The 72,089-nt window shown below is 36.6% G+C and overlaps 3 protein-coding genes across 5 annotated transcripts in view; 2 read left to right on the forward strand and 1 right to left on the reverse strand.

The window, feature by feature from the left end:
* LOC127432769 (proline-serine-threonine phosphatase-interacting protein 2-like) overlaps positions 1 to 11,617 on the forward strand; it is a 23,964-nt gene extending 12,347 nt beyond the window's left edge. Inside the window, exons 7-14 of the mRNA XM_051684183.1 lie at positions 776 to 874; positions 3,740 to 3,785; positions 4,664 to 4,743; positions 6,770 to 6,868; positions 6,956 to 7,052; positions 9,461 to 9,533; positions 9,949 to 9,983; positions 10,104 to 11,617. Of these exons, the coding sequence (XP_051540143.1) occupies positions 776 to 874; positions 3,740 to 3,785; positions 4,664 to 4,743; positions 6,770 to 6,868; positions 6,956 to 7,052; positions 9,461 to 9,533; positions 9,949 to 9,983; positions 10,104 to 10,159 (585 nt within the window). The 3' untranslated portion in view covers positions 10,160 to 11,617. The remainder of the gene's footprint in view (positions 1 to 775; positions 875 to 3,739; positions 3,786 to 4,663; positions 4,744 to 6,769; positions 6,869 to 6,955; positions 7,053 to 9,460; positions 9,534 to 9,948; positions 9,984 to 10,103) is intronic.
* A 14,780-nt stretch (positions 11,618 to 26,397) lies between these two features.
* dhx29 (DEAH (Asp-Glu-Ala-His) box polypeptide 29) lies at positions 26,398 to 53,004 on the reverse strand. Of its 3 annotated transcripts, XM_051684110.1 has the most exons (27): positions 52,740 to 53,004; positions 51,840 to 51,907; positions 51,650 to 51,763; positions 51,438 to 51,567; positions 51,187 to 51,329; positions 50,911 to 51,051; positions 50,673 to 50,799; positions 50,403 to 50,558; positions 49,380 to 49,551; positions 49,172 to 49,292; positions 48,407 to 49,015; positions 46,955 to 47,098; positions 45,621 to 45,797; positions 45,352 to 45,492; positions 42,988 to 43,132; positions 42,759 to 42,879; positions 42,045 to 42,129; positions 41,673 to 41,761; positions 41,389 to 41,517; positions 41,047 to 41,122; positions 39,924 to 40,148; positions 39,384 to 39,520; positions 37,847 to 37,937; positions 34,426 to 34,743; positions 29,402 to 29,533; positions 28,807 to 28,903; positions 26,398 to 26,798 (listed from the first exon to the last, which is right to left on the reverse strand). In XM_051684110.1, exons 1-27 carry the CDS (start codon positions 52,885 to 52,887, stop codon positions 26,743 to 26,745), a joined length of 4,092 nt encoding a protein of 1,363 aa, XP_051540070.1. In that variant the 5' UTR covers positions 52,888 to 53,004; the 3' UTR covers positions 26,398 to 26,742. The 3 variants fall into 3 exon arrangements, with proteins under 3 accessions (XP_051540070.1, XP_051540072.1, XP_051540073.1); XM_051684112.1 differs by lacking the exon at positions 51,438 to 51,567 and having other exon boundaries at positions 51,643 to 51,763; XM_051684113.1 differs by lacking the exons at positions 49,172 to 49,292; positions 49,380 to 49,551; positions 50,403 to 50,558; ... (5 more) ...; positions 51,840 to 51,907; positions 52,740 to 53,004 and having other exon boundaries at positions 48,412 to 48,559.
* Positions 53,005 to 54,676: 1,672 nt separating this feature from the next.
* mtrex (Mtr4 exosome RNA helicase) overlaps positions 54,677 to 72,089 on the forward strand; it is a 51,134-nt gene continuing 33,721 nt past the window's right edge. The window contains exons 1-12 of the mRNA XM_051684118.1: positions 54,677 to 54,789; positions 55,215 to 55,358; positions 56,853 to 56,919; positions 60,320 to 60,382; positions 60,468 to 60,580; positions 60,815 to 60,989; positions 61,087 to 61,177; positions 65,139 to 65,263; positions 65,568 to 65,666; positions 66,000 to 66,117; positions 66,427 to 66,558; positions 71,637 to 71,716. Coding sequence (XP_051540078.1) covers positions 54,692 to 54,789; positions 55,215 to 55,358; positions 56,853 to 56,919; positions 60,320 to 60,382; positions 60,468 to 60,580; positions 60,815 to 60,989; positions 61,087 to 61,177; positions 65,139 to 65,263; positions 65,568 to 65,666; positions 66,000 to 66,117; positions 66,427 to 66,558; positions 71,637 to 71,716 — 1,305 coding nt within the window. The 5' untranslated portion in view covers positions 54,677 to 54,691. The remainder of the gene's footprint in view (positions 54,790 to 55,214; positions 55,359 to 56,852; positions 56,920 to 60,319; positions 60,383 to 60,467; positions 60,581 to 60,814; positions 60,990 to 61,086; positions 61,178 to 65,138; positions 65,264 to 65,567; positions 65,667 to 65,999; positions 66,118 to 66,426; positions 66,559 to 71,636; positions 71,717 to 72,089) is intronic.

Consider the following 72,089-nt stretch of genomic DNA (forward strand, 5'->3'; position numbering starts at 1 on the left):
GCCCACTTTTGCATGGTGCATTATTTCCTAAGTGGGAAGTAATGCTCATGCAGTGCTATGAGGGAAGTGAATTAGAGCACCTGATTTTAGCTTTACAAAATTATTTGTGCTAAATGGCTTTGTTAATTTAAATGGTGTCAGGTATTTTATGTATGGCATGCAACATTGTTTGATATTGCCTTTTGCAGAGACAAACAAGTTCTGTTTATCTGATTTAAGATATGTTTTTCATGCTTGTAATGTGTCCTTGAGTATCTTGAAAGGCGCCTATAAATAAAATGCATTATAATAATAATAATTATAATTATGGAAGCAAATTTGTGGCACTGACCATGTTATCTCCTTTGTACAAAATGTCAGATTTCCTTGCTTTTTGAAGCACACAGGATTCTCTGTGGAACATTGTCAAATCATGCTGGATAACTTGTTCATCAAGTTTTGTAGTCCATACCAACTCAAGTGCATACTTTCATTAAAGCAAAAGGGAGAAATTCTGGAATTTAGTTTTTTACTCAAATTGTTTTGCTGATAATATAATTTGAATTGAATAAAAAAAATATATATATATATATATATATATATATATATATATATATATTAAATGCAAAATATAAGCATTGTCACTAATTGTCTCAGACTTGTGGACTTCACTACACAATTCTGTTTGATTCTAGTAACATGTACAGCGATGGTAGAGAATATTATGGCTTAGTTTGAGTCTCAAGATGATGCGTTGGCTACTCCATTTTCAAATGTCAACTGATGTTTTGTTAAGGTGAAGAAGAGCTATGAGCAAAAGTGTCGTGATAAAGAGGAAGCAGAGCAGAACATGAACAGAAATGCCACTACCAGCAGTTCCAAGCAGCAAGAAAAGGTACACACAATACATTTTTTACAGTGTATCTCACTTTTTTGGTCTTATATGTTATCTTTGGAACAATCTTGCTTTCATTTGCATTTTCTCTGACATATATTATATTTAGAAGCTCTTTTTCTATCCTAGCTTCATGCATCCTTTTTACAGTATTTGCAAGGCAGCACTTATTCTGGTTAGGGTTGCAATAACTCTCTAACCCCAAATATTCTGCAATTAATTTAGCTCGAACCGCTTACTGTACAGACTTTATATTTGATTTGTAGATAATTTCAGCCTTAGGTGTGCTGATTTTTATTTACTTTTTTCATAAAGTTCATATTTTAAGGAATATTCCAGGTTCAACACAAGTTAAGCTCAATCAACAGCTTTTGTCGCATAAAGATGATTACTCGTCCCTCGTTTACCTCGTCTTACAATGAAAGTGAATGTGGCCAATTTTTGGAGGGTTTAAACACAGAAATGTGAAACGTATAATTTTATAAAAGCGCTTGCATTAATTCTTCTGTTCAAACTTGTGTATTATTTGAGCTGTAAAGTTGTTTAAATTGTCATTTTTACAGTGTTTTAGGGTTTGTTGACATTACATCGTCATGGTAACGAAGTTGTAAAATTGGCGTAAATAACTTTACACAGGAAAGGTTAGTTGTGATTTTAAACGCATATTGTTTATGTCTTGTGGCTGTACTTTTGAAACAGTGAGTATTTTAATGTAAAAAAATTGGGCCCATTCACTTCCATTGTAAGTGCCACACTGTAACCCAGATTTTTGCTTAATTTTAAAGAATAGGAGAGACTAAATTTTGTGGTAATCAACATTATGCCACAAATGCTGTCAGTTGAGCTCAACTTGTATTGAACCAGGAATATTCCTTTAAATGTTTAAAATAAGCATGATTCCAAAAGTAAAGCCACATTATGTAAACATTATATGTGTTAACATGATTTTAGTGTGATAAAGTCAGCGATTTACCAGTGTTATGGCATTTACCAGATTACAGAGTTAACCAGCATTATGCCACTATGACAACAAAATTGTAATTTTGGCTATAACTTTATACAGATAAGATTAGTAAGCGATTTTATCACATTAAAATCATGTTAACACATATAATGTTTGTCTTGTGGCTATGCTTTTTTGTTTGTTTGTTCTGATTCTTTTCTTTACATAAACGTCTAAATAATTTTTGTGGTAATAATCAACAGCCACAAATGCTGTCGATTGAGATTAACTTTTATTGAACCCTCAACATTCCTTTAATAAGAAATTTCAGATTGACTTACATTGATAGAATGTTCAATTTAGCATTCAAAATGCCTGTCAATGATGGCATCATTTTAATATCTATATGAATTCTGATTGATCTTCTCTCTTACATCTGTTTGCATACTTAATTGTGATTTGTCTCCTAAAGGCTTATTTCACCCAAAAATGTAAATTCTCTCATTTACTCACCCTCATGCCATCCCAGATGTGTATGACTTTCTTTCTTCTGGAGAAAACAAATGAAGATTTTTAGAAGAATATTTCAGCTCGGTAGGTCCATTAAATGCAAGTGAATGGTGACCAGAACTTTGAAGCTGAAAAACCACATAAAGGCACCATAAAAGTAATCCATAAGACTCCAGTGGAGAAATCCATGTCTTCTGAAGTGATCCAATCGGTTTTGGGTGAGAACCAAAATTTCATATCTTTTTCACTATAAACCTTGACATCAGCAGTCTCCTTGGCAATCATGATTTCAAACTTGATTACACTTACTATAGCGCCATCTAGCGCTCTGCGCATGCATCAAGCATTAGGAAGTAATCGAGCTTGAAATCATGATTGTGCCTAGAGACTGCAATTGCAAGGTGTAACATGAAAAAGGCATTTTGGTCTGTTCTCACCCATAACTGATTTGATCGCTTCTGAAGACATGGATTAAACCACTGGAATCTTATGGATTACTTTTATGCTGCCTTTGTGATTTTTGGAGCTTCAGAGTTCTAGCCACCATTCACATGCATTGTATGGACCATTGTATCAGTCTTTGTGTTCTGCAGAGAAAGAAAGTCATACACATCTGTGATGGCACGAGGGTGAGAAAATGAGAATTATAATTGTTAGGTGAAATTTCCTTTAGCCATTTATAGCCACCTTTCCACTTCAAAGGCGGTATGTGTTATGTGTTCGGTTTATTCTTGTGCACAATTGACAAAAAAACAAGCTGTGTGTTGAGTGTCATAAAGGGAAAGCACCTCTGATGCTCCATTTAATTTATGCAGAACCAAAACTTAAACTTACCTAAAGCTTTAACACTACTGTTTTGCTGTTTGGGAAGCACTGGTGTTTCCTTATAGAAATGGAAATCGAGTTCTTTTTACGTGTGCAAAGTAGAGCACATTGCCCTCTAAATTTAGACATTTACCTGGAACACTTGCTTTTATTAATAAAGAGAAAAGAAATGGTGGATTTGGGCCTAAATTCCAAAGAGTAATATCTCTCCAGAGGAAGGCTTTCAAGGCAAATGAGTTCAATACAGCAAAGCACCATGTAAAACGAGCAAGGCCACGCATGGGTACGGATGACTGCCAGAGCATGTACAGCACTGTGAATCATTGTAAACGATGCTGGCAAAGTTGGAAGTATTTGTAACACCCTGAGGACAAGACTCTTGAGCTGTTGAAAGTCTATAAAACTTTTGTAGTTTGTCAATATTCAGTCTGTATTTGTTCAAAGCGCAAAATTAGACAAGTGCTAGGAAACACTACTGTTTTTAGAACACAGCTAACAGTTAAGATGGTATATTATGTGGTGGTAAGATGTGAATGACTGTACAAAGATTTCCTGCAGTATAAATTGTCACTGTCTCATACTTCCAGCTGTACGCCAAAACACAGCAAGCCAAGCAGTGTGCAGATGAAGCTGGTAAGAACATAAACAAATGGCCTAATAATATTCACACACTAGGGCTGGCTGATGTATTGAATATTGATACATTCGCAAAGATTTTGCTGGCGAAATAACATTAAGAAACTTTGTGTGTATTGCAATGATTTAATGCACTTGCTATTACATTTCCTAAAGATGTGTCATTAGACTATTTCTGTGATCCCTCCTTTTTTCTGTAATAGCATACTCTTACTAGTTCTGCAGTATATAGTATGTATACTGTGTGCAGTATGCAAATGTTGCATTCCTTAAAGGTCGAAAGGCTGCTTCCTCTAACCAAAAAAAAATTATATATATATATATATATATATATATATATATATATATATATATATATATATATATACACACACACACACACACACACATATATATATATATATATATATATATATATATATATATATACATAAATATCAATATATATTTAGAACAGGGGTCTTCAGTCTGTTTTAGACCAAGGAGCCCTTGGTGAGTAGAGAGACATATATTGTATAAAATATAAAATAAATGTAGCATTTTAAATCTGGCCTATAATATAGTACCATTAGTAAAATGTATATATTTGCTAAAATGCTTACATTGCAATGCAATTAAAACAATATTTATTACATAGTCGTATACTTGTACATTATATTTAAACATTTTATTGTGGGAGGGTCAGTGAAAACATTAGATGAGCTTTAGCTTTCAAGTTAAATTTACACTGTACTTTTGTTTAAAATGTTTTAATTTGTATTATATATAATTGTATTATAATGGTATAAATGAGATATCAGCCCACCCTACACACAACACATGTGATTTTTCATTTCATGTCACAATCTAAAATTCTTTGTTTGATTCAACAACAGACAGAATATACAGTCAGAATGTGTCCATACTGGGGAAGATCAGAGCGGAGTGGCTGAACGAGCATGTTAAAGCATGTGAGGTGAGCACTATATTAGCCCCAGCCTGCATCACACACACACACCCCTACACTAATGAGCAAATTTAAAAACTGATGACAAGTGAAACAAGATCATGTCAGATCATGTAAAGCCAACACTTCCTCTGAGCTCTTTTGAAACTGCAAAGCCCATTAGAGGTCAAACAATTTCAAAACTGTTGAAGCATTCAGTACATTAAATGTCTGACTTCGAAACTGTGGTCAAGTGGTGAAAATCCTGCTTTAACAAATTTTGGTGAGTATCAGACCCAGACAGAATCTGCCCTGATTTTAGGTGAAAACCTGTGGAATTCTTTAAATGTGTGTTAAAATGGAACTAAGCCGTTTTTGTTTGAAAACTCAAATTTCTAACATCATTGTTTTCTAAAGTATGCAGTAATGGAGAGCATTTTCGAAACACTCCTTATAGTAAGAATACTATACTCATACTTACTGGTAGTTACTTATAATTTTGTGAGGAATGAGGTTCTACATGCTTTTAATGGAAATCAAAGATAAACAAAGTACACAAAATAAAACACAACACAGGAAACCGGCCACAGAACGTGACAACACATGTGAAGACTGACAAAGAAACCAGGGGAAACAAGGGCTTAATACAAATGGGCAAACAAGGAAACGTGGAACACCTGGGGAAAACAATCGGGGAAAACCAATCATGAAAAGAATGGACTACAGAATTAACAGGAAACAGGAACGGGAAACTAAACAAGAATTTCAAAATAAAAGTCTAAGCAAAAACACAGGGAATATGTGACAAATTTATTCAGTAAATGTGTTTCCATCATATAGTTTATGTGTATTTCTTATTACTGAAAATGTATATATACATATATATAAAAAATTTCAAAATATAAGATTGTTATGAGCATTTTGGAAATTAAGCTGGGATTCATTCCATCCTGCATTTTTTGTGATATGCCAAAATTAAAAAAACTAAACAAAACAAAACATGTAGATGGAAACCCTGCTAATGTTGAAAACCACATGCCACTGTATCTACATCTGTAATGTTTTGTCCTGCAGATGCTTTTTCAATAACCAGACTTATTATTTAAGGAATATTCCGGGTTCAATACAAGTTAAGCTCAGTCGACTGCATTTGTGGCATAATGTTGATTACCACAAAAATTAATTTCGACTCATTCCTCCTTTTCTATAAAAAAAGACAAACTCGAGGTTACAGTGAGGCACTTACAATGGAAGTGAATAGGGGCCAATCTTTTGAAGGGTTTAGAAGCAGAAATGTGCTTATAATTTTATAAAAGCAGTTACATTAATTCTACTGTTTAAGCTAATGTATTATTTGAGCTGTAAAGTTTTTTAAATCATAATTTTTACTGTCGTTTTAGGGTTTGTTGACATTACATCGTCATGGCAACAAAGTTGTTAAATTGGCAATAACTTTACACAGAAGAGACTAGTTAGTGATTTTATCACACTAAAATCCATGTTTACATGCATATTGTTTACATCTTGTGTTTGAAACAGTGAGTAATTTAACGTTTACGGATTGGCCCCCATTTACTACCATTGTAAGTGCCTCACTGTAACCCAGATTTTTGCTTTTTTTTTTTTTTTTAAGAAAAGTGACGAATCTAAATATTTTTTTGTGGTAATCAACATTATGCCACAAATGCTGTCGATTGAGCTTAACTTGTACTGAACCCAGAATATTCCTTTAATTCATTTAGATTCATAATATGAAATGTTGTGGATCGACCTAGAAACATTTGAGAAAGAATAACGATGAATCAGTGAATAGATTTTCCACCAACCCTACTTATTGGTAGCTGGAGGCATAATCAATTAGCCAAAGAAATTAAAAAAAGGAACATGTAAGGGATGTAATGAACATTATGAATAACGGTCATTCAAATTCTACTGAAGTGCACAGATTTCGTGTGGGCCTTTAAGTGCTGCTTCACAGTGCCTGGTGTATTGACAAGAACAGGGAGATTTGTATTAGTTTTATGAAATGGCATCTAGTGTTGTGCTGTTGCCCCAGTTTTTTGAGAAACAGGAAGTGGAGAGGATCAACACCCTGAGGAACATAGTGTGGACCCATCTAAACCAACTCTCCCAGCAGTGTGTCACCAGCGACGAGGTAACATGAGTTTTACAGCAAATATCAGGAACCACATATCAGACTCTAGAATGCTCCGTTTTACAGTGTGTGTATTTGTTAACGCAGCTTTATGAGGAAGTGAGGAAGTCTTTGGAGCAATGTAACATTCAAGAAGACCTTGAGCATTTTATCAACCTCAGACGGACTGGAGACAAACCACCAGGTACTATTAGCAACAACTATTCACAACGACTCATTACAATGTATATGCTTTGCTATTTTAACTTTTACCTAAATTTTTAAAGAAAAAGTTCACCCAAAAATTATAATTCTGTCATTTTCTCACCCTTGAGAAGCTGTTAGACTTTTCTCTTTTCAGGAAAACAAAAGGATAAATTTTGAAAAATGTTCACATTGCTCTTTTCACATCATGGCAACTAGTCCAAACTAGAGCCCGACCGATATGGAATTTTTGAGACCGATACCGATTTTAGAAAGGGAAAATTCACCGATTACCAATATGGTAGCCGATATAGTCAATTTTTGAGCTGGAATGAAAACAGACCTTTTCTATGTGGATTTCTCACCGATTTTGCACCAATATGAGTATGCAAAGGTACTCAGAAGGCTGCTTTCTTAAACAAATATTTTTATCAAAGAATATTTGACATTATTATTATACATTGTCAACAAATTCTAGAAATAAACACTGAGAAAATAAAAAATAAATAAAAATACTATAAATAGCTTAATAAACATCAGTACTGTATGTTTAGTATAAGTCAATTGTTGACCATTTAAATAAAGAATAAATAAAAATACAATAAATAGCTAAATAAACATCAGTACTGTTTAGTGTCAGTCAAATGCTGACCATTAAAATAAAGAATAAATAAAAATAAAATAAATAGCTAAATAAACATCAGTATTACTGTTTAGTATCAGTCAAATGCTGACCATTAAAATAAAGAATAAATAAAAATAAAATAAATAGCTAAATAAACATCAGTATTACTGTTCAGTATCAGTCAGTTGCTGACCATTTAAATAAAGAATAAATAAAAATAAAATAAATAGCTAAATAAACATCAGTATTACTGTTTAGTATCAGTCAAATGCTGACTATATTAATACTGCCGAGTCAAGAGATAAACAGCGGCAGTGGTGTTAAACCATATTCTGCTATATAAGTTCAGGGGAAACTTTCAACGGTGGAAAACCAGACTTTTAAATATTACATTTTGTAAATGCAATGACTGGAATTGTTCGATTGAAGGGGGTACCAAACTGGAATCCTGAACAAAACAGTTTGGTGAATACATGTTTACACATTAGCTTCCACTCAGCTGACAACAATGAAAGTAGCTACGTGATTAGTTAGTTAGCTATAAGCTTGTTTTCACGGAGAGTAAAAGACGGACGTTGTTTATTTTAATTTCCAGCATTGTGTCTCACCAACTAGGTAATAACATAGTGTGAAATCAACACTCAACAGACACAATCTACCACTGCACCGTTGTATGCCTAGCAGCAAAAAGATGCTCTGATGTTTACCTTTCAATCTGCTACATTACTTACTGCACTGACAAACTATAGCTGGCTAACACAACAAACAATAGCAAAGATAAACATGAGTGACATGGTTGTCAGGGACAGGGTTAACGTTATATTAGTTATACTGAAAAGGGAAACTGATGGGGTCATTGTTTATTAACTTTCCAGTATGTATTTCACAAACTAGTTAGCAGCTTACTGTGAGGACACACAGCTTAATTCCGCCCTGTATGCAGAGCCACCAGTTCAGAGTCAGCTCTGTAAACAATGGAGTCGGAGTGTGCTCTGCTGGACAAACTACGCTATGACACCAATTTTAAAGCATTGTTTTCTGCATTATATTTTCTGAAAAATAGTTTTCATATTGGCGCATATCGGTAAACATATACGCCGATACCGATATATCGGTTAAAGGCTAATATAGGACTGGTATATCGGTTAAAGGCTAATATAGGACTGGTATATCGGTTAAAGGCTAATATAGGACTGGTATATCGGTTAAAGGCTAATATAGGACTGGTATATCGGTCGGGCACTAGTCCAAACACTATCCTTTTGAAGCCATACAATAGCTTTGTGTGAGTACCAGATCGAAATTGAAGTCATTATTCACTGATAATTTTCCCCTCCACAACTTTCAAATATTATTCACAATTCCAAATATTTAAACTTCACACGTCATATGCGTTTATGAAGACATTCACGAACCAATGGCATTTGATGTCATTGACGTCAAATCTGGTGCTGTTTGAATATGTGTAAACGTAAACAGGATTTGAAAGCTATTTTTTAGTATATAGTGATTAACCTTCAGTCTATTTCTAACACAAAGCTATTGTACGCTTTAGAAGACCTGGAACATAGTGTTTAATTTATATGGACTACTTCTCTTCGTTATATATTTGGAGTGTAGCTGTCCCCGGTCACTAAATGATTTTGCTGTATACGAAAGATCAGCGTGAACATCCTTTAAAATATATTCTTTTGTGTTTCATGGAAGTCAACATAAGAGTGAGTAAATGATGACAAAATATTTCATTTTGTTCTGTAATGTTTATTACACTGATCTTTCATCAGCACCTGTTCCATATGAGAACTTCTACAACAATCAGAGATTGGCCCCTGCTCACCCACCTGCAACAGCTGTCAGGTGACCACTTAGTCCTTAGACTCAAATGAAGCTCACAAATCTGCTTTGAGTATTGTGGTGTAAATGATCTGTTCACTATATCATACTTAGACATACTTAAACATCACCATATATCTTCAATTCTTGCTAAAGCAAGCCTCGCCAACAATCCCATAGACTTTCATTGAAGGAGGAACCCAAACTAAATTTAGATGCCAGAATTTCACTTGCCTGTAAACAACCACCCAGAACACCCTTGCAACCACATAGCAACATGCTATAAAACACTCCGAACACCTTAGCAACTGCATAGTGACACCCTCGCAACTGCTCACATTACCCTAAAATAGTGGCAGAGAGTTTTGCACAAGCAAGCACCACTCAAATTGTCTTCAGGAAATGTACAAATCTTATATCATGCTTTGTTTTATTTCAGGAGAGCGGCAGTACCTCCACCAGCAGTTGCAGAAAGTATGACATTTTTTTTAGCATCTCACTGTTTCTATGCTGTGCATATTGTAATAGATTTAATTATACATTCTCTTCAATATTTAGTAAATTCCCAAAACTGTCATATCATTCGTTCTCTAGATGATCCTTTATATTCAACTGTAGCAGAGCCGGGATACAGCCTTATACGATATTAATAAGAATGTGAACTGGTAAGAATGCTTGCAAGAATGTAACCTTGACAGATAATTTACAAATAGTAGTATTAATGTTGGACCTAGTGTTATACAAGTACTAATGTTGTTTAAGAATACTTTACAAATGTTTCCTTTAGGAAATATTCTTATCCTGTGTTTAAGTTGTTTTCATTTTACAGTTTCATGGGTCCTTCTTCAGCTCAATATAGATACAGTTAAGGCAACTGGCATATCTCTTTTTTATATATATACTGTATATTAAGAACCGAGAGAGCTGAATTCTTAAAGGAAAAGATGAGCCAAAAATGAAAATTCCGTCATAATTTACTCACCCTTATATTGTTCCAAACCTGAATAACTTTGTTTTTACAGAATAAATTAAGTCAAATCAGAATCAGCTTTATTGCCAAGTATGCTTACACATACAAGGAATTTGTCTTGGTGACAGGAGCTTCCAGTGCACAACAATACAACAAGAAAATAAAAAATAGAATAAAAATAAAAACTGAATAGAAAATATAAGTATATATAGAAATACACAATAGGACTATATATATATATATATATATATATATATATATATATATATATATATATATATATATATATATATATACACACACTGTATATATGTACAATATACAAATACAATCTGTTATATACAGAAGCAATAGAATGTAATGGCAGAAGAGGTATGGTATGCTGGACAAATATAAATAGACTAAGCTGTGTATTGCACATTAGTTATTGCTCAATGTCCCAGTTTTAGCTGTTCATGAGATGGATAGCCTGAGAGAAAAAACTGTTCCTGTGCATGACGGTTCTGGTGCTCAGTGTTCTGTAGCGCCTGCCAGAAGGCAACAGTTCAAAAAGGTAGTGGGCTCTGGACCCCACTCACCCAGCCCACTACAACATAATGGTGGATAAATGATGACAGAAATTTCATTTTTGGATGAACTCTATGACCAGCTTCCTCACACTGTGTGGTGAGAATATTCTACACCTGGCATGAAGGATAACTCTGGATAAAAGCAATATGTTAACTTGCTAATTTCAAATCAACTTTGTAAATAGGCTTTGGAGTGATCTTTGAGACTATTGTAAGTCCATAAAAGTCAAAAGCAAATCCACAAGAGAACACCTGAAACAGGAAATGAGCAAACAGTTCTCACTTCATTGATGACATTGTGAAAGCAATATTGTATAAAGCTTTGCCTTTTTATTCACCGTTAAAGACATGGGCTCATATAGATTTTTAAGAAATTTAAAGCCCAAAATATAATTTATTTATAATGTAAAATCTGAGATAATGTCCTGCAACACAGAATGTATGGCTTCAATAAATGTATATATTATTTAACCTCATTGTCCTCTGATAAAGTGTGAGGTATGTCAGCTTTGAGGAGTGTCCTTTTTGAGTCATTATACATTATAAAAACACTGTATCCTGCTAAAAAGGCTGTCACTGTCATGTCTTTCCTACGCTGTGTTATTTTCTTTCTTCATAGAATATAAAATGAGAATTGAAAGCTCCCATGGAAGGAAAGATTATAAGTAAATGACACATAAAATTTGGTCAGTTCCCCACACAAACGTGTTGCATGGCTTCTGAAAATTTGGAATATAGCACACTGATTTCACAGTAAAATCAGTCTTTTAGCTGAAATCAGTCTGTGCCTACCGAAATGCAAAACACTGCCCCCAGTGGCCAAAGCGGTAAGTGTTGTTTGCGTATGGGCATGTGTGAGCGCCATTTTTTTGGGTGAAATGTCCACTGAGGGGCGCCAAAAATAAGTTTTGAAGTGAGTTGTTTTCAGCTGTATAGGCTATAGCACAGTGAAGAGGAATGCATATTTTATAAACTGTATCCCCCCCAACACATACCCTAAACCTAACCATCAGTGGAGTAAAAATGTAATATGTTAGAGGGAAAAATGCAACCTCCAAATGGTGCTCATCACTGATTATGAAAACATGATTACTGCCTGGTTTCAACGGGTCTCCCATGCCGCTGACACGCATCTGTTCATGCCACAGGGGTAGATAAACATGTTGGATCCAATGCAAACATGTCAGTGAGTCGACATCATTTTGGCTATCCTAGGGTACTGGAACTGTCTGAAACAATATGCCGACTTCCTGTGTGATTATTTTGATAGTGAGTCATATGGACTACTTTTATGATGCTTTTTGGTGCTTGGCAGTATAATTCACCATCCTGTTCATTATCGTATGGAAAAGTGCAGCTCTGACATTCTGTGTACTTACAGGGTGGGAAACAATGCAGTGAGTAAATGATGACAATTTTCATTTTTTTAGTGAACTATCTCTTTAACTCTCTTTTCATGTTTGGGTCATTTACCTGTTTAAGAGTGGGGGGGGGGGGGGGATAAAATCTTGTATTTGGTAAAAATGCATTTGGATTCTCCACAACAATGAATATGTAAAAAAAAATAAAATAAAAAAAATACATTGGTTACTAGGGCATTGCTAGGTGGTTGTTTACTTGCCCAATTCAAATGACTCTGTATTTGTTTTAAACAGATAAAATGTATATGTATTCCAATGATCAGCTTTTTTCACTCAAAATAAAGGATTTATTTAATGTACTGTAAAGAAATAGAACCAACACAGATATATAGATGATGCTCTTTCCAGTTTTTAGAGCTAGCTTGTGTTCAGAATGAAAAACAAAGCTATGTAAATGTTCATGTTTATAATCAAAAGGAAGGTGTGCTGTTTATAACTGTACCTGGTCTTTTTTGACCAGACCAGAAAAGTTGTTTCTACAAGCCTTCCTTGATTAACCAGCTTAATTAAGATGCTTGTAGAAAGATCAGCTTTACCAGCTTAGTTTTGGTGGTGACAAACATTACAGTGTTTGTTCCAGCACGAAACCAACGTAAATTAGTTCATGCTGGTTTAAACTCGTCTTTTCACCAGGGTAATACCCACTGAATTGCTTTGATCTACATGACTGTTCAGTCTTCATTAGGAACCCAAAGGAACCTACAAGACCCACTTGGTTTGTGAGAGGTGAATGCCTTCCTCAGTATCATCTTTAAAGGTGCTACCATCAGCATCTTTACAGAGAAGGTCATGCCAGCTGGACCATAGCTGTTGTATGCCTGATGTTGGACTTGGGCTTCAGTGCTGGTAGAATCTGTTAAAGCTGTGTAAGATGGGTCTGACTGTTCTTCCTGTGTCAGTAGAGAGATACAGGAGTGTTCTGATCCAGTAGAATGCCCCTCAATTGACACACCATGTGTTTTTTGTGACAGTGTCCTCACAGTTGTAGAGTGCAACACGTAGTCTCTCTGGGATGATGTTGTCAAGGCCTAGACATAAAGTGGAAACAGCAAATGGTCATATGTGGGTGTGACATGCAGAATATGGACGGCTTGCTGCCATCTGGCTGCTAAAAAAGTTCACAGATGTGTGTTATGTGTGTTAACTATAGTAAAGTTGTGGTTAATGTACCATGTTTTTTAAAACCTACTACAGCCATGTAACTGCACTTTAACTATAGACAAACCATGATTAATTTTCAAAATGGAATGTTTTTGATGGAAACCGTGGTACCTGTACTACAAATTGATCATGGTGTTACTATAGTAAAACTGTAGTAAATGTATTATTATTACTATACTATGGTATACTATGAATACCATGGTTCAGTAAAGCCATTTTAAATTTTGTGGTTATAGTTTTACTACAAATACCAAAGCTGAACTACAGATACTATAGTTAAACCATGTTACATTTTATGGTTACTGTGGTTTTACTACAAATACCATATTTCAACTATGGTTATTGTAACCTCTTTTAGTTTTCTTTAAGGATGGATGACTCTATTGCTAGGGAACGCAAAACTTATTGTGAGGGAATGGAAACTATTTCAAGGGAACACAGCTTATTGTGAGGGAACACAAAATTATTGTAAGGGAGCACAAAGCTTATTGTGAGGGAACACAAAACTATTGTAAGGGAGCACAAAGATTATTGTGAGGGAACACAACTTAATGTGAGGGAACACAAAACTATTGTGAGAGAATGCAAAGCTTATTGTGAAGCAACACAACTTATTGCCTGGGAACAAAACTATTGTGAGGGAACGCAAAACTTACTGTGAGAGAACGCAAACTATTGTGAGGGAACAACTTATTGTGAGGGAACAAAACTATTGTGAGAGAATGCAAAACTTATTGTGAGAGGTTGCAAAACTTATTGTGAGGGAACACAAACCTTATTGTGAGAGAACGGAAACTTAATGTGAGGGAACACAAAACTATTGTGAGGGAACACAAATCTTATTGTGAGAGGTTGCAAAACTTATTGTGAGGGAACAAATCTTGTGGGGGAACACAAAACTATTGTGAGAGAACGCAAAGCTTATTGTGAGGGAACACAAACCTTATTGTGAGAGAATGGAAACTTAATGTGAGGGAACACAAAGCTATTGTGAGGGAATGCAAAATTATTGTGAGGGAACACAAAACTTATTGTGAGAGGTTGCAAAACTTATTGTGAGGGAACAAATCTTATTGTGAGAGAACAGAAAACTTATTGTGAGGGAACGCAAATCTTATTGTGAGGGAACACAAACCTTATTGTGAGGGAACACAAAACTATTGTGAGGGAACGCAAAACATATTGTGAGGGAACGCAAAACTTATTATGAGGGAACGCAAAACTTATTATGAGGGAACGCAAAACTTATTGTGAGAGGTTGCAAAACTTATTGTGAGGGAACACAAACCTTATTGTGAGGGAACACAAAACTATTTTGAGGGAATGCAAAACTATTGTGAGGGAACACAAAACTATTGTGAGAGAACACAAACCTTATTGTGAGAGAATGGAAACTTAACGTGAGGGAACACAAAACTATTGTGAGGGAACACAAAACTTATTGTGAAAGAACATAAAACTTATTGTGTGGGAACGCAAAACAATTGTAAGGGAAACAAAACTTATTGTGAGAGAAACAAAACTTATTGTGAAGGAACACAAATCTTTTTGTGAGAGAACGCAAAACTTATTGTGAGCGAACAAAAAAAATATCTGTTTGTTAGACCAATGGCAGTACGCTGTTGGTCTGGAAGTGTGTTTGAAAAGTTTTTGCAATTCCGTTTGCTGACACTAGTGGCACAGAGACTGTACACCTCGCCTTTAAAATGTGGAAATATCAGGTATTTTTTAGAATTGTGATATTCAGACCCGTAAAAATTACAGAAGTTTCTTTTATGCATATAAATTATTTTTATATCCAGCTTGTTCATATATACATCTTGAAATTTTTAATTGACCAGAAAATACTCTTTGTGATTGTAATTTCTATAAAATTATTTTTTAAATTCATTATTCATAGAAATTCAATGGTCAAAAGGTGTGGGAACCCTGCTTTCAAAATGATTGAATTTTGAACAGATGCTCTACACCTAGTATTGTGGCATAATGCTCAGCCTGTTTTGCCAGCTTTTTCAGCTCAGCGTTTTTGTACCTCAGAGCTGATACTTCCTCTTGCTTTCTCTTGAGTGTGACATGAAGCTGTGGAGAGACAAAAAAGATGATTACTCACTAATAAACTTACTACGGTATGTGAACACTCACTGGTATGGAGATGTCAGAGATGATGTGACTCATCCTGTTCTATTCAAACATGTACTTGCAAAACAATCGCCAAATACATCAAGCACAATATGAACTCACTCAGACTCAGTATGCATACTTGAACAAGTGGGGACTCATTGTCCCAGTCATGCAATTTAATAAGAAACAGAATCTATCAGCTGACATGCCACACAATCTGAATAGTTTGCTCAGTTATCTGAATTACAAACATAATGATGGACTGACATAATGTGGTCAGAACTCATATCATGACAAGATATAATTGTTTCTTTGTTATGAGTCACTTAGCAATTTAATGAAAAAGAGAAGTGACAGTAGATTATGACACATAGGACATTTTCCGGTATGTGGAGATCAGCAGCTACAGCGTGTGAATATTTTCACATAACTGTGATATTTGTCAGTTCTCTAAAAAGTTTTCTAATGCTGAAGTTAAAAACAAGACCTTTTTTTTTTTTAAAAAGGGACTGGTTCTTAATCATAGTTTATCTCTTTGTATCTATGTCTCTCTCTCTCTTACACACACAGACACACACACACACACACACACACACAAACACACACACACCTGTCTATTCAGCTCTATTGAAGTATCCAAGTCTCTGTGGTCTGGAAATTCAAAAGGCGGTAAATGTGTGTCTGTGGATAAACACCCTTCTGTGCATGAAAAAATAAACAAAACAAAACATACACCGATGAGCCACAACATTAAAACCACCTGCCTAATATTGTGTAGGTCCCCCTCGCCAAAACGGCATCAACCCGCATCTCAGAATAGCATTCTGAGATGCTGTTCTTCTCACCACAATTGTACAGAGCGGTTATCTGAGTTAACATAGACTTTGTCAGTTCGAACCAGTCTGGCCATTCTCTGTTGACCTCTCTCATCAACAAGACGTTTCCGTCCACAGAACTGCCGCTCAGTGGATGTTATTGTTTTTGGCACCATTCTGAGTAAATTCTAGAGACTGTTGTGCGTGAAAATCCCAGGAGATCAGCAGTTACAAAAATACTCAAACCAGCTCATCTGGCACCAACAATCATACCACAGTCCAAATCACTGAGATCACATTTTTTCCCCATTCTGATGGTTGATGTGAACATTAACTGATGCTCCTGACACGTATCTGCATGATTTTATGCACTGCACTGCTGTCACACAATTGGCTGATTAGATAATCACATGGATGATTGTTGGTGCCAGATGAGCTGGTTTGAGTATTTCTGTAACTGCTGATCTCCTGGGATTTTCACGCACAACAGTTTCTAGAATTTACTCAGAATGGTGCCAAAAACAAAAATACATCCAGTGAGCGGCAGTTCTGCGGACGGAAATGCCTTGTTGATGAGAGAGGTCAACAGAGAATGGCCAGACTGGTTCGAACTGACAAAGTCTACGGTAACTCAGATAACTGCTCTGTACAATTGTGATGTTATTCTGAGATGCGGGTTGGTGCTGTTTTGGCGGCACGATGGGGACCTACACAAAATTAAGCAGAGATAGATAGACAGACAGACACATTTTTAATTTTTGTAATTTTACTACTAATGTTTCATAATTATAAATGATAAAGGTATAATTATCAATACGTTTTAATGATAATATATAGATTATTACTATTATAATATTTAAAATATATATTTAATATTTAGAAACAATAACTTATTAAATATTAATTATAATTATTAATAATTGTTTTTAATCTTGCACTTCATATAATTAATTTACAGCAAAATGTTTTTATTTTTTTTAAGTTAAATGTGACAGCCTTGTATTATAACGTAAACTACATCAAGTCCTAAACTATTATATCAAAGAATTATATAATTTATCTCTGAAAACCTCATTCACTATATAGGTGCTAAACTCTCAGTCAAAAGTTTGAATAAACTTGAATGAGTTTATGCTTTTTATGATTTTAAAGACCTTTTGATCTAAAGGTTTTTACATTGTTGGAAATAGTTTTGTAGACAAATATTGTGCCAAAATGAATTTCTTTACAAAACTCTTTTATTAATATAATTTTTTTATTTTATTGAATGAGATGGAGTGATGGTGAAGGAAAAGCAGCCAGCATACATGGAAACAGTTTTAATACCGTTTATAAAACACGGGGTTGTTTGAGAGAATGTTGAGTGTGCAGAGCTGCGGCATCTATGAGGAAGCTAATATATACGACAGACAAACACGCACTACAGTGGTCACCAACAATTAGAACATAAAAAATAAAAATAAAAACATTTGAAAAAAAGTATACTTTCAAAAAACAGCCAGAAAGCACATACACATCTAAACTAGAAATCCCTCTCGACTGCCCCTCCCCGAGAACCCTCCAAAAAAGCCAAATATCGACCCTACTTCCTATCGAACAAATCCCATTTTCCCAGCCTTCTAAAAATCACCTCCTCGAATGCTGACACCCCGCCCATCTCCCCGCACCACTCCCAAAACGAGGGTGCCCCAGCCGACTTTCACCCCGTGAGGATGATTTGTCTGCCAATCATAACTCTGGCTAAGACCCAACTTTTTAAATGACTATCCCCAATATTAAAGATGCCCCATCGCCAAAGATACAGAGTCTGGGGCAAAATGAAAATTGCGTGTCCAATATGTCACAAATAAAGTTCTGAACTTTGGATCTTAACACATCCCCAAAAAACATGGGTTGTGTCCCCGTCTTCTGATTGGCATCACCAGCAGGTGGGTGTGTTTTCAAGACCAAGCCTATACAATCTAGAGGGGGTCCAATAGACTTTGTGTAAAATCTTATATTGCATCTAGCGCACATTTGCATCTCTAGATGTAGACTTTATGTTTTTTAGAATCCTAGCCCACACATCATCCTCCAATACCAAGTTTAAATCTTTCTCCCATAATCTCTTAAGAGAAGTTGGAAGAAGGTGGCGCAGCTGTAAATACCTAAAGAACTGAGATCTGGGAATCCTAAAATGCTGAACAATATATTCAAAGGAACTCAACACTCCACTCTCATATAGCTTACCGAGCATATTAACCTCCCTCACAATCCACTCTGACCAGCAGAAAGGGGACATATTCATAATTTTGGGTTCAGCCTTATGCTCGAGGCAACATTTAAATAAATGTCTGAATTAAACACTCTGGACACTTTTGTCCATAACGAGTGCAAATGCGAGATAACAGAGTGTAACTTAACTTCTCCGGTTAGTTTAATAGAAAGGCTTTGCAAGGGCAATATAGGGGCAAGAACTTCCTGTTCAATACAAAACCAGGGAGGGGCTCTCTCAGGTTGAAGCGACCAATGAGACAACTGTCTGAGACCGAATGCATAATAATAAAACAAAATCTTGGGTAGGCCTAGCCCACCTTTGTCAATTGGCCTATGTAACTTATTGAAATGTAATCTGGGACGTTTACCATTCCAAATGAGGGACTTCGCTATGCTATCAAATTGCTTGAAATAAGAGAGAGGGACATCTATAGGGAGAGATTGTTGCAGGTAATTTAATTTTGGAATACAATTCATTTTAATAACATTAACCTTCCCAATCATCGATAAATGTATTGAATCCCACCTGTCCACATCTCTCGAAAAACTTTTTATTAAAGTGTCAAAATTAACTAACTAAATCATACAAATTTGCTGGGAATAAAATGACTAAATACTTAATGCCTTGTTTTGGCCACAGGAAGGCACCTGGCTGAAAAGCCATTACTGGGCAGTACACTGTCAAAGCTTCAGATTTAGACCAATTGACTCTGCATCCTGAGAACTTAGAAAAGGAATTAACAATTCTATGGAGGCAGGCAAGGCACAGATCTAGTGGGGTCAACTATATGATTTATTTTTCTCTGTATATGGCAACACCTCTAAACTCACCAGGGTGTGATCAGAGACTAAGATGTTTCCAAATGAGCAATCAACAGATGAAATGAGGGACTTTATTCTAGAATAAATCTTATGAACTGATGAAAAACATTTACAGTCCCTACCAGATGGGTTCAAAAGTCTCCAAATATCTGTAAGTCCAAGATTTTTACACATCATGTGAAGCATCAATGTTGCTATAGGGGGCTTACACACTTTTGCTTCACTATGATCAAGCACTAGATTAAAGTCTCCTCCCAATATTAAATCATGAGGGTGCCAGCGGCTTGCAACATCCCTTCAAGATCTATAAAAAAAGCCCTGATCATTGGGGGCATGGGTAGCTCAGTAAGTAAAGTCGCTGACTACCACATCTGGAGTCGCAAGTTCGAATCCAGGGCGTGCTGAGTGTCCAGTCAGGTCTCCTAAGCAACCAATTGGCACGTTGGGTTAACCTCCCCTTGGTCTCTATAATGTGGTTCTTGCTCTCGGTGGGGCACTTGGAGAGTTGTGCACAGATGCCAGAGAATGGCGTGAGCCTCCACACACGCCAGGTCTCCGCAGTAATGCGCTCAACAAGCCATGTAATAGGACTGACGGTCTCAGGCACAGAGGCAACTGAGATTCGTCCTCTGCCACCCGGATTGAGGCGAGTCACTACACCACCACGAGGACTTAAAGTGCATTGGGAATTGGGCTTGTTTACTTATCATATGTTATACTTTAGATGTTTACTTATCAGTGTAATGACTCCCCTTCTCTCACTTGAGCCAACACTAAAGAAAACATGTCCATCCCATATCTTCCAAATTTTTCAGCTTCCTGCGGGGAAAGATGCGTTTCTTGAAGAAACACTATATCATATTTCTTATGTTTAAGAAGAGAAATAACTTTCCTTCTTTTTATGGGGTGCCCCAATCCATTTACATTCTATGTGGAGAGAGACAATCCACTCAAACTAACATTTGACATTTTGACATATTAGAAAAAAATAGATTGTGTGTCAAAAATAAAATGATAAAGACCAGATTCCACATTAGTGCAACAATCAAACCCCAAACTTCCCCTTGAACCAAACAAACAGAAAAAAAAAACAAAAAAAAAAAACGTGCGCACACGTCATAGCCAACTGCCGTCCATCCCTTTAAACTCAAACAGTCCATGTATGCCTACGAGAGCCCCCACGACAACTTTGCCGTCGGATTGCTCAAGTCTGTGTTTCTATTAACATTTTTTAAGACAGAATTACACAACAGAAGATAATCTATAAAACAAACTCCAGCCAATAGGCGGGATAAACACAAAGAATGTGTAGATTCATCCAGACCTGTCCCGAAGGTGTGTTCCTCCACAAAACAAACTCCAGCATATAGCGGAACCAGCAAACGCACACACACACACACACACACACACACACACACACACACACACACACACTCAAAAAAGGCTGTTCAGTTTCCTCGGACAGAACGAATGTTCAGTGAGCCGGCCAATTCAACTGCTACATGAGTGCAACAAATGACCCAATCACTCCAATGTCCTGCAAGAAATACTCCACAAAACAAACTCCAACCAATAGGAGGCATAAGCACAAAGAACGTGCAGATTCATCCACACCACTGTCCCGAAGGAGTGCTGCTACACAAAACAAACTCCAGCCACTAGGCGGAACCAGCACAAAAAGAAACAAAAAAGGTGCTCAGCTTCCTCGAATGATCAAGTGGATGTTCAATGAGTTGGTTCGCTTGGCTGCAACGTGAGAACCACAAAATAACTTACTCAGTCCATTGACTTTATGAAGGACATTGCTTGCTGAGGACATGTAAACACTTTACGGCCATCCTTAGTGTCTATTCTCAATCTGGCCTGGAACATCAATGCAAAAGCAACCTTCCATTGATGTAAGAGTGTCTTGCATTCCTTGAATCGATCACGTTTCTCTCTTGTCGAATTTGCAAAGTCTGGGAACAACAAAATGCTGTGGTTCTTCCAAGAAAGCCTTCCTTTACACCTCGCCTCGCGTAACACAAGATTTTTATCGGATGACCTCAGAAATTTGGCCAGAATTGATTGGGGCCTGTCTCCCTCAGTGGATCGCCGAGCCGGGTCCCTGTGAGCTCGCTCGATTTCCAGCTTATGGCCTGTTATGTCGAGCAGACGCAGGAAAAGCCCATCCAGGAATTTCACCATATCTCGACCTTCTTCGTCCTCAAGAATTCCAACAATTCGGAAGTTATTCTGCCGGTTACGATTCTCCAAATCCTCTAACTTCTCCCAGACACGCTCCAAATCCGCCTTGGTCGCTAGCGGATTAGCAGCTAATTCCCTCTCCGATGACACCAGATAATCAATCCGTTTCTTGACATCCCCCACTCTTGTAACCACCTCAGTGAATTTTGTCTCCATGGCCGTGATCGATCGATGTCAGCAACGAACTTCGTTAGCATTGCCGATATGTTCAACAATTTTCACCAAATTTCCTTCACCTCTCCGGCCAAATCAACTCCCTGGCTTGAGGCCTCTGGAGGGGCGTCAGCTTGAGCACGTAAGTGTCTTTTAATGTCTCCAGAGGATTTTGAATTCTTTGACACATTGTCTTCCTAGAACAGGTATGGATCAGGGTGTATCGAATTTCACCGGTTTGTGACACAAAAAGTATAAAAACTAGAAAAGTGCGCAGAGCTCACCGCTTACATGTCCGAACCTCACATGGCATCACGTGACTCCGAGAAAAAGTTTTAATGTCTGCAAATTTATTGACCTACTGAATGTACATCATCCCACTTATTACATGGCTAGCCTGATTATCTAAAAACAAAAGGACATTACTGATTTGAGTTTTCATTAATTTGTTTCACGTGAGAAGAAAGAGACAAGTGACAAGCCAGTGATGAAGTAATAAAACTCTGACAGACTACCATTAATATAGTGAGACCTAATACTTTCTTACCCAACCCATTATTGCAACTTACATCATATTAAAGTTGTGCATTAGTGCTTTTATGACATACATTTTTTTAAATAAATTTTTCAATTTTAATTTTTATAATATAGTACATACACTATAGTACCAGTTGATACTCTTTATGTAACATTATCAGTTAATATTTAAGAGAATGTAAAAATAGCCTGTTCCAAAAAAAAAAAAAAAAAAAATACTCAAAATAAAAAATAAAAAAAAAGTCACATTTAGAGTTGTAAATTTACTTTAGTAAGTAAACTGTATAGTGTATTGCATGGAAATCTTTTTCTTTTTTTGCTCCCCTTTTCTCCCCAATTTGGAATGCCCAATTCCCAATGCGCTCTAAGTCCTTGTGGTGGCATAGTGACTCACCTCAATTCGGGTGGCAGAGGACAAATCTCAGTTGCCTCTGCGTCCGAGACGGTCAATCCTCGCATCTTATCACATGGCTTGTTGAGTGCGTTACCGCAGAGACATAGTGCGTGTGGAGGCCCACGCTATTCTCCATGGCATCCACGCATAACTCACCATGTGCCACACTGAGAGCCAGAACCAAATTATAGACCACAAGGAGGTTAACCCATGTGACTCTACCCTCCCTAGCAACCAGGCCAATTGGTTGCTTAGAAGATCTGGCTGGTGTCACTCAGCATGCCCTGGACTTGAACTCGTGACTCCATGGGTGGTAGTCAGCCTCAATACTCGCTGAGCTACCCAGGCCCCCAAGCATGGAAATCTTAAAGGAATAGTGCACCCGCAAATGAAAATTTTCTCATTATTTACTCACCCTCATGCTATCTCAGATGTGTATGACTTTCTTTTATCAGCTGAACACAAATGAAGATTTTTAGAAGAATATCTCAGCTCTGTAGGTCCATACAATGCAAGTGAATGGTGACCAAAACTTTGGAGCTCCAAAAAGCACTTAAAAGCAGCATAAAAGTAATCCATACGACTCTAGTGGTTAAACCTTCTTCTTAAAATCTTTTTTGTTTTCTGCAGAAAAAAGAAAGTCATACACATCTGGGATGGCATGAGGACGAGTAAACGATGAGAGAATTTACATTTTTGGGTGAACTATTCCTTTAAAAGGAATGTTCCAGGTTCAAAACAAGTTAAGTTCAATTGACAGCATTTGTGGCATAATATTGATTATTGATTCTTTTCCATTGTGTCTCACTATAATCTCCATTTTTGCTTTTTTTTTTTTTTTTTTTTTTTAATGAAAAGAAGGGAAGAGTCAAAATAAATTTTTGTTGTAATCACCATTATGCAACAAATGCTGTCGACTGAACTTGAACCTGGAACATTCCTTTAAATGGAAAAGTAAATTTTGTACTATTTGAACTAGAAAATAAAGAAAATTCTTACCTTTTACACCTATTACCATTTATCACTTAGTTATAATATGTTTACAACTCCTACTTACCATTTATTGAGTGACTACTTAGTGCATTACAGTGTACTTTGTAAATATGAACAATTCATCATAAATTTAACTTTAATTACACCATACTGAACTGTATGTAAAGAAATGGAACCACTGACTTCATTAACAATAATAATTTAATTATACAAACATTAGCTGATTACATAAGTGCATAAAAATTATATCAACATATACAGTGCTGTGAAAAAGTATTTGCCACATCCTGATTTCTTCTGTTTTTGTGTATATCTCATACTTAATTTTTTTTATGATGTTCCAATAAATGTTAATTATTGAAGCAAAAAAGTTAACTGTGACTGTATGAAAAATTATATGCCCCTTAGTTACTAAATCCCCAAATCTATGAAACTGCATTCATAATGGGGTTCAGCTGGACTAGACACACCCAGGCCTGATTACTGCAAAACCTGTTCAATCAAATCAACACCTAAATAGAACTTTTCAGCAGCATGAAATTGGCCTCACCCAGTAGCACACTATGCTAAGGTTGAATGAAATCCCAGAAATGATGAGGAAAAAGGTGATTGAAATACATCAGTCTGGGAAGGGTTACAAAGCTATTTCAAAGGCTCTGGGACTCCAAATAACCACAGTGAGAGCCATTATCTACAAATGGAGACCACTTGGGACAGTAGTGAACCTTCCCAGAAGTGGCCGACCTTCCAAAATTCCTCCAAGAGCACAGCGACGACTCATCCAGGAAGTCACAAAAAAGCCAAAGACAACATCCAAGGAACTGCAGGCCTCTCTTGCATCAATAAATGTCACTGTTCATAACGCCACTGTCAGAAAGACACTGGCCAAAAATGCCATCTATAGAAGAGTGATGAGGCGAAAATCATGCTAACCCAGAAGAACATTAAGGCTCATCTGAACTTTGCCAAAACACACCTTGATGATCCTCAAACCTTTTGGGAAAATGTTCTATGAACTATTTGGAAGACAGGGGTCCCGTTTCATCTGGCGTAAATCAAACACAGAATTCCACAAAAAGAACATCATACCTATGGTCAAGCATGGTGGTGGTAGTGTGATGGTGTGGGGATGCTTTGCTGCTTCAGGGCCAGGGCGAATTGCAATAATTGAGGGAAACATGAATTCTGCTCTCTACTAGAAAATCCTAAAGGAGAACATCCGGTCATCAGTCCGTGAGTTGAAGCTCAAGAGCAACTGGATTATGCAGCAAGACAATGATCCAAAGTGTAGGAGTAAGTCCACCTCTGAATGGCTCAAAAGAAGCTAAATTAAAGTTTTGGAGTGGCCTAGTCAAAGTCCTGACTTGAACCCGATTGAAATGCTGTGGCAGCACCTTAAACTGGCAGTTCATGCTCGAAAACCCTCAAATGTGGCTGAACTAAAGCAGTTCTGCAAAGAACAGTGATCTCCAGTTATCAGAAGTGTCTGGTTGCAGTTGTTGCTGCTGCTAAAGGTGGCACAACCAGCTATTAAGTTTAAGGGGGAAGTTTGTTTTTCACATGGATGATATAGGTGTTGGATAACTTTTTTGCTTCAATAAACAAAATATGCATTTGAAACTGTATTGTGTTTACTCAGCTTGCATTTGTTTTATGTTATATCTTGTTTAAAGATCTAAAAATAAAATGTATGGAAAATGCACAAAAAAAAAATAGAAGAAATCAGGACTTTTTCACAGCACTGTATACTAACATATGTAAACACATTTAAAAATGTGTACTATTTGATCTAGAAACTGTTTAAATGTTGGCTTACCAAAGCCTTGTTTCAAAGTTTAAAACAGGTTTGTTAGGCCTTATGTACTTTGAATTCTTGGGCAGTTTTAGCACTTACTAAGGTGTAACAGGTTGCTAGATAGACAAATGCATGCTTAGATAGATAGCTACTGTAGATAGACAGATCAGTGAAATTACCCAATTTATCCTTCAATCTTCTCATCTCAGTCAAAATAAAGGGATATATTGAATATCTCAATCTGTCAGGCTTGAGACAAGGATATCTCAACCAGTTGTATAATTCAAATGATTAAAAGAACGTAAACTGATATCTCATTCACTTCTATCATAATAATAAAGCAAATACATTATCAGCACAGGACTGCTTGTCTGCATTCCTACCAGCCAACAGTCATAAACCGGCCTTTCAAACCCAGTAATAATAGCAACACAATATGGCTGAAAGAATGTGAACACCCCAAAACCACACTCATATGTGCTTGTTGAACATTTAATTTTCCTCCCCAAACTGTAAAGTTGGAAGCACACAATTCATTAGATTAGAATGCTATTGTATGCATATCTTCATTGGAATTAAAAGGTCCACATGCTTGTGGCCATGTAGTGTATAAACTTAGAAGAATACCACAAGCATTTTGTTTATGTTAAAATGTTAATTTTATTCTGGTTTGGCAACACAATTTACAAGCTAACCCCTCAGTGAGGTTTATCACCATTTCATTTTTACTTCCCTGCAAAGGCAAAACACAGTCACTACACACTATGTTAAAACTGACTTATGACCGAAATCAAGTCTCTAAGACTACAAACGGGTTTGACTCCACTATGCTCAGATTCAGAGAAAATGGAATGAGACTGTTTTATAATCCACACTTGACTGGACAATCAAAAAACATTTCAGTGTTGGCATAGTTACTGTGTTTTAGCTTTGTAGGGCAGTACAGTCAGTTCATGATAGAATACAAAGAGGCACTTCCTCAGAGCATATTTTCTGACTTGATCAACTCTGTGATGATGTGTATGGTCTTCTCATCTGAAAAGGATACAAATGAAATTGGAATTATATATTTAGGTACAAAAAGGAGCACAATTTGTCTGATATGTGGAGATGCTGCCTATGTAGAACGCTCTAAACTAGTTACTTGTGTGGTTCCATTTCAGACAGGATGCTGCCTTAAGGGGCCGTTCATACAGACAGCATTCTCGAAATAAAAAAAAAACAATGAGTAGAACAGAATTCAGGTGTCTCGAGACACGTTTTTTTCAAGTTTTTTAATGTGACATGACGTCTTAAAAACACTGCGTTGGTTTTTGGCACGAGATACTTAAAAAGCAGGGAGACACATCACAGCACTCTAAAATGTTCACCTTAAAAGGCAGCTGCCTATGTAGGTAGTAGACAGCAAAGCTGCTTACTAGGTTTTGAAACGGAACTGCAACTATTCCTTCAGGGATAGTTCACCCAAAAATTTAAATTCTTTTATCATTTACTCACCCTCATGCCATTCCAGATGTGTATGACTTTCTTTCTTCTGCAGAACACAAACAAAAAATTTAAGAAGAATATTTCAGCTCTGTTGGTCAATACAATGGAAGTGAATGAACCTGAACTTTGAAGCTCTAAAAAGCACATGAAAGCAGTATAAATGTAATGCATAATACTCCAGTGGTTAAATCCATGACTTCAGTAGTGATATGATAGGTGTTGGTGAGAAACATAAATATTTAACTTTTTTTTTTTTTTTTTACTATAAATCTCCACCTTTGACCAGCCCCAACCAGTAGGTGGTTGAATGATAAAGTCACTTCTACATCAGAATATGGAAGTGAAAGTTTAGATTTATAGTAAAAAATGACTTAAATATTAGGGCTGCAACGGTACAAAAAATTCATGGTTCGGTACGTACCTCGGTTTTGGGGTCACAGTACAGTACGGTTTCGGTACAGCAGAGAAAACAAAGAATCTTTCTTTAAATTATTTATTTTGAAACAGTGGCTGATGGGCAATAATTCTTATTGTGAAGGCTCATTTATAAATGACTGCACTATTTCTTTAACGAAATTACACTACAAAACTTAAGAGCCTCTTACTTTGTTTGTTATCGCTTTAGCTCTTTCTGAGCTTGCAGCGAGAGGCTGCTTGAACTTGCACAGGCTGTTTGTGCTTTACTCCCGTAAGCTCAAGAGACACATGTGGATGTTGTGACAGCAAGTGAGTCATCATGTTAGATGTGCTTCTTGAGACATACCCGACTTCGGTGAAACAGAGCCGACACACAGCCTTCATTCTGTTCACTACTCGTTGCCAGTATTAATGTAGTTTACTGCGAAACTATATTGTTCCCAAACAACAGATTTTAGAGATGCCCGTGGGTCTTCAATCTCTGGCTTATTTAAGTCTGACATATTTATATTTTGTTTAGTTCCATCACAGTTGGGAAAAATAGTGAGCTAGCTAGTATAAACTTCACAATCATTTATCTGATCCGCAGTTTCTAGTGTACTGTGTGGCGCTCTGTTCTGTTAGTTTTGGTTCTGTGCGGTCCATGTTGCTCTGCAATCTTTATTCATTTTAGTTCTACGTGGTTTGTGTTGTTCATTATATGTTGTTTTAGTATTGGTTTTACACATGCTAAGATAAGTAATCATTCATGTAACTGCGTGTACCGTATCGAAGGCCCTGTATCCACTCGGTTAGGCGCAGACGCATGTACCATTGCAGCCCTATTAAATATTGATCTGTTTCTCAACTTCACCTATCATATCACTTCTGAAGATATGGATTAAACCATTGGAGCCTTATGGACTAGTTTTATGCTGCCTTTATGTACTTTTTGGAGCTTCAAAGTTATGGCCACCATTCACTTACATTGTATGGACTTACAGAGCTTAAATATTCTTCTAAAAAACTTTGTGTTCTGCTAAAGAAAGAAAGTCATACACATCTGGGATGGCATGAGGGCGAGAAAATGATAAGAGAATTTTCATTTTTGGTGGGTGAACTACTTCTTTACATTTGTGTATTTATACACTGAAGTTACCTTCCAAATTCATCTTGGGGTTGGCCAATTTCCTCTCCAGGAGGGAGTCGATCAGCTTACGGAGGTGTTTGAAGATCACACCAATTCTGACTGGAGCCTAATGGGAAAATAAACAGATTTCATCAGAATAACAGAGTTATCTTACCATTTGGCCAACTATATTATGATGCATCAGTGCACCTGCCAATGAAGCGATTAATGCAAATCATGCAATCATCGAACCATGACTAACCCATGAGACAGCAGACAAAAACGGGTTGTTGACCATTGATACTTAAGGAAAGTTAAGTAACATGCTATTCTCCAACCTAAACTATTTTAAACAGCTTTTTGCTCATCATTTTAAAATTATTCAGCATGCAGCTTTTATGACCTTGCATTAATGGAGAGACTACATGGAATATTTTTTGTCCTTTTAAAATATAATTTGTCACCACAGAACCATTTAAAATGAACTACTTAAGGCAAAAATGTTTTTTGAAAAGGTGAAAAGAAATGGTGACCAGTTACAAGACCTAGTATACAAATTCCCTTAAAAAATTCATTTTATTTTTATCCTAAAAATTTTATGTTGATACAAAAAGCTTTCACTGACCTGGAAGTAGATCCATCCATCCAGAGAGATGAGTCTTTCCCGGTGCTGCACATCAATGTCTCCTCCAAACAGCAGCATTGATAAAGGGGAGATTAATGTAGTGTCTCTAAGAAACACCTTAGAGTACTTCACCTGTAGACAAGACCAGAAAAATTTAAAAATAAAAAGATTTGTATAGTTCCTAAAGAATCCTCTGAAGAGTGGTGCTTGCCTATGCAAAACTCACTACCACAATGCTAGGGTGTTGTAGGTGGTTGCCAGTGTGTTGCTGCTATGTGGTTGCTTACTGGTCCAAATCAAAAGAGCCCAAACCTGTTATCTCTATAACAGGGGTTTTCAAACTGGCCACAGAAGGGGTACTAGGGGATCCATGAAAAATGATTCATAAAGAAAAAAAGGAGAAAAAAAAAAAAAGGAAAAAGGAAAAACTATATTTACTGAATTTTTGTTGCTTGTTGAATTTACTAAAATGATTGCCATTTCAGTTTAATCAAAATGCTTCTCTTCAGGTTTGTACATTTAACATTTAACTTAAATATTACGTAGGAAAAGCCCCTAACCCTTCAGAATCTACATTACAGATATTTACATATAGTATAGAAAGCATATAGTATAGCATATAGTGTGTTGCCTTCTTGAGCATCAATGAATGTTTGCACTTTGTGTAATAGTTGTGTATAAGTTCTTCAATTGTCCTAAGTGTCAAAAGCTGGATCTCAAATATATATTATATATATATATATATATATATATATATATATATATATATATATATATATATACACACACACACACAGTCATGGGAAAAAGAAAGTACACCCTCCTTGAATTCTATGGTTTTACATATCAGGACATAATAAAAATCATCTGGTCCTTAGCAGGTCTTAAAATTAGGTAAATACAACCTCAAATGAACAACAACACATGACACGTTACACCATGTCATGATTTATTTAACAAAAATAAAGCCAAAATGGAGAATCCATGTGTGAAAAACTAAGTACACCCTTACTGCTTCCATAGGAATTAAGAGGCCAAGTAGTAGCCAGGTGCTGCTAATCAAATGCCCTTGATTAATTGATCATCAGCAAGTGTGACCACCTCTATAAAAGCTGAAGTTTTATCAGTTTGCTGGTCTGGAGCATTCATGTGTGTGTTAACACAATGCCAAGGAGGAAAGACATCAGCAATGATCTGAGAAAAGCAATTGTTGCTGCCCATCAATCTGGGAAGGGTTATTAGGCCATTTCCAAACAATTTAAAGTCCATCATTCTACAGTGAGAAAGGTTATTCACAAGTGGAAAACATTCAAGACAGTTGCCAGTCTTCCCAGGAGTGGACGTCCCAGCAAATTCACTCCAAGGTCAGACCGTGCAATGCTCAGAGAAATTGCAAAAACCCAAGAGTTACATCTCAGACTTTACAGGCCTCAGTTAGCATGTTAAATGTTAAAGTTTATGACAGTACAATTAGAAAAAGACTGAACAAGTATGGTTTGTTTGGAAGGGTTGCAAGGGGAAAGCCTCTTCTCTCTAAAAAGAACATGGCAGCACGGCTTAGGTTTGCAATGTTGCATCTGAACAAACCACAAGACTTCTGGAACAATGTCCTTTGGACAGACGACACCAAAGTGGAGATGTCTGGCCATAATGCACAACACCACTTTTGGCGAAAACCAAACACGGCATATCAGCACAAACACCTCATACCAACTGTCAAGCACGGTGGTGGAGGAGTGATGATTTGGGCTTGTTTTGTAGCCAAAGGACCTGGGCACTTTGCAGTCATTGAGTCGACCATGAACTCTGTATACCAAAGTATTCTAGTGTACACATTTGTATGAAATCTTCAGTTTTTTGGCAATTTCAAGCATTGTATAGCATTCATTCCACAAAACAATGATTGACTGATGAGTTTCTAGAGAAAGCTGTTTCTTTTTTTGCCATTTTTGTCCTAATATTAACCTTAAGACATGCCAGTCTATTGCATATAGTGGCAACTCAAAAACAAACACAAAGACAATGTTAAGATTAATTTAACGAACCAAATAGCTTTCAACTGTGTTTGATATAATGGCAAGTGATTGTCTAGTACCAAATTAGCAATTTAGCATGATTACTCAAGGATAAGGTGTTGGAGTGATGGCTGCTGGAAATGGGGCCTGTCTAGATTTGATCAAAAATGACTTTTTTCAAATAATGATGGTGCTGTTTTTTTACATCAGTAATGTCCTGACTATACTTTGTGATCAGTTGAATGCCACCTTGGTGAATTAAAGTAAATTTCCTTCCGAAACAGCAAAATCTGGACATTATTCCAAACCTTTGGCCGCCAGTATGTGTGTGTGTGTGTGTGTGTGCGCGTGCGTGTGTGTATGTGTGTATATATATATATATATTAGCTCTGGAAAAAATTGAGACCACTGCAAAATTATCAGTTTCTCTGGATTTACTATTTATAGGTATGCGTTTGAGTAAGATGAACATTTTTATTTTATATAAAGTACTGACAACATTTCTCCCAAATTCCAAATAAAAATATTGTCATTTAGAGCATTTATTTGCATAAAATGACAACTGGTCAAAATAACAAAAAAGATGCAGTGTTTTCAGACCTTGAATAATGCATAGAAAACAAGTTCATATTCATTTTTAAACAACGCAATACTAATGTTTTAACTTAGGAAGAGTTCAGAAGTCAATATTTGGTGGAATAACCCTGATTTTCAATCAGTGCTTTCATGCGTCTTGGCATGCTCTCTAACAGTCTTTCACATTGCTGTTGGTGACTTTAAGCCACTCCCGATTTATGCCTATCCTCGATTCATGCGTCCTTCACAAAGACGAATCTGCCCATTTCCAGCCTTGCTGAAGCACCCCCAGATCATCACCGATCCTCCACCTAGTCGTCTAATGGTTAGACGGAGACCTGGAGAGGCATTCAAGCCACAGTGTCTCGCAACCACTGTGAAATTTGGTGGAGGATAGGTGATGATTTGTCTTTGTGAAGGACGCAAGAATCAAGCCACTTACAAGGTTATCCTGAAAGAAAACTTGCTTCCTTCTGCTCTGACAATGTTCCCCAACTCTGAGGATTGTTTTTTTTAGCAGGAAAACGCTCCATGCCACACAGCCAGGTCAATCAAGGTGTGGATGGAGGGCCACCAGATCAAGATCCTGTCATGGCCAGCCCAATCTCCAGATCTGAACCCCATTGAAAACCTCTGGAATGTGATCAAGAGGAAGATGGATGGCCACAAGCCACCAAAGAAAGCCGAGCTGCTTGAATTTTTGCACAAGAAGTGGCATAAAGTCACCCAACAGCAATGTGAAAGACTGTTAGAGAGCATGCCAAGACGCATGAAAGCTGTGATTGAAAATCAGGGTTATTCCACCAAATATTGACTTCTGAACTCTTCCTAAGTTAAAACATTAATATTGCGTTGTTTAAAAATGAATATGAACTTGTTTTCTTTGCATTATTCAAGGTCTGAAAACACGGCATCTTTTTTGTTGTTTTGACCAGTTGTCATTTTCTGCAAATAAATGCTCTAAATGACAATATTTTTATTTTGAATTTGGAAGGAATGTTGTCAGTACTTTATATAAAATAAAAATGTGATGATAATTTTGTAGTGGTCTCTTAATACTTTCCAGAGCATATACATATATACAGTTGAATTCAGATGTTTACATACACTTAGGTTGAAGTCATTAAAACTCATTTTTTAACCACTCCACAGATTTCATATTAGCAAACTATAGTTTTGGCAAGTCGTTTTCGACATCTACTTTGTGCATGACACGAGTACTTTTTCCTACAATTGTTTACAGACAGATTGTTTCACTTTTAATTGACTATATCGCAATTCCAGTGGGTCAGAAGTTTACATTCACTAAGTTAACTGTGCCTTTAAGCAGCTTGGAAAATTGGAAAAGTGCAAATCAATCCCAGAACAACAGCTGGAGGAAACAGGTATACAAGTATCCATTTCCACAGTAAAATGAGTCCTATATTGACATAACCTGAACGGCTGCTCAGCAAGGAAGAAGCCACTGCTCCAAAACCGCCATAAAAAACCAGACTACAGTTTGCAAGTGCACATGGGGACAAAGATCTTACTTTCTGGAGAAATGTCCTCTGGTCTAATGAAACAAAAATTGAACTGTTTGGCCATAATGACCATCATTATGTTTGGAGGAAAAAGGGTGAGGATTGCAAGCTAAAGAACACCATCCCAACCATGAAGCATGGGGGTGGCAGCATCATATTTTGGGGTGCTTTGCTGCAGTAGGGACCGGTGCACTTCACAAAATAGATGGCATCATGAGGAAAGAAAATCATGTGGATATATTGAAGCAACATCTCAAGACATCAGCCAGGAAGTTAAAGCTTGGTCACAAATGGGTCTTCCAAATAGACAATGACCCCAAGCATACCTCCAAAGTTGTGGCAAAATGGCTTAAGGACAACAAAGTCAAAGCCCTGACCTCAATCCGATAGAAAATTTGTGGGCAGAACTGAAAAAGTGTGTGCAAGCAAGGAGGCCTACAAACCTGACTCAGTTACACCAGTTCTGTCTGGAGGAATGGGCCAAAATTCCAGCAACTTATTGTGAGAAGCTTGTAGAAGGCTACCCAAAACATTTGGCCTAAGTTAAACAATTTAAAGGCAATGCTACCAAATACTAACAAAGTGCATGTAAACTTCTGACCCCCTGAGAATGTGATGAAAGAAATAAAAGCTGAAATAAATCATTCTCTCTACTATTATTCTGACATTTCACATTCTTAAAATAAAGTAGTGATCCTAACTGACCTAAGACAGGGAATGTTTTCTATGATTAAATCTCAGGAATGGTGAAAAACTGACTTTAAATGTATCTGGCTAAGGTGTATGTAAATTTCAGACTTCAACTGTATATATATATATATAGGGTGAGTAATTTCTGACCGAAGGGAGAACTATTCCTTTTATTTACCTACTTTAATACTGTACATTAAAGCTAGTCTGTTCTACAGACCTTTTCCTGGAAAAGCAGCCAACCGTGGGTCTGTAGGAAGCGGTTGACTGAGGAGGGGTGAACGTGGGCCTTCCCCTGAGCCGTCTCAACCACACACATCACCCGTTCCTTAATGTCCAGAGAGGGCGTGCATAGGATACGGCCCACGCTGTCGTAAAGACCTGCAGTCAACACGGCATTGAGAACAGAGATGTCCTGCTTGGAGAGCGAGCCAAGGGCTTTAGGCTCAGAGCTGGGACAAGGGCGGGGAGTTCGGCCAGACTTTGAAGCAATGAAACCCGCCAGCTCCACCATCCTGATGAGTTCCTGCTTCACATCCTGATAAACAAGATCAATACTGGATGATTAAAAGGAACAATCAAGAGCATTAGTGGCCTAATATTGATTCCACAAAAATTATTTTAACTCGTCCCTTCTTTATTTAATATAAAAAGCAGAAATTGTGATTATAGTGAGACACTTACAATAGAAGTGAATGGGGTCAAACATAAATGTTAAAATACACACTGTTTTAAAAGTATAGCCACAAGATGTAAACATCATATATGTTAACATGATTTGAATGTGATAAAATCGCTTACAAACCATATCTCTGTAAAGTTATATCCAATTTTGTTGTCATGACAACAAAACCCTGTAATCCCGGCACCGGATATAATTTTAAACAGATAAGGTTAGTAAGCGGGTTAGTAATGTTAAGATATAATGTTTACATCTTGTGGCTATAATTTTGTAAATGTGTATTTTAGCGTTTATGGACTGGCACTATTCATTTCAATTGTAAACGCCTTACTATAACTTTTTTTTTTTTTTCAATCTCTCTCTCTCTCTATTATATATATATATATATATATATATATATATTATATAAACACCAATCAGCCACAACATTAAAACCACCTGCCTAATATTATGTAGGTCCCCCCCGTGCTGCCAAAACAACACCAACCCGCATCGCGGAGTAGCATTCTGAGATGCTATTCTTCTCACCACAATTGTATAGAGAAGTTATCTGAGTTACTGTAGACTTTGTCAGTTCGAACCAGTCTGGCCATTCTCTGTTGACCTCTCTCATCAAAAAGGCATTTCCGTCCACAGAACTGCTGTTTAATGGATGTTTTTTGTTTTTGACACCATTCTAAGTTAATTCTAGAGACTGCTGTGTGTGAAAATCCCAGGAGATCAACTGTTCCAGAAATACTCAAACCAGCCCATCTGGCACCAACAATCATCCATGTGATTATCTAATCAGCCAATCGTGTGGCAGCAGTGCAGTGCATAAAATTATGCAGATACGGGTCAGCAGCTTCAGTTAATGTTCACATCAACCATCAGAATGGGGAAAAAATTTGATCTCAGTGATTTGGACCGTGGCATGATTTGTTGATGCCAGATGAGCTGGTTTGAGTATTTCTGTAACTGCTGATCTCCTGGGATTGAAATTGACATTCTTAATCGATTTACTTTAACCAATGTCTTTGTTTTATTTGGTTATTTTGTTGTGGTAGGCTGTAGGGCTCTTTGAAATAACTGAAATAATTTGGCGAAGTGATATGGAACCGTTATGCGGACAAGACCTGGAACTACTTCATAGCCGTGCGTTTACTTGAAAAATAAGTGCACACCTTAGAATGTCCGTCAACCAATCAGAATCAAGCATTCAACAGACTGTGGTATAAATATATATAAACAAGGGCCGATTTATTATTTTTATAAATTATTTTTTGTGGTAATCAACATTATGGCACAAATGCTGTTGATTTAGCTTCAAGAAATATTCCGGGTTCAATACAAGTTAAGCTAAATTGACAGCATTTGTGGCATAATGTTGATTACCTCAAAAATTAATTTTGAATCATTTCTCCTTTTCTTTAAAAAAATTAATAAAATAATAAAACATGAGGTTTAGGTTACAGTGAGACACTTACAATGAAAGTGAATGGGGCCAATTTTTGGAGGGTTTAAACAGAAATGTGAAGCTTATAATTTTATGAAAGCACCTGCCTTAATTATTCTGACTAAACTCATTTATTATTTGTACTGTAAAGTAGTTTACATTGTCATTTTTATAATCGTTTTAAGGTTTGTTGACATCGTCATGGCAACGAAGATTTAAAATTGGCTATAACTTTACACAGAAAAGTTTAGTAAGAGATTTTTATCACAGTAAAATCATGTTTACACACATATCCTTTATGTCTTGTAGCTATACTTCTGAAACAGTGAGTATTTTAACATTTAAAAATTCCCCCCTATTCACTTCCATTGTAAGTGCCTCATTGTAAACCCAGATTTTTGCATTTTTTTTAATTTTTTTTTAAAAGGAGGAACGAGTCGAAATTAATTTTTGTGGTAATCAACATTATGCCACAAATGCTGTTGATTGAGCTCAACTTGTATTGAACCAGGAATATTCCTTTACAATCAAATATTTTATGCTCATTACTATATTATTCAAAATACATTAAAATGCAATTCATACAGACAATGACTAAATTACACATCTTCTTTGATGAATATGTTTTCAATTTCTGAATTTAAAGTTATTTTAGTATTTCAAGTAAAAAATGCCTTAATGGAGTAACCGTCTGGAAAGTCTTTTTTTAAAAGTTATGTAAAAACTTTATTACGTAGATTGGCATAATATTTTATTACCAAAAAACAAACAAACAACTAAAAACAGACACAAACTTTGTCTGTCAAATTCAAGTCAATGTTGTCATAACCAACATGCAGGAAGCCATTTATTTGTCATGTGATAAGGAAACCATACAGGAAATTATATCACAGAGAGGATTCCTATGCTCTTGTGTCAAGATCTGTATGGTTTTTAAAAATGTCAGATATTTCAGTCTTTTTATGACATGAAAGGATAAGTTCATGTTTTGAAATGTCAAATGGAATATCCCCAAGAAAAGTAATGGTATTCATTATTAACAAAATTATTATACTGTATTTGTCATAAAACATATATTTGACTTGAAAAATATGTTAGAAAATATTTTGAAAAATAATAATAAAGACTGGTACTCTAATGTGTATTCAGGGTGCAAGAAAAATATTTTAATACTTTGTACTTGATGGTTACACCACTTCACATTAAATACATTTTTGTGTAGAAAAAGGTATAAATGTTTTTTTTTTTTTTTTAATTATGAAACCAACATGAACACAAAGATTACTGTACATTTCTAAGAATTTGGCACACGTGTTTTAAACTACATTTTTAAAAGATTCCCCATTTCATAATGTTGTAAATCCTTATTTTTCATTGACCCTTATTAATTAGAAACATTTCTGTTCTATTTGCACACTCACTGCACAACCAACACATATTCTAGATAAGATCAAACATTTCTTAGATTATGATGACTCTGCAAATGAATAAGAAAGTGTGTTGAGGATTGTAAGAGGATTTCACCTCAATGGTAATAAGGGCTGTGCGATTCAGGAAGTGTCTCCTGCAGTAGTTCATCTCAGCTCGAGTTCCCTCATTCCGTGCACTCTTCCACCTGTGAATACACAAGCAACTTCAGTACAGTGATTTTCATTTCATCCTGTAGGCCAGTGGTGCTCACACTTCTATGGAATGAGATCTGCTTTTCATAATGTTATTATAGCAAGATCTAACATGCACACAATATCTACAAAAAACTATTTTGTAACCAAAACCAAAAATAATACTTATTTTTTAATTATGTAAGTATTGTTTCAAGTTCTCAAGTAATTATTCAAGACGAGTTAACAATCTGTAATCAAATAAGAACAAAGAGATGAATTTAAAAAAGCAATAAACAGAAACAAATGAAAAACAATAGAACAAAATATATTCAAATAAAATAAAAGTTTTTTTTTTTTTTTTTTAAGCCGTTTACAGCAGTAGCCTCTCAAGTATTCAAGTAAACATTCAGAATGAAATTAAATGTAACATAAAACTACTAGCTAGTGGTCTTTACTGTTTGTTTATATTCTAATAATACTTTTTAAAGCTACTAAATTTATCCAACCAAGAGCAGTGTGGTTTATTTGTTTTCTTGTTATTGTAGTTTGATTAATATTAACAACATACTTGTCAGTGGCAGGTCTTTTAGGTTACATTTACAGTATACTTTAGGGCTGACACTTTGATACAAATCCGCTTTTTTGTCCCACTGTTAACGTTCACTTTAGACATTACTGACTCTATTTACATTAATATCTCACCAAGATGGACATTTTTTGCAGAATATTAAAGTGTATTCGACGTATTTAGGTGCACATCCGCATTACCACGAGCACTCGCATGTAAAGTGCATGCACACAAATGCGCCAGTCAGTCAAACAGCATGTGGCTACAGAACCAAGGAAATAAAAATTTTATTTTATTTTTTTTCAATTTGGAATGCCCAATTCCCAACGCGCTCTAAGTCCTCGTGGTGGCGTAGTGACTCGCCTCAATCCGGGTGGCGGAGGACAAATTCCAACTGCCTCCACGTCTGAAACTGTCAATCTGCGCATCTAATCACGTGGCTTGTTAGGCGCGTTACCGCGGAGACACAGCGCGTGTGGAGGGTTCACGCTATTCTCCGCAGCATCCACGCACAACTCACCATGCACCCCAACGAGAGCGAGAACCACATTATAGTGACCACGAGGAGGTTACCCCATGTGACTCTACCCTCCATAGCAACAGGGCCAATTTGGTTGCTTAGGAGACCTGACTGGAGTCACTCAGCACACCCTGGAATCCAGGGGTGGTAGTCAGCATCTTTACTTGCTGAGCTACCCAGGCCCCTTAAAAAGTTGATTGTTAATATTTTTGTTATTTGTGTCTTTTCTCTCTCTATTCTCTTTCCCTTTTGACCTGTTAACGAGATCGACCATTGGTTCTATTTTGATCGACGTAATAAGCACCCCTGCTATAGGCCGTGACACACATCTCTGTTTAAATACAGTTTTGTGTGGTGTGTGATATTTACCCAAGGTAAGCATTGTATATGGTCGTGTGATCTGAGTTTGCGACTGCTAGAGCAGATTTCGCCAAGTTGGCCTCTTCTTTTCTGTTCATAGGAGTTGCAAAGGGTGACTTCTCAGACATGGCTGCTGCAATGGTGGCCTGGATTTTAAACAAACAAACAAACAAACAACACATTTTCAATTATAGATGCCAAAGACATAAAATCCAAGTGTCTGTAGATTTGAAGCCGTATCCTAATCTTTACAGGGTGCTAAACAGTGGCTACTTTTTACAAATGTATCACTTAAACAAATGTTCCCACTTACTGTATTTGATTTTTGGGAATGTTCTGGATTCAATACAAGTTGAGCTCTGTTAACAGCATTTGTGGTATATTATCGATTACCACAGACAATAACTTTCAAATTGCCCCTCAGTAACATACTTAAAATGGAAGTCAATGGGGCCAGCTTTCCGGAGGGTTTAAAAGCAGAAATGTGAAGCTCTCAAGCCAGAATCTTTGTGAGTATTTTCTCAGTATTACTGTAGGTACCCCACTCACAATTGGTTCCAGGCAGCCAAAGATGGCGCCAAAGATGAGCATCTTGCCGATCTTGACGTTGACAGGAAGGGTGGCCAAATGATGGCCGAGAGGTGTCAGGGTGTGGCTATCTTGCTGACATGCACCGATCTTCCTCAGCAGACTGACAGCGTTACACACGGCCTGCTGCTGAGGGGGGTCCAAAGCTCGACAAAGGAAATCTTCTGGAGAGCCGTATTCACACTTCTGTTCAGACACACAGAGGTGACAGAGAAGTGAGTGTGATAAACTATCAGTTGAACAGAAGTGAAAAAATTAAATAAAAATCAAGAACAAAAAGCTGTTCTATGTAGGGATGTGCAGGAGTACGACTAGTCCAGTAATTGATCTGCACCAGTTAGTCAACTAGTAAAAACACTATTAGAACGAGCGTAAATTGATTTTCCTTTCCCTTTATTTTTCACGTTGGTTTTTATTTAAGCTCTGGTTGACAGCTGGACAAAACTCAACAGAATGCAGGAATCTCAAGATGCGATTTTAAAAGTTTAAAGTTTAAAACTACTTTAAACTTCACACAGCATCCTAAAATCAGTGTTTATGATGTAGAAAACCAATGAGATGCTCGAAAGTCATCTGTCTAACACATATGTATACAGACCGACAATATACTTAAAAATAGCACAAACAGAACACAAGAAAACTTCCTGTGTGAACAGGACACACTGATGAGCTGAATTGCAAAACAGATGGCTATCAATAGCAGGCTTATGTTCAGTAATATAGGAATGAATATAAACAATATCTTTACTTCTTAAGCCACTTTTTGTTTTGTCAAATTAACGCTTTACTCGTCTGCTACAATAATGCAATATATTTCAATCTGATAGACTGTATATTTAAACTTCAATGTATTATTTATATTGAATTATCTTTATTTGGGGGCCTTTCTCAGCAAATAATGATAAATGCTATGAATGAAAAATGCACATACTGGTCATATTTGTTATTCTTATATATATATATTTTTAATGTGTACTACTTTACTATTACAATTTTATAAGTAATATAAGTACTCGAATACAAAACTACTCAAAATGCACAGCACTTGTTCTAAATTGTTTCAAGTGATGAAGCTGGTACATAACATAATATGAAGGCAAAGCTCTTCCAAAGGCACTCTCAGAATCTCAGGGATAGAATAGTCCATGAAACTATTAAACCTGCAATGGAAAAGAGAAACATGTCAAATCAATAAATACCAGAGAAATCGCCATCAAAAACAGGTCACAATACTAATATTATTATAATACAAAATGTGTGATAACGAAGAAAATTATTTTATTGTTGTATAATAATTATTACACAATGATAATGTAATTCCTTCACTTTCACCCAGCATTTCAATGCAGAGCATACAGTGGTATCGGCAGTATTTTAAAGATTGGGTACGGCAATGCTTCCGTGGCACCAGTATACCGTGCTATACCTGAATTTGGGATACAGGCGGAAACAGAACCCCTCTTGTACACGTCCTGCCCTGCCCTGCCTCTGGAGGGCGCTGGCTTTACTCACAAACGTCTCCACCAGAGAACTCATCTGACTGCTCTCATGATATCTGAAAACAGAAATGGATGATAACCATAACAAAAAAAAAGATAACTGTTTGATTAACCCCAAAATTATACGAAACAACAGAGTCATCAAAAGGATGTTATTCATTGTGGATTATGTATCAAGCAGATCGAAAACATTTGTCCAGTCCTGGCTCACCGATTTTCTTTTGTTTTTCCCGTGTCAATGACAAAGACCACGTCAGGAATAGTGACGCCGGTCTCAGCAATGTTTGTGGACAGCACAATCTTGAAAAGAATAAATAGATTAATGGATTTGCTTGGATAATTTTTTAGCTTGAGTTTGAATAAAAGTATCTGCTAAATGAATAAATGTAAATGTACTGCGAAAAAAAAAGGTATTTTTAGTTTCAAAAAAATTTGCTTCTGTACAACTAGGCTACGTTCAGAATGGAATGCTAGCTTACTACTTACTGCATAATGGGCAATATATGTATGCTGTATGCTGCTATACTTTTGTTTTTAATAGTATGTGAAACAAAGCACATTTTGCAGTAGTATGCTACAGTACCTTCCTCACTCCAGCAGGGGGCACTGTAAATGCAGAAGATTGGTCTTGGGATGACAGTGTGGAGTGCAGGGCTACCAGCTTATATCTAGATGAAAAAAATACACAAAAGAAGTGTAAAATAACTCTACAAAAAAAGAAAATGGACTTAAAAGTTCAACTTTGCTAGCAGGACACTGGTTAACACTGTGTAGACCTCAGTCACAGTAGATGCCATATTTAAATTTGACGTGAGTGAAAATAAAGCTGATGTCCATAATCCAGCTGCCAAAACATTTCAAATGTGTCTTTAATTCAATTTAAAATTGTAAACTAATTTAAAGTGTAGAAGAGGCACTTGGTGAAAACAAACTTAAAAATAAGGAATATTTCCTGTAGTATTTAAATCCCAGGTAACATCTCACATTTTCCTCAGTTTTCAAAATTGATTGCACGGTCACACCTCACAGGATCACTTGCTTATAAACGACATAAATATTTACTTGTAGTGTCCATCTCATGTACCCTTGTGGAAGGACCCTTCGTAAAGGGACACAGTTGCTCACTTTCGTTTCAAATGACCCTTCAAAAAATGTCCCCTTCCTGCAGTACCCTTCAAGAGTTTGGAATTCGTTCATAATGAACAGACTGTCCTTCTGAACTGTCTTGTTGTCGTTTATGTTTAATTAAATTTGGCATTTCAGTTACTCAGAGTAAGGGCACTCGGGCTGGATTTACCTGTCCTTTGTGTTGAATCTCTTGTCAACAGTCAGCAGATCATACAGTTGTTGAATATGAGCCAGGCCTGGGAGAAACACTAGAACTGCACCATCCACATCACGAAACTGTGGTGACTTATCTGACACAAAGAAATGGAAGAGCATTGCCTTTTCACAAAACAATAATACAGCATGAACTTATTGACGTGCACACTGAATGATGGGTGCAGATGCGTTTCTTGGTTTACCCAGGTAGGCCAACAGGTCTAAGATCAGATCCATGTTAATCTTATTGGGGTTCATGTACTGCAGGGCGTGTCGTGTGCGACTGCTGAAGTGATCCAACTCAGGGCCCAGATTCCAGCCTGACCCAGAGTCCTTCACAATAAACTCCTGAACAAAGTACGACAACAAACATTTTCAAAACACCATGTGATTGCAACAGAGTGCAACGGCAACCGCATTCTCGACAAACCTTTGCTGTGTGAACAGAACCGTACTGGACAACTAGTTGTTAGTTACATCATGTACAATGAGGAACACGCTGCACTGTACACGAGCATGCCTCATGCGTTTCATTTGGGGTTTCGTTAACTCACGGAGACGGAGAAATGAGCGGTGTCATCTGAAGATTCAGCCGCTGTCTACCACCGGCCGCTTACAGACACAAAAGCTGCTCTCTGCATGCGGTTAAAAAGCATTCAAATCCGCTGTCGGTTAATTACGATCTGATGGATGAAATCGCGTCTCGATTGGACTAATTTATTTAATAACGCAGCAGCAATTTTGTAAGACATGCCGGTGTTATGGACGTCGCCATATTTTAGTCACTGTCACTCTGGTCACAGCTATTAGAATACAGTTGTGACTTTGGTTGTTCATTCATACAGACAGCATTTGAACTGCTACTGTACGCTGTTGTATGAACGGGACATTTCAAGACTCACACCTGTAAGTAAATATGGTTGTCAATCCCAAACACTGACTGTGTGAACGTAGCCTCTGTGTTCCTCTTTGGCCGCCGCTGGAGGATTCTACAGTTTCAAAATGGATTGGTTCTACGGTATAACAGCGGCCTCTAGAGGTGAAATAAAAACAATCACTAACCAAGTTTCCATCCGCTTTCACGCTTTGTTATCGACAAAGTGAAAATGCGTAAAAAAAAACGTTTGCGAAATTTGCCGTCTTCTGCCTGTTTCCATTCAAATGGCCTTTTATCGATAAAAATGGTGTGCATGATGACGTCATGCTTAAAAAAAAAACACTTTGTCGCATAAGTTTTGGTTTATCACAAAAGAAATGTGTGTATATCTCTAATTGTGCGCCTTTCCTCTCCCATTATGCCGGCAAATTTTCAAAAGTTAAACAATAATTTTATAGAATGGGGCTGTATGTTAGTGTTCCAAAAAGCACACTGAAGCTTTTCTCTTAGTATTGTTTATTTATTTTAAATTTGAAACATTTTTGTGCACAGAAATTAAGTTTTTTGTATTGTGTGCTAATTCCGCGACTGCCGTCTATTATTTTGAATGGTGTGGAAAAGCAACTTTAATAAATAAACAGATAGCTACCGTGATTAAATTATTTGCAAAGAGTGGCCATTCATTTGTTCTCCCTGCACTTGTTGATAACAGGTGCATGATACGAGATATTTGTGTTGGCACTCCTGGAAGTGTCATGACACAGATGTGTTTGCAGCATCGGATCTGTGCAGGTATGCCGTTAAGACCAATCCATAACAGTGCGAGTAATGATTCATGTACAATAACTTTCAAGGATGTGTACCTTGTTGTCATGATTAACACAGGCTAACGATTGGGGTAAATTCTGTCATGTGACACTATATTTTTGTGTTAATGCCAATTTTCTCGACAAAAAGTGCTTCCAAACAAGTTTTACGCAACATTTGAAGTATCAAGTAACCCTTGGATGGAAACGTAGTTACTGACACCTCGTGGGGACTTGCTGTATCTAAATCTTTCATCACTGACAATATTAATCCATATTTCTATTCTCACTACAATGCGTATTTGTTATTTTAATTAGATAATCAAGTGTTTAAACTGAAGCGGGGGCATCCAAAGAAAAATGTGATTACATGGAAACGCGCCCCATCAGCACATACATATCTCCAACTTCATTTCTTGTGAATATTAATAAACCTTATTCCTCATTAAACCTCATCTGGTGAATACATGGGCTACAAAATAAGAGTCCCTTGTGTGTTTTTGGCCTCTTTATAGATCAAAGTCCACCTGTTATGCATGTTTCTTAATTTTTGTGGGGTTATTTTGGGGATTTTGGTAAAACAACGAACTGCATCTGGGATTTTGTTTATTTTGGGCTCTTGTAGTGTCTATGTCTGTGTCCGTCACAGTAAGGAAAGTCTAAGATTTTTTTTTAAACATTCTATAAATCGGTTTTAAAAATCTTCTTCCTGTTATTCAAATTCCAATTCCAATTAAACATCTTGTGAGACATAGCCAATTTCATTTTAACCCTAATTTCAACACATCAGTTAAAAATGGAACCAATTCTGAACTTTTGGATTTTGCCCAACCATGCTACGCAATCAGATGAAATAGCTGAAAAAGTGGATTTCTGTCCCAAACCTGGTGCTGAACAGTCTTTCCTCCTTTCTGTGTTATATTGATATTGACTTCCTCTTCCTCCTCCATGAACTTCAGACTATACTCTGAGTCCTGCTCCAGAACATACCCGGTCTCCTCCACGATATCTTCCAGATGAAACACCTACAACCACAGCACACAAATCATTATTCAACATTCTGTAGTTTTTGCAGATTGCTTGTTAGGAGCAAATGCTGTGGAATTTCAGAAAGCCTGTTTGTTAATATATATTTCGATGTATATAATCTTACCTCCACAGGGAAAGTTCTGCCTGGTATGGTGACCACTGGGCAGCGGTTGAAGTAGTTGGCGAATTTTTCACAGTCAACTGTAGCACTCATTAAAATCAGATGCAAGTCTGAGCGTTTGTGAACCACTTCCTTTAGTATGGTGAGGAGGAAATCTGACTGTACGCTGCGTTCGTGAACCTACAGGGAACGACAACATTAGAATGACTGACTATATCAGGTTAAACATTCTGTGTCTAAAGTTTTTTTCAGTGAAAGGAAGTCCTGACTTTTCATTGTTAATGCTCTGTTTATTTTCACCCAAGCCAGTAGGTTCCATAAAAATCAAAACCAGTTCTTCAAACAGTGTGGGTAGGGTTGGGAAATATAGTGAAAATTCACAAAATGTTTTCAACGATTTTTCTGGTGTGTAGATTTAAGCAAATTCTTAAATATCGAAATTATTTTAATATGTGCTTTTACAACTTATTATTACATTTCCTATGATAAGTTATTATACTAGTAGTTTCGCAATCATTCATCAAGTATGAGAGTTAAGATTAAAGGAGCACTCAGTCATTTTTCCTCATTAAAAAAGTTTTACTCTAAAATAAATTAACAATAATTCTGAAGTATATGTAAAAAATCATAACCACTCACATGAGATGAAGAGTCCAGTCATATCAGTAACTTATAAAAGCTGTTTTATTCTACATGAAGACGGTCCCCTCATGGGGGCGGTCGTGTTAGAATCACATGACCAGCCAAATACTACTTGCTTAATCTTAGTAACCGCCCCGTTATTGGACATTTTCATTCATGGATTAAACATGGTTGACTGCGGATAGTGACTTCCTACAATGGTGTCAATAACTGAAAATTGTTGAGTTTAAATGATGCTGCATCCAAGCTGCTAGGTGTCAGTGTAAGTCCAAAAGTTACTGAGCGCACCTTTAAAACGTGTCTCTGATTTAAACTTCAATACCAAGTGGCATTAGAATTTGTTTGTTTGAAAGTTTGATTAATTTCGGTGAATCAGTTCAGACGGTCCATTTCAACTGAATTATCCAACACTGATTCAATGATTTATTTGCGTCATCACTCATTTTACAGAAATTTTCGTGTGTCTTTTTTCAGATCTTAAAATGTTTTAGTAAAAATATAGATAGGTAAATATTGCTCTTTATTAATAAGTATTGTTATATTGGTACTTACCAATATATCAAATATTAAATATCAGTGTGTTCATTTTGCACAAAAACATGCCTTGATTATTTTTATACATCTATTATACATAATTATATTTATTTAATAACTTATATTTAGATTTAGTGATTTATTTGTATCTAAATCATCACCTCATCCACGATTATGTGTGTGAGTGTTGTAAGAAGTCGGTCCTGTTGTAGTTTCCGCAGCAGAACTCCAGTGGTGCAGTACAGCAGTCGTGTTGAATCCCCAGACCGGTTCTCCATCCGGATTTGATATCCACACAGTGAATTCTGTAATGTAAAAATCCCATAACATTGTTATCATGTTATCTCTGCAGTCAAATACGTACATATTTGGACCATTTCTATTTTAATAAGCATTTATGTAAGTAACATGATGATTAGACCAGACCCAGCATCCATTGGCTGAGCCCTGCGCCAGCTAGATGCATACAATAGTCGAATTGTTCATAGCACAACCTTGGGTTACTACTATGATGGCATAAGTATCCTAATCCAATTTGGATTATCCAAATTTCAACTAGTTATAGTCTGCATTTAGGCAATTACCTTGTCAAGTGCCTATATGCTGGTAGTATGGCTCTAGAAAATAAAACCTGTTTCTCTCCTCAGTAAGAGGAGAGAAACATTTTTTATAATATCCTGTCCCCTCTTTTCCATATAAAGAAAGTGAAAGGGGACTGGGACCGCCAATCACAAGCTGTATGGACCACTTTTAAAAGCTGACCGATTGTGGATTTTGCCGATTACAATAATTAAGCTGGTGGAAAAAGCTGATAACAGATTAATTGGCCGATAGTTTTTCAAATTGATTTATTGAACATAAAAAAAAAATATCCTCACTGTGACTGGCACAGAAATAGAGGCTACAAGAGTCTAAAATGAGTAAAACCCCAGATGCAGTTTATTGTGTAACTAAAATCCCAGTAGTAACCATAAAAATAAAGATCTGGTCCATAACTCAGAAATACACTCGGAATCATCAAAAGTAGATCATCACATATCAATAGTAGATCATCAGTGATTTGGCAATAAAAACAGATAATTTCCCTTTTCTCTATGGACAAGGTAGTCAAAATCAACATTAACATTAACATGAACGTATGATTAACGTATATCTACTTAACAAGAAAACCTCTTCGGAGGGCTTATTTTTCTAACATTATAAGAAGGAATAATAATATTTAAAAAAAGATCTGCAACAACCGGCTTTGATTTTTGCTGATAACCACTTCCAAAAGCAACTATCGGTGCCGATATATCAGTAAAACCGATATATCGGTCGACCTCTACCGCTTTTAAATACTTTATGGTGCTTTCTTTTGTCATTTTACAGCTTGACAGCCCCAGTCTCCTTTAATTTTCATTAGCCTATATGGATAAGAGTGTCCTGGAAATTATTAAAAAATTCCCCTTTAAGTTCCATAGAAGAAAGTCACAGGTTTAGAACAATACAAGCAAATGATGACAGAATTTTCATTTTTAACTGAACTATTCTTTTAAGGATTAACCCCATTAGTAAGCAGGATATACCCCATTTACATGGACTCTTTAAAAAGTTATCCTCTGATATTTGACCTTGCCTCCCGGTCTGTCATCACTACCCAGCTCCTGTGACACCCTGCTCGCCAGACTCATGGCTGAAATCCTTCTGGGTTGCGTCACCACCACATTGCAGGGCTGAGCGGCCTCCCCTCCCGCTAAGAGCTCTTCCAGAATAAACTGAGGAATCTGGGTGCTCTTTCCACTTCCTGTCTCCCCAGCGACCACCACTACACGGTGGCGCCGTAGAGCCTCCAGCACCCGCTCTCGATGCTGGAACACAGGTAGCTGCTTTCTCTCGGCCAGCAGCCTGCAAGCCAGAGCCGAGTTCCGCAGTTTGAGGAACAGCCTCCGGGACGCTTCCTCCACCACGAGGCCTCCTCCACACTGGGGCTTGAAGTCCTCCTGCATGTCCAGGTTTTCCCAGGAGTCTTCAGGCTCATCTCCAGCATCCTGGAGATCTTTCTGCAGCTCAGCTTGCGGTTGGTGGGCCTGCTGCTGTTTGAGCCGAGTGAGCAGACGTGCGATGAACTGATCACGTGGTTTGTTAATGGCCGACCGGGTTTCCTCCTCCTCTTTATGTTGGCTGTCTCGCCACTCAAGCCAAACATCACGGTAGGTGGGCGGGAGCAGCTGATGCACAGGCTAAATGGAGATAAAAAGACCAAGTTCATTGCATAATAATATTCAGAACATTGTTTGATGATACTACAGTCTTTTAACAAGTGAGAATTCGAAAAACAGATCAAACGCAAACTGGACTGTTTGTCTAATGTCTGAATGTAATGCACTGAAACTCACCTGTCCTTTGATTAGGTTATACAGGGCTAATGTGGCTCCTAAATGCTGGGCCTGCATACCATCTTCAGTCACGATAGTGGGACACACCTCCAGCACGTCACCTGGCCTCTGAATACGAACTCTGATATGACACACAGAACCAGAGCTTGATATATATACAGTCAATACACAATCAGAATCAAAGATAATAACAAAGATAGTAACTTACCTGCATTTCCAATATCTCCCCACAGCAACTTTCTCAAATGATGGTGGAGGGCTCTTTGGAAGGTTCTTCCTGCACCAGTCAATGAGAAACTGTTTGGGTGACTTGCCAGTCCAGCTCCGTGACGTGTAGTCAAAGTTACGGATGTCTTTGGGCTCTTTCTTTTTTTTATCCACTAGGGTATCAACAAAGAAAATCAGATTGACATCACGTTTACAAATCAATGTGAGAGATACAAAAATCGAATATAAATAATAAACTAAAAATAATAAATTAAATAAATGATAAGAAAATATAAAAAAATAAAATGTAATTAAAATAAAACAAAATACAATAATATTAAAAATATCACATATTATTATTAATATATTATTTAGAAATAAAAATTTATATTAAAATAATGACTAAAAGTAAAAAATAAAAAAAATTAAAGAAAATAAAACACAACACAACAATAATTAAAACATAAGTACAATAAAATAAAACAAAATACAATACAAATATATAATAAATATAGTAATATAAAATTAAATGATATAATAGTGAAGTAAAAAAACAATAACATTAATAAATAAAATAAAACAAAATACAATAATAAAAGTAAAATAAGGTATTTCTTCTACTTTTCTCTGCCGGTGATGTAGTTAAAATAATACAATAAAAATTAATAAACTGAAAAATTATTTAAAAAAATAACAACATAAATTATTAAAATAAAGAACAATACAATCAAATCATTTATTAATAAAAGTAATAATAAAATAATGAAAAGTAAAAGTAAAAACTAAAAGAAACTAATATATAAAATAAAAGTTAAATAAAACAAAATAATATTAAAGTGAAGTAAAATAAAATAAAACTAAATACAAAAGTAAAATAAAATAAAATTCCAAAAAATTATAAAATTAATATAAAATAAAACAAATAACAATAATAAATAAAACACAAGTAAAATAATATAAAATAAAAGTAAAATAAAACACAATACAATAATACAATTTAAATAAAATAAAGTATTTCTCCTACTTTTCTCTGCTGGTGGTGTGTCTGCCTGCTCAAAGAGGGAGAAGTTGAGTTCCTCCTTTCCATAATTAAGTGTCACTGGCTTTTTTTCTTCTTTAGGAGCATCTTTAACCTTAATTGCTGAATTAAACACTGGATGACACTCCAAAGACTTCATTTCTGTAATGTAAACAAACATTATGGAGAAATAATTTGATGGTAACATTTCCTCACATTCCATACATTACTGTAGAAAACAATACATGTCATAATTGATAAACAGAGCATTTAGACCTTGCTGTATGACTCTGATACGGTCTTGTGCTGTTCTCTGTCCTGATTTATCTTTCTTGGCTTTAGATTGTGCTGCCATCTCCTTTGCGTCATAAAGCTGAGCAGTCAGCACCAGATACCTGTCATTCTGCAGAAAGAGTACTTGAACTTATCAGACACAGCAAACGTACAGTAGAAGCAAATAATGCGGAAACATGGCACAGGGAAACCAGAATAGGTAAACCTAGTCCAAACTCACAGGATCAAACTTCTCCTCCAGCTCTGGGTTAGATACACTCATGTCATTCTCTTCATCTTCTTCACTGCTCTGATCATCAGACTGTTCAGCATAACGCAGTATCCACTCCTTCATACTGGCACTGTCGTCTTTTACAGGAGTCTGTTATCAGGACGGCAAAAATAAGAGATATTTAATTCTAAGGATCACTTGTTCACAAAAACACTGAGCAAATCATTAATGCCCACATAATATTGGAGAAAAACCAAGTGAGAAAACAGCCAAAGTTTTGGTAACCTTTGCTTTTGGTTTCACATCCTCTTTGGGTGCCTCCTTCTTGGCCTCTGACTGTATTTTCTCTTCTGTATGAGGCTGGAACTTGGGCCGAGTCTTCTGCTTCTCCTCTTGCATCTTTTGGCTAAAACCCTCTGGTAGCTCGTCTTTATTCATAAAAAAAACAAAGTTAAGTCAGGAATTAGTTTTGGGGAGAGTTGGGGTTGGGCTTATGACCACAGACTTCATCAGTGAAGACTGACTGATCATTTTACCATCTCTGAGATTCAGACAGAGCCAGTCGAGTGCCGAGTGCAGATCACCTCCATACAGCACACTGCTCTTCATAGCCTCCTCGATGTGTTCAGTGTTAAACTGGAACTTCTGCAGGGCAGTATACAAATCCTACCAAACATATTATAGATTCATGTCATTTTTTCAAGGAAAAAAAAAAAATACAAAAGGGAAACTGAAACGAACTTTTTACCAGCAACTTTTTAGTGGTGAGTCTCCCAGATATTGGCCCTTTGTCACCATGCTCTTGTCTGTAATCATTGATCAACTTGATCACCTTCTTTTCCAGTTCTGGCTGAATGAAAACCTTCAATACATACAAACACAAAATTAGTAACACATAGCAAGCCATAGAAGATCAGTAATGTTACACACAAACTTACCTTTAGAATTGATTTATCAGTCACCGTGTCAGCCTGTGCGTTAGTGTTGAGACTATACGTTTTAGGACCTATGAGAAAAAAAGAAACAAAAGTTAAAGGGAAACAGATCAATATTTAAGTCCTTTTTTTACACTAAATTCTCCTCCCTGCCCATTAGGTGGAGAAATGCATGAAGAATGTGAATTGCCAAAAACAAAAGAAAAACTCTTAGGAGAGAAGTGTGCTTGGGAGGGCCAGTGAAAGTAGAGATTTATGTTAAAAAAAAAAAAAGACTTAATTATCGATCTGTTTCTCACCCACACCTATCATATTGCTTCAGAAGACATGGATTTAACCACTGGAGAGGTATTGATTACTTTTATGCTGCCTTTATATGCTTTTGGGGGTTTCAAAGTTTTGGTCACCATTCACTTGTATTCACATTGTTTGGACCAAGAGCTAAAGTATTCTTCTAAAAATCTTCATTTGAGTTCAGCAGAAGAAAGAAAGTCATACACATCTGGGATGGCATGAGGGTGAGTAAATGAAGAGAGAATTTTCATTTTTGGGTGAACTATCCCTTTAACTATGCTGACAGACTGTTTACATTGTAACTCTCATACAGCATTGCATGATACGATCAGTAAATCTACATTCAAATAGATAGAAATGTCAACTTTAATTCAAGTATTTTCATATTTGAATACACATAATCATCAAATATGTTGAATATGTGTAAGCAGCATGATAAAATGTTTGTTAGTATCTTATTAATTAATGTTATTATGTTGCCAGTTTATCAAACATTAAAATCTATGAAGGACATGTCCAGGCTTTTTGTAAGATTTAATTTATAATATAATATAATTTATTTTATATATATATATATATATTTTTTTTTTTTTTTTTTTTTTATCTGACCTCTTGGCTTGCTTTCTTTCGAGGTTGATTTCTCATGATTTGGTCTTGGTTGTTGTTTTCTGTTTGTAGATTCAGATGCTCCATCGGATGCATTCAAAGGCTGCACACCCGTGGGCACTGCTGCCGACTTCTTTTTCTTTCCACCCATTGTTACAAAAATGAGTTTAGTTCAAGTGCATTTCCATTAACAAAGGCTGTAAACTGCTAATGATGCATAAGTCGTGTTGGCGCGGCTGTTCTTGCAGTCAGCTAAGCCAAAACTACTGTGAAGGCTGAAATTGAACAATCTTCTTTCAAAATAAAAGTCCAGATGGCGCAACATTATTCAAAATAGAGCTGTTCAGGTTGTTATCTAAAAATCCGAAGGTGACATGGGTTTCCTCACGATTTTCTTATGTTTTTATTTATTTTTGTATTTAATACATAATAGCAGTTTTGGATATATGAGTAAAATGAGGTCTGTGGTAAACATTACTTGAAGACATGTGGAGGTTTTGTTCTTCAACATAAATTACACACAGGCATACCCCAAATGTGAATTTTTAAGCCGGCATATAGTAAAAAAAATTAAAAAATAAATAAATAACTAAAAATAAAAACCACGTTGCTAATCAGGTGCTAGATAAGAACCACTACTGTTTTCTGTTTTATCAGGCATGTTCACTCACATGCTTGTGGTATTTGTAGTCCTTATCCAGAAATTCAGAAGCAATATTAATCTTTTTAAAAACACGACGGCTTCGAAATTCACGCTTGAGGAATGACTGTCACTTATGTTGTAGAACAAAACGTCCAAGTATCTTCAAGTAATGTTTGTCATATTTTATTTTAGGCCTACTCATACATTAAAAACACTTCTCAAAGAAATTCTCGAAGGAACTCATGATGAATTAATTTGCCTTCCATGTTCAGCTACAAATTGACATCACAGCTGAGCAGGTATTCTTCAAAATACTTAACGGAATGATAGTATCGTAACAACACTGAAAATCACATTAATATTAACCTAATGACACGAAACTTTGAACCCATGCAGACTGAACACCCAGAAATCCATGTAGTCTTTAAGTTTGGGTAAAGAATGTTTAGGATAAGGTTTTTATTAAATAATCATTTAGGAAATAAAAATAAATCGTGAGTCTGATTCTTATATATATATATATATATATATATATATATATATATATATATATATATATATATATATATATATATTGAAATTATTACAATTTTAATCAGAATTTTTTAAACACATCCTGTCATTTTACACCAAAAAAGAAAGGAAAGAAAAAAATAATAATGATCCTTTTTTTTTGTTGTTCTACGCGTTCTACACAACTTTTTATTAATCTTAAATATTATTTTATTTATATAATTATGCATTATGGTTATTTTACTTCATTAATCACTACATCTTTTTATTTTTTTATTTTGTAGTTTTATTTACAATTATTTTCCCCGTTATTTGAATTCTTTGTTGTAACATATCTGTATCTTAGGCCTACCGTTGCATTTTTAAGTAAATCTACAAACATTTTCATGTCCACAACAATGACAATTCACACGAGTTTCAAATAAAGAACCTAAAAGAAAAGAAACAAAAAAAAAAATTATACAACTTAAGAAGACAGGCCACTAAACAACACAAGAGGAAAGCGGATAATACATCTTTAGAGTTATTGCTAAAATGTTTGTTGTGGCCTAAATCCCACGATTAACTTTTATCTAAAATTGCTTATGTTTAATATTATTGCATAATAAAAAGTTTTATTTATTTATTTATTTATTAAGTATAATAAAGGGATTCAAACTTGAGTCTGTTTCAATTTTATACAGTAAGGAAGCTGACCAGCAATATGAGAGCTTTTATTTTGATTTATTTCATAAATCGCTCATTTCACACATTTGACCGGCTTGTCGTAACTTCCTGTCTTAGCGCTCCGTGTGCAATCATGGCGGACGCCTTTGGAGATGATCTGTTCAGCGTGTTTGATGAAGAACAGTCGGATTCCAGCAAAAAAGCCACTCCAAAGTCGGCAGCTCAGACGGGGTATGTGATTGGGTGGTATATATGTTTAACAGTCTGTGTTTTGCAGAACTGATCTTCACATATTAGTGCATTTGTGTTGCCATGCTGTACGCGTGCAGTTGCTGCGCGTGACGCGCGTTAAATCAAACCGCCTCTGAGTTCTGATGAATAAAAACTCAAACTAAACCCCTTCACGTTTCTATTCAGTCTTTCATCATTACCATTTTACTTAGATACATATTTTTTACATTCCCACTATTGTTCTCAGAGTGCAAGAGCTAAAGAATAATAATATTTCCAAATCTGAAAGTTATTAATAATCTTCTGATAAAAGTACCCTTTCAAGTAAATCGTTTACTTGAGCATCTTGTGTTAGAATGCTTCTATTCAGTTGAGCTCTGGATATCCTTTCCTGAATGAGTATTTGTTGTCTTTGTACACAATAGGAAAACACCTGATAAAGCTGGGAAACAGAAGACTGGTTCAAAAGCTGCATCTGTCCTCAAAAGAGATGCTGATAATGATGGAGCTGATGAGGTGGTGCTGGGCAAAAGACAAAAACTGGAAACAGTGTCAGCTGAGGAGATCAAGTGAGATTTGTGTATTTGTTTAGCTTTTGTTAAAACTCTTGCAATACTTCATGAAGTACTTATTATGTTGTGTAGTGGTTAAATATCTAGGCTGGTTCCTGAAAGTAATAGTTCTCCCAAAGATGAACACAAATTAAGTTGTTTAGAAGAATATCTCCGCTCTGTTGGTTCATACAAAAAAAGTGAATGGTAGACAGAACTTTGAAGCTCCAAAAAGCACTTAAAGGCAGCATAAATGTAATCCATATGACTCCAGTGGTTAAATCCATGTCTTCTGAAGGGATATGATTGGTTTGTGTGACAAACAGATCAATATTTAAGTCCTTTCTCACAATAAATCTCCACCTTTGACCAGCCTCAACCAGTAGGTAGTGATATGCACAAAGAATGTGAACTTCTCCTTGAAATGTTGTAGGTTTGAATCCCAGAAGGGGTGATGCATGTACCGTCACCTTTGTGCCCTTGAGCATGACACTTCAGGTTGCACGAGAAAGATTGTCCTTGTAATAAGTGTCCTGTAATTCTTACAGTCTCTTCTCAATAGTTCCTAACTTTTCTAGTGATAAAAGGCAAATATAAATAAAACTTCTATTATATACCGTCTGCAAATATGCAGATATCTCATTTAAAAATATGTATTTCACGAACCTCACGAAAATCCAGCGTTTTCTTCCCGTCTAATATCTTCCTCTGAAGCGTGTATTCTATCAGCCAGAATCAAAAACTTCAGGATCAAAAGATCCTCTCATTCACAAATCATGAGGGTCAGTCCGTGACTATCCAAGCAGTCGATCCAGGCCATTTAAAAGGTCAGGAGATTGCTGCTCGCGCTGGATCCACACAAGCGTGTAAGTGCAACTTCAAAGTAAAAGCGCTTCACGTGTACTATGAGTAAATGTCTTATTCTCTATGGACTAAATGTACAATTGGTTTGATTCAATATTTTGAGTAAATGCGATTGCTAATGTGGACATGCATTCATGGTTGCTGGACTTTTGTATGCACTGTTATGTCCTTCTTACTAATATATTAACAATTTCTTCATATGCAAATAAATTACTCAAATTTAAATACTAGAAACTGCTGTCTACCATTTAAAAGACAATTATTTTTTCAATTTTTAAAAATTTTTTTTTTTTACAATGTTAAAGTTTAGTGTAAAATTGAGTAAATATAGTTTATTTTTTAGCAATTTTATGTTTGTTATTTACTATATTAAATTGTGTGATGTATCGGCCACCCTGCTCTCTGGATATCGGCATCGGCCATTAAAACCCCCATATCAGTCGACCACTAATATGACTCTAGTATTTAAATCCATATCTTCAGAAACAGTTTAATAGGTGTGGGTGAGAAACTGAACAGTAAGTCATTTTTTAATCTGAATCTTCAGTTTTACATATCTGAGTAAGTGATAAGATAATTTTCATTTTTGGGTGAACTATCCTAAATGCAAATACTTAATGCAATCTTTCTATCTGTGTTGTCTTTCAGTCTGTCAGAGCTCATGCCTAAAGTGAAGGTGGAGCAGGTCGAGACTGTGGAGGGATGCACTCATGAGGTGAATGCACAAACACACAGTCAGCAACTGATGCTGGGAGATGTAGATTTAAACATACTGTGTGTGTGTATATATATGTATATATATGTGTGTGTGTGTGTGTGTGTGTGTGTATATATATATATATATATATATATATACAGGTGCATCTCAATAAATTAGAATGTCGTGGAAAAGTTCATTTATTTCAGTAATTCAACTCAAATTGTGAAACTCGTGTATTAAAGAAATTCAATACACAGACTGAAGTAGTTTAAGTCTTTGGTTCTTTTAATTGTGATGATTTTGGCTCACATTTAACAAAAACCCACCAATTCACTATCTCAAAAAATTAGAATATAGTGACATGCTAATCAACTCAAAACACCTGCAAAGATTTCCTAAGCCTTCAAAATGGTCTCTCAGTTTGGTTCACTAGGCTACACAATCATGGGGAAGACTGCTGATCTGACAGTTGTCCAGAAGACAATCATTGACACCCTTCACAAGGAGGGTAAGCCACAAACATTCATTGCCAAAGAAGCTGGCTGTTCACAGAGTGCTGTATCCAAGCATGTTAACAGAAAGTTGAGTGGAAGGAAAAAGTGTGGAAGAAAAAGATGCACAACCAACCGAGAGAACCGCAGCCTTATGAGGATTGTCAAGCAAAATCGATTCAAGAATTTGGGTGAACTTCACAAGGAATGGACTGAGGCTGGGGTCAAGGCATCAAGAGCCACCACACACAGACGTGTCAAGGAATTTGGCTACAGTTGTCGTATTCCTCTTGTTAAGCCACTCCTGAACCACAGACAACGTCAGAGGCGTCTTACCTGGGCTAAGGAGAAGAAGAACTAGACTGTTGCCCAGTGGTCCAAAGTCCTCTTTTCAGATGAGAGCAAGTTTTGTATTTCATTTGGAAACCAAGGTCCTAGAGTCTGGAGGAAGGGTGGAGAAGCTCATAGCCCAAGTTGCTTGAAGTCCAGTGTTAAGTTTCCACAGTCTGTGATGATTTGGGATGCAATGTCATCTGCTGGTGTTGGTCCATTGTGTTTTTTGAAAACCAAAGTCACTGCACCCGTTTACCAAGACATTTTGGAGCACTTCATGCTTCCTTCTGCTGACCAGCTTTTTAAAGACGCTGATTTCATTTTCCAGCAGGATTTGGCACCTGCCCACACTGCCAAAAGCACCAAAAGTTGGTTAAATGACCATGGTGTTGGTGTGCTTGACTGGCCAGCAAACTCACCAGACCTGAACCCCATAGAGAATCTGTGGGGTATTGTCAAGAGGAAAATGAGAAACAAGAGACCAAAAAATGCAGATGAGCTGAAGGCCACTGTCAAAGAAACCTGGGCTTCCATACCACCTCGGCAGTGCCACAAACTGATCACCTCCATGCCACCCCAAATTGAGGCAGTAATTAAAGCAAAAGGAGCCCCTACCAAGTATTGAGTACATATACAGTAAATGAACATACTTTCCAGAAGGCCAACAATTCACTAAAAATGTTTTTTTTTATTGGTCTTATGATGTATTCTAATTTTTTGAGATAGTGAAATGGTGGGTTTTTGTTAAATGTGAGCCAAAATCATCACAATTAAAAGAACCAAAGACTTAAACTACTTCAGTCTGTGTGCATTGAATTTATTTAATACACGAGTTTCACAATTTGAGTTGAATTACTGAAATAAATGAACTTTTCCACGACATTCTAATTTATTGAGATGCACCTGTGTATATATATATACCAATCAGCCACAACATTAAAACCACCTGCCTAATATTGCGTAGGCCCCCCTCTTGCTGCCAAAACAGCACCAACCCGCATCTCAGAAAAGCATTCTGAGATGCTATTCTTCTCACCACAATTGTACAGAGTGGTTATCTGAGTTACCGTAGACTTTGTCAGTTCAAACCAGTCTGGCCATTCTCTCTTGAACCTCTCTCATCAACAAGGCATTTCCGTCCACAGAACTGCCGCTCACTGGATGTTTTTTGTTTTGGCACCATTCTGGAGTAAATTCTAGAGACTGTTGTGTGTGAAAATCCCAGGAGATCAGCAGTTACAGAAATACTCAAACCTGCCATGGTTACAAAATGGATTTAAAATGTTTACTGCAAGAAGTGAAATATAGTATAAATCTAGTTGTAAAAAATCAAGGCATGTTTTCCATTAAACAAACAAAAGGAAGAATGATATTCTGCCATTTCATTTAAGTGCACCAATTTGACAATACATACTAACTAGATAGGTAAATTATGTCAAGACAAACTTGGATGTTGACTTGAGAAAGCCTTTGTCTGAAAGTTTTAAAAAAGAGAGGTAGATAGCTATGTAGACCTTCAGATAAAACCTTCTGAAAGATAAATAGATGGATCGATTTTGTATTGTAACCTGAATCCATGATATGGCAGTCCTTGTGTGGGTTTGTTTACATTTGAATTTTTTGACACTTGGAGTTTGAATTAACAAACATTCCATTTGACTGTTTGAACATTCTCTGAGTGTAAGATTTGATCATCCGCTGTGCAAAAAAACGTTCTTCCGATCAGTTAGAAAAGATATAGCAATGCAAGTCAGAACAGTCTGTAGGAATAACAATTGATAGTTTTGGTTCAGGGATTTTGGGAAAACCCTGGCTTTGTCAAGCAAACATAAAAAGCAGCAGTATTTACCTGCATATATTCTTTACAAAAACACTTTAAAGGTGCACTCAGTAGTTTTTTGTTATGTCGTCTTGAACTTACACTGACACCTAGCGGCGTGAATACAGTGTCATTCAAAATCAATAGTCTGAAAGGAACCCTCTCCTTGTAGATAGAAAAAAATAGCTTTTATAAGGTTACTGATGTGACTGGAGTCTTCATCTTATGCGTACTCGTGTTTTTATACATCTGTTTCAAAATTGCAGTTAATTTCTTTAGGAGTAAACCTTTTTTAATAAGGAAAAAAGTTATTGAGTGCACTTAATATCTGAAAAGTGCCATGCTGGAACATCTGCATTTTCAAGTGATGACACTAAACTTGAGCTGAATCAGAGTTTTGAATTGATTCAATGAAATGGAGAGTTCGAACTGATTCAACTAAACTTGAATTAAACTTAGCAACTCGAGCGTCATTTTTGCTACTGATATTTGAATTAGGTACGCTCTTAAAACATCATCATCTTAACGCTCTCATACTCGCAATAAGGATCTATGTACGTAGCTAGTATAGTGAAGCATCTTTAGTACCCTTAATGGCAAATAATAGAATTAAAATATCACAATAGTCACAATGTAGCTTAATTTTATATCGCCAGCAAAATCGTCACAAATATATCATGAATATTTGATATACAGTATTGTGGATCTCAGCGGTTAAAATGTGTATATTTAAAAAGAATGTCCTGTTGGTGACCCCATCTTTCTCTCTCAGGTGGCTCTACCTGCAGATGAGGAATACACACAACTGAAACCACGGGTTGGAAAAGCAGCAAAGGTGATTGAATTAACCTTATTTGAGCATCCTCTAACAACAGTGATGCTTTCCTTCTGTTTGAACTTTGTTTACTGTCCCCTTACAGGAGTACCCATTCATACTGGACCCTTTCCAGCGCGAGGCCATCCTGTGCATCGATAACAACCAATCTGTACTTGTGTCTGCCCACACATCAGCAGGAAAGACAGTGTGTGCAGAGTGAGTGTCTAATAGATTGCAAACATAGATAAAATCAAAATTTGGAGCTTTGTATTATTTGATGACATGCACAGTGTAAGAAAATATTTAAGCATCACTGCTGTGCATGTGAATCCACTTTTGTACATGTTCCTTTTTCCCCCAAGAATTGTACTGAATTTATTTCTAATTTAGTACTGTTCACAAGGTATGTAATCAGATATTATAGACTTTGTTTTCTCCCCCTGCATCTAGGTATGCCATCGCTCTGGCGCTCCGAGAAAAGCAACGAGTGATCTTCACCAGCCCCATCAAAGCCTTGAGCAACCAGAAGTACAGAGAGATGTACGAGGAGTTTCAGGACGTGGGTCTGATGACCGGTGACGTCACCATCAACCCCACGGCCTCCTGCCTGGTCATGACCACTGAGGTGAGACAGTCACGTTATCAGCCATCAGACTCTGAAACAAGAAGTCACCACTTGGTCTGTACTTTGAAGGTCTGTGAATTATTTTTTTTTTCCGTAGATCTTGAGGAGCATGCTCTACAGAGGGTCAGAGGTCATGAGAGAGGTGGCGTGGGTCATCTTTGACGAGATTCATTATATGAGAGATGCAGGTCAGTCATTCTTAACGTTTAATTGACAGATGTCGTCAAACGTTCTTATGTGTGATCTTTGCATTGCAGGATGGTGGTGTTGAATATCAGCTGTCATTATGTTCCGCACACTTGTTTTACTATTTCTGCAGTATAAACTATGTATGCTTTGCATAGTATGCCATACTATACCTAGATGACCTAGTACATTTCCTAAAACATGCAAAATGTAATTATCCATTTTTGTTTCTAAGATAAACACTGAATAGAGGTCGATCGATAGTGGACTTTGCCGATACGATAACTAGGTGGTGGAATACGCCGATAGTTTTAAAAATGGATTTATTGAATGTTAAAACATTTTTTTAGTCTTTTCTTTCTGACATGCACAGACATAGAGGCTACAAGAGTCCAAAATGAGTAAAATCTCAGATGCAACCAAAATCCCAGTAATAACCATAAAAAATGAAGTTTTGGTGCATAACGTGGGTGTTTTAATAATGAATAAGCCTTAAATACACTGGGGACTCTTATTTTGAAATGTCTGTGCTTTTAGCTCACACAAACACACAAGGGAAACAAAACATGCACTCTTACAATCATCTACAATGTATTACAATAGAATAGATACTGTATGAGCAATAACTATTCAACAGTTGATCATCATTCATCAATAGTCGATCATCAGCAATCGCTTGTTAATTGTCAATGTGACTTTTTTTTTTTTTTTTTTTTTTTTTTAATAATATTTTGCATTAAAAATCATGAATTAGTCCATAAACCAAATCTAGCTTTTTGTAGCCTATGCATTCACCAGATGAGGGTTTTGGCAACAGAGTAACATTGAGGAATAAAACATAAAAATAAAGTTTGTATAAAATATTAAAATACATTTTTTTTTATCAGCGTTGATTTTTCCGATATCCGATAGTTCCAAAAAGCAACTTGGCACCGATAAATCGGTTAAACCGATATATCGTTTGTCCTCTAATAATAAATGCTGAATTACATTTGCAACATTATAAAAATTGTGACTAAGTAGCCTACTGATTGAAATGTTTGTTGCATAATGCATTCTTATTCATCCTTATTTTTATTTTTTTTATATTAGGCATTATACAGTATATTCATAGCCTATTCCTTACATACAGTTGAATTCAGAAGTTTACATACACTTAGGGTGAAGTTATAAAAAACTCATTTTTTTAAACCACTCTACATATTTAATATTAGCAAACTATAGTTTTGGCAAGTAGTTTAGGACATCTACTTGTGCATGACATGAGTCATTTTTCCAACAATTGTTTACAGACAGATTGCTTCACTTTTAATTGACTATATCGCAATTCCAGTGGGTCAGAAGTTTACATACACTGAAGTTAACTGTGCCTTTAAGCAGCTTAAATGATGTCAAGCCTTTAGACAATTAGCTTCTGATAGGAGGTGTACTGAATTGGAGGTGTACCTGTGGATGTATTTTAAGGCCTACCTTCAGTGCCTCTTTCCTTGACATCATTGGAAAATCAAAAGAAATCAGCCAAGACCACAGAAAAAAAAAATGTGGACCTCCACAAGTCTGGTTCATCCTCAGCAGCAATTTCTAAACACCTGAAGGTACCACGTTCATCTGTACAAACAATAGTACAAATATAAACACCATGGGACCACGCAGCATCATACTTCTCAGGAAGGAGACGCATTCTGTCTCCTAGAGATGAATGTAGTTTGGTGTGAAAAGTGCAAATCAATCCCAGAACAACAGCAAAGGACCTTGTGACGATGCTGGAGGAAACAGGTAGACAAGTATCTACGCTGGCGGCCAAAAGTTTGGAAGAATAATATACAGATTTTGCTGTTTCGTAAGGAAATTGGTACTCACCAAAGTGGCATTCAACTGATCACAAAATATAGTCAGGACATTACTGATGTAAAAAAACAGCACCATCACTATTTGAAAAAAGTCATTTTTGATCAAATCTAGACAGGCCCCATTTCCAGCAGCCATCACTCCAACACCTTATCCTTGAGTAATCATGCTAAATTGCTAATTTGGTACTAGAAAATCGCTTCCCATTATATCAAACACAGTTGAAAGCTATTTGGTTCGTTAAATGAAGCTTAGCATTGTCTTTGTGTTTGTTTTTGAGTTGCCACTGTATGCAATAGACTGGCATGTCTTAAGGTCAGTATTAGGTCAAAAATGGAAAAAAAGAAACAGCTTTCTCTAGAAACTCATCAGTCAATCATTGTTTTGAGGAATGAAGGCTGTACAATGCTTGACATTGCCAAAAGAACTGAAGATTTCATACAAAGGTGTACACTACAGTCTTCAAAGACAAAGGACAACTGGCTCTAACAAGGACAGAAAGAGATGTGGAAGGCCAGATGTACAACTAAACAAGAGGATAAGTACATCAGAGTCTCTAGTTTGAGAAATAGACACCTCAAATGCCCTCATCTGACAGCTTCATTGAATTCTACTCGCTCAACACCAGTTTCATGTACAACAGTAAAGAGAAGACTCAGGGGTGCAGGCCTTATGGGAAGAATTGCAAAGAAAAAGCCACTTGAAATAGAAAAACAAAAAGAAATGGTTAGAGTAGGCAAAGAAACAGACATTGGACAACAGATCATTGGAAATGAGTGTTATGGATCTTAACCCATTGAACTTTTGTGGGATCAGCTACCTGTAGATTGTAAGGTGCGTGAGAAGTGCCCAACAAGACAGCCACATCTATGGCACGTGCAACAGGAAGTGTGGGGTGAAATGTCACCTGAGTATCTGGACAAACTGACAGCTAGAATGCCAAGGATCTGCAAAGCTGTTATTGCTGCACATGGAGGATTTTTTGATGAACTCTTTGTAGTAGTTTAAGAAGATCTGAATTTTGTTTTCAAATTGTAATAGTAATTTTTCACGTTATTAATGTCCTGACTATACAGTGTGATCAGGTGAATGCCTTTTTGGTGAATAAAAGTACCAATTTATTTCCATATGAGCAAAATCTGTACATTATTCCATACTTTTGGCCGCCAGTGTATATCCACAGGCTACTCAGCAAGGAAGAAGCCACTGCTCCAAAACTACCATAAAAAGCAAGACTACAGTTTGCAAGTGCACATGGGGACAAAGATCTTACTTTTTGGAGAAATGTTCTCTGGTCTAATGAAACAAAAATTGAACTGTTTGGCCATAATGACCATCGTTATGTTTGGGGGAAAAAGGGTGAGGCTTGCAAGTCGAAGAACACCATCCCAACCGTGAAGTATGGGGGTGGCAGCACCATATTTTGGGGGTGCTTTGCTGCAGTAGGGACTGGTGCACTTCACAAAATAGATGGCATCATGAGGAAGGAAAATGATGTGCATGTATTGAAGCAACATCTCAAGACATCAGCCAGGAAGTTAAAGCTCAGTCGCAAATGGGTCTTCCAAATGGACAATGACCCCAAGCATACCTCCGAAGTTGTGGCAAAATGGTTTAAGGACAACAAAGTCAAGGTATTGAGTGGCCATCACAAAGTCCTGACCTCAATCCGATAGAAAATTTGTGGGCAGAACTGAAAAAACATGTGCGAGCAAGGAGGCCTACAAACCTGTCCCAGTTCTGTCTGGAGGAATGGGCCAAAATTCCAGCAACTTATTGTGAGAAGCTTGTGGAAGGCTACTCAAAACTTTTGGCCCAAGTTAAACAATTTAAAGGCAATGCTACCAAATACTAACAAAGTGTATGTAAACCTCTGACCCACTGGGAATGTGATGAAAGAAATAAAAGCTGAAATAAATAAAATCAAGACTTTTCACATTCTTAAAATAAAGTAGTGATCCTAACTGACCTAAGACAGGGAATGTTTTCTACGATTAAATTTCAGGAATTGTGAAAAACTGACTTTAAATGTATTTGGCTAAGGTGTATGTAAACTTCTGACTTCAACTGTAGCCAATGTGGTGTTTTTGTCTTTCTGGGTCATGTGACCTGCAGAGCGTGGTGTTGTTTGGGAGGAAACCATCATCCTACTGCCAGACAACGTGCACTATGTCTTCCTCTCAGCTACCATTCCCAACGCTCGGCAGTTTGCTGAGTGGATTTGTCATCTCCACAAACAGGTGCGCCATTTCATCTTTGTTGCTCAAGTGCAGTAGGTTAGCTTTCAGCGCATCCACCCAAGAAAAAATAATCAAATAAAATGAAGAACCTTTCAAGTATTTATTTTAACAGTTTATCAAATTTTTTTGTTTAATTTTTACATGGATTTTTGGGATGAATTTTTCCACAAAAATAACTGTCGTGGTATTTTCCATTACCGTGATATAAAATCACTAGTACCACAATAAATGATGTTGGTCATACCATCCACCCCTAATGTAAAGCTGATACATCCACATGAGCTTTTCCTTGTCTGATATGCAGCCCTGCCACGTGGTTTACACGGACTACCGCCCCACTCCCCTGCAGCACTACATCTTTCCAGCAGGGGGCGATGGACTTCATCTTGTTGTGGATGAGAACGTAAGCAAATCAAATACTTTGGATAGCTGTGTTAGATAAAAGTTAAATACACCTAAGTGATATTGGTAGCATGCCACCCTCTGTTATAATGCCAAATATGGAACTTTTATTCAGTTAGCTGCTCTCGGGTCCAAACCTGTCTTGCAGGACATGGGTGTAGCATGGGTGTGATTTCAAGAATGACATGTTCTGATGTAGGTTCTAAATACTGAAATATTAGTGTGCATTGTCTTGTTGTTGCTGTGAAGTTATGCAACAAGCCATTCAAGTTTGAGAAAACATTCCCAGTGTTATTGTGGTTATGTAATCTAATTGTTTGCCATTTCTCATCAGGGAGAGTTCAGAGAAGACAACTTCAACACGGCCATGCAGGTCCTGAGGGACTCAGGGGACTCTGCAGGCAGCAGTGGGGGCAAATGGGACCCCAAAGGCCGAAGAGGTGGAACCAAAGGTCAGTATGACTAAGTAAAAAAAAAATGAAATTGCACAATGAGGGTATTGGAAGCTCTCAATTGAGTCACTAGTCCAGAAAAACAGTTAACCACAGTGACCTTCACTTATTTCTGATAGTCTCCTATTGATTGGCCCTGCTGCGCAATCAGATCACACAACACATTGGATCTTGTTTACGTCAGTTTTTAGTGCTGTCCACATGCTTGGAGCAGACGAAACATATGTTAAAACCAGTTTTAAACGGAGCCTTATATTTTGCTTGAGGTGATCCCTGCACTAAATTGCTGCATTTGTGTGTTTGTCTCAGGTCCATCCAACGTGTTTAAGATCGTGAAGATGATCATGGAGAGGAACTTTCAGCCGGTGATCATCTTCAGCTTCAGTAAGAAAGAGTGCGAGGCCTACGCACTGCAGGTGTCCAAACTGGATTTCAACACAGGTATTCATGGTAGAATTAATAATTACAGAGGCAAGCAGTGTGTAACATTCCTCCAGCACCATTTGTGTTACAGAATGTTACCTCAAACTGTGCAGCTTGTTAAAGGGATGGTTCATCCAAAAATGAAAGTTCTCATCATTTACTCACCCTAATGCCATCCCAGATGTGTATGGCTTTATTTCTTTAGCAGAACAAACCTTTTCTTTTTGTTTTTTTTATATCTCAGCTCTGTAGGTCCATACAATGCAAGTGAATGTTTCCCTGAACTTTTAAGCTCCAAAAAGCACACAAAGGCAGTGTAAAAGTAATTCATAAACCTCCAGTGGTTAAATCCATGTCTTTTAAAGGGATATGATAGGTGTGGGTAAATAAATCTCCACTTTCACATTCTTTTGTTTTTTGGTGATTAATATTCTTCATGCATATTGCCACCTACTGGTCGGGCTGGTCAAAGGTGCAGATTTATAGTAAAAAAGGACTTAAATATTGACCTGTTTCTCACTGACACCTATCATATTGCTTCTGAAGATGTGGATTTAATGGAGGTTTATGGATGAGTTTTATGTTGTCTTTATGTGCTTTATTTGGAGCTTCAAAGTTTTGGTCACAATTAATTTGCATTGTATGGACCTACAGAGCTTAAATATTCATTTGAAATCTTTGTGTTCTGCAGAAGAAAGTCATACACATCTGAGATGGCATGAGGGTGAGTAAATGATGAGAGAATTTTTATCTTTGGGTGAACTATCCCTTTAATGGGAGCTGTGCTTATACTTTTCTAAGCACACTGGACAATCGGTTTTACCTGGCAGACAATAAAACGGCAAAAAAATCCAATATACTTATGTTGAAGGAGGGCACTGGGCCATATTTAGGGACCAGAATATCATGGAGACCCGAGGAAGGGCTCTTTTTAATTCCAGAATACCCTTGCAGCTGCATAGCAACACGCTTTGAAAGGACCATAATCTTTTTTTAATTGGAGAAAAAAACATCATTGCTAATCTTTCTTTGCTTGTTTTTAGGTCTAGAAGTTGAGATTTATCTTTCTCTTATTGCTCAAAAATATGGGAGTGAGTATGATTCATTTCTCCCATTAATTAGATGGAGAATTTAAAAAATACAAATCATCGCCAAAAAATGTTAGAAAAAGAAATGTTCTCAGCTTTAGGCTGTTTTCGGGGAAATTTTCATTTCTACAGCCGATACTGGATACAGGGAGCTCTTTATCAAGTATCCATTGGAAACAGAACTTGTGACAGTTACAAAACCAAATACTTCAACATTCCCTTCATTCTCATGTTTTGTTGATGTGTCAAGTCCTATATTTTCTTGTGTGGGAAATGGACGGGCTCATAGGCTACACATCCTTTAACAAGGTTCAGCCATGCATGTGGTAGCACTTCCTATACTGCTTTGCTTTGCAAAACCTAACTGGATTTTTCAAAGATGCACACAGAAGCATTGCATTATTGTGGACTTTTAAACATGTTTTTGTTGGGAAATAGCATGCATTTAAAACTTTTTACATCCTGGGTCTTTGGTATATGGGTAAGCACTATGAGATGCACAAGCGGTCCACACAGCTGTTACTGTTTTGCTAATTGTGCTTTAGGTGGGGAGGCTGTTTTCATTGGCTCTGTCAGAGCAGATGTCATCATAAGAACGTTCCAACTCGAGTGTGATTTTGTAGAAGCATTCCAGAACATTTTCATAATTTCCAACGTTCACAAGTGAAGAAGTCTGTTAGTTTTTATTATCTTACTGAGGCGTTGCATTATCAGCGACTGTTGCTGAAGTATTGCGCCTTCAATTAATGCAGTGGCCCTGTATTTCCTACAAAATAGTTTTTGCAGAATACATTTTTGCCAAATGTTGTCGTAACTACATACTGAAATACTTTTTTTTTTTTTTTTTTTTTTTTAATAAATGCCACTTATTTTAAAAAAAACTCATAGTTGTGAATGTGTAACATTAACTAGTCCTGCATTTGTAGTATGAACTTAGTCTCATAAACCTCATCTCATAAAATTGGTCCATTGAGGCTTAAAGGGATCGTTCAGGCAAAAATGAAAATGTTCATATTTGTGACTTTCTGTGGAAAATGAGAAATTGTAAAGAATGACTGGCTTGTCAGTCCCTAACAAATCTGCCTAACATCTTTTGTGTTTCGCAGAAGAATACAGTTTTGGAACAACACTAGAGTGAGTAAATAAGAATTTTCATTTTTGGGTGAACTATCCCTTTAAGAACACAACACAGTAACAGTTCATTTCGAGCTGGACATAAATGAAAGTTATGATGACTAACTAACAGTTCAGTATGTGAGACAAATGTTAATTCATTAACACTGACTGATTCACTAAATGATTTAGTCAGAATGATTTATACTGATAATTTGGGAGATTGCGATTCTTTTTGACCAGTTCATTTAAAGACTCATTTTCTTTCGTGAATCATACTATACTGGTCATGCTGTATGTTGTTTTTTTGCGCACTGTCAGCAAAAGGAACACAATACAGCACAACAGTCCCCGCCAGGGGTTGCGTTTACTGAAAATTCTCCATTTACCGATTTTTATTTTATTTTTTTATTTTTTTAACCTTATGGAAAATTCCAAATGCTTTCCATCATTTTGACAGATAAAAAAAAAAAAAGAACCATTTACACGTCATCAGTTTTGATTTTCTCTCACATGCTGTGTGTTTCCTTTCCTTGTTTATTGCCTAGTGTTAAGATGCGCTTAGAATGATCCGATCACAAGTGGACAGACGCCATCGCCAATTACAGACACATCACCATTTACACTTGATCGTATATATATATGCGTCTCTTTTGGCCACTTCTGTTGGATTTCAAAAGGAGTGTCTCTGATTTCATGATTGCATTTATCAATCATTTCATTATGGCAATGTGTTATTGCATGATAAAATGCAAAAAGTTTAAAAACAAAAAGAAAGCATGAAAAAAATTGGCTTTTCCGGCCAGTTATACTTGCATTTAATCTTGGCTCAAACATGACATTTAGAGAAGAATTCTCTTTTAATGGAGAACCTGTTTTAACTGAGTTGATGTGCTTGATATCAGGCACACTGAAGTTCCATGATGTCTGTACATGGGTGTATGCACTTTCAAATTTTCTGACCAGGCGGTTATTTCCTTTTAAGCCACACGTAAACGTCAAAGTTTAAAAATCTTGTTTTAGCTTAGCGGTTGATTGACAGGTTGACTTTTCTCCCTAGAACTCCTTGGTTTCACCACACTCGCGCTTGAGTCAAAAATCTATTATATATCCACTGGAATGTACTGTATGTACCATTATAATGGATGTTACACCCCTGAATGTAGACTTAGTATTTATGAAATGAAAACAAGTATGAAAAGACTGTCAGAGTGACAGATAAATATTTTTTCTAGCGCAACCTCTGGTCCCCGCCCGCATTTTTAGCCGTCTTGTTTCCGGAAGTATTTTCCCCTTCATTTTTTCCAAAGGGATTTAATATAATCCTTCCAATCCATGAACCAAACCAACCAGCCCCGATGTGAATCACGTTGCAAACTTCGATTTTTGAAGTTAAGAAGTATTTAAAAATCTGACAAAAAGACAAAGGTTCAAAATTGTATATTTAACGCATTTCATAAGGGAATGAACTAATGATCGACCAATAGTGGATTTTGCCGGCACCGATAACTAAGGTGGTGGAAAAGGCACACAAAAAAGAGTAACCGGACGATAGTTTTCAAAATGTATTTACTGAGTATTCAAAATTTTCTTAGTCATTTGCGTGATGGGCACAGACATGGAGGCTGCAAGATTCCAAAATGAGTAAAATTCCAGATGCGTGTTTGATGTGCAACCAAAATCCCAGTAAGTACCTGAAAAAATAAGATTTGGTGCATAACATGGGACATTTCATAATGAACCAACCTGAAATACATTGGGGACTCATATTTTGAAATGTCTGCTTCTAGCTCACGCAGTGGAAACAAAACATGCACTCTTACAATAATCTACAATGTATTACAACATAATCACTAGGAACTAAAAACTGTATGAGCAGTAATCAACGGTAGATCATTCATCAATAGCAGATGATCAGCGATCAATTGCCCATTTTCATGTCTTTTTAAATAACATTTCACATTATTAATCCTGAATTAGTCCATAAACAGTGATGGTGAAAGAGTCTTTGCTTCGTTACATTGCTTTATATGTAAATATTCACCAAATTAAGCTTTTTGAAGCCTATATATAGCAGCATAATGAAAGGTTTTGGTCACAGAGTAACATGGAGAAATTAAAAAAAACTATTGGCAACTGTCTGCGTCGTTTTTTGCCGGTTCTAAAAAGCAACTATCAGCACCGATTAATCAGTAAAACCGATATATCGGTTGACCTCTAGAATGAAATACAATCCCATGAAGCATTGCGAATAATGTAATTTAATTAAAAACCATGGAAAAATGTAAAACTATTGATTTAAAGTAGTTTATTATAAGTGTAGAAACAATATATTTTTAATTATAATGAATGGGATTTTTACTTTTGGAACCCGACCGTTGCACCCTGTGGAAAGATGTGGTGTCTGTTTTACTTTGCCATACCCAGCCCTTTATTTCATTACATTCACTTCAAACTGCAGGTTTACAACTCGTGATAGGCTGCTGTGGCCACATTGTGCTAGTTGGATGCTTGTATTCTATATTTAGCTTGTATTTTGTTATGCAGTGCCATTTTAATGCGCTAATCCTCTTGAGAGCCGACAACGCCACGTGCTGCATGCAGAAATCGAGAACATGGCATCTCTCGCATCTCCCCATGGTATCTTGGGTATTTCCATTCTCTCCTCCATCTCATTCTTTGATGCTCCCCACTGCATATATCTTGCTGACCTGTAGCTTTTTTCATGCGATCATGGAAACTCTCCCAGCAGCTATACACATACACCTTCCCCAGTGTTACTGGCTGTGTTTCCAGTGTTCTTTCCACAGCTGAGATGTTGCTCTTTCCAGGCAAGGTCCTCTTTAATGGCAAAATGTCCTTCCTGAAAGTTCTAATTTCTCTGTCCAACTATAGATGAAGAGAAGAAACTGGTGGAGGAAGTGTTCAACAATGCCATAGACTGCCTCTCTGATGAAGATAAGAAGCTGCCTCAGGTAACTGCTTTGCATACATATCACCAGACGTTTGCTATGGTTTTGTACAATGTTGACTTTAGTGGTACACTGATATATCTACAAGGCTGATACATGTACCAATGTTTGGCACACTTCATGAAGAGAATTGCTGCCAATTTCCAAATCAGTCACTTTTGAGTTTACATTTTGATTAGCATGCTGCCTATGTAGGCAGTAGACAGCAAGGCTGTGGCTCTTTGGTTTTAGTATGTTTGCGCTTGCTTTGTTCATACTTTTGGATAATAAAATGCTCTTCAGACACTTAAACTCTGCTTAAATATAACCAGCTTGTTACATCAAAGTATCTGTGTTTGATTTGAGTGTTTGGCCATAGGTTCTCCTCCTCTGGCAA

The sequence above is a fragment of the Myxocyprinus asiaticus genome, chromosome 42 (genome assembly GCF_019703515.2).
Source record: "Myxocyprinus asiaticus isolate MX2 ecotype Aquarium Trade chromosome 42, UBuf_Myxa_2, whole genome shotgun sequence".
Taxonomy (NCBI): Eukaryota; Metazoa; Chordata; class Actinopteri; order Cypriniformes; family Catostomidae; genus Myxocyprinus; species Myxocyprinus asiaticus.

Bases quoted from the DNA above. Each gene is read 5' to 3' on its own strand.
- dhx29 (XM_051684110.1), bottom strand. From the start codon at position 52,887: ATGGGTGGAAAGAAAAAGAAGTCGGCAGCAGTGCCCACGGGTGTGCAG. The intron at 43,133-45,351 runs GTTTGGGACAGA...TACTTTGTTCAG, and splicing joins GAAAGACTGTTCAGCACCAG to GAGTTTATTGTGAAGGACTC. The intron at 42,130-42,758 runs GTAAATCCAGCC...TTTTTCATCTAG, and splicing joins AGATTCAACACAAAGGACAG to ATATAAGCTGGTAGCCCTGC.